This window comes from Dermochelys coriacea, chromosome 8 (assembly GCF_009764565.3).
Source record: "Dermochelys coriacea isolate rDerCor1 chromosome 8, rDerCor1.pri.v4, whole genome shotgun sequence".
In the NCBI taxonomy this organism is placed as follows: domain Eukaryota; kingdom Metazoa; phylum Chordata; order Testudines; family Dermochelyidae; genus Dermochelys; species Dermochelys coriacea.
In genome coordinates this window covers 46,898,915-46,971,003 of record NC_050075.1, presented here as the reverse complement: position 1 = coordinate 46,971,003, position 72,089 = coordinate 46,898,915, and the positions used below count along the sequence as shown (strand labels likewise).

The following is a 72,089-nucleotide window of genomic DNA, read 5'->3' as shown; positions in this document are numbered from 1 at the left end:
TACACAGAGTTAAAGCAATGGAGGCTGTTGGGGGAAAAACAAACAGCAAATGAAACAATGACAAAGATAAAGTACCACCATAGAGAACACCAATGTTCCTTAAGGAAACCAGTGTTTTCTCCAAGAATTGAAATTAGGCGGGGTGTTCAAATTTACGGGGAAGGGGGTCAGGGCCGATGAGGGGTGAGACCGTGAGGGCGAAGGTGGGCTATATGGCACCATAGTAAAAACTGAAAAATGTTTCATGACCATTTTATTAGATTTTAAAATCATCACACAAATTAAAGTTGGCTACTCAAGCCTTCTATGAAGCACTACATCTACATCCTTCTTGGTTTCTGGTTATAATTTTGCACAACTCTGTTAATGAACTTCTTGGATGCAATGCATTCATCTTTGGTGGCTTCTCATGTGTCCAGTACTTCCATTCCTTCAATTTATATGCTCATTAGTTCATTCACATGATCAGGCAGAAGGCGACTTCTTTCAAAATACAAAATTCTATTCAATGATGAAAAAGAATGCTCAACTGTAGCTGTTGTGACTGGGAGTAGCAAGAGATGAATGCCTACTTCTTTCAGTCCAGGAAACATAGCATAAAGATTGGGTCGAGCCACTAGTGATGATAAAAAAGAAGTTGAAGTCAAATCTTCATTCATTCGTTGTATGATATTCCACTCTATGTTCAAATTCTCTATTCTGTCCTGAGCACGTGGCAGCCCCATTGCTGGTAGTGCCTCACTACCTCACTTGAGTGCCTCACTCAACTGTCGGTGTTTTATAAGACAGGGATCTGTAAAAGCTATGTAGAGGTTGAGTAGAATCTAGAAGTCACTGTTGTAGATTTTTAAGAATCAAGTCTGTGTACTTTTTCAGTTGTCTTAACAAACACTTCTTCTCTTCACTTAAGGATTCAATATAAATGCCTTCATTAGTCAATTTCTGGATGTAAGCGTTTGCTTCTTCCAGTACTTTTTCAATGGATAGCTCTCTGATTGATCCAAATGTAGCTTCTATTGCTGGACAAAGATCTATTACTGTTGTAGCAGATGCCTGGATGGCATTGTTTAATGACCCAAGCGGTTTCAACAGAAGACTTACAAGAGAGAGAATGTCAATAGTCTTCTCTGAATGTAGTAGCAAAAGTAATCCACCAACCTCACTACTTAGATCCATCCCATCTTGGTAGATACTTTCCAAAGCCAGTAATAATGGCTGGAGTAATTTTAAGACAACAGCCAAGGATCGCTCATGAGAAAGCCAGAGGGTTTTCCCAGGTTGGACTAATTTGAACTTCATTCCCAGTGTATCTTCTATATTTTCCAAGATATTCAGTCTTTTTGGACTCTTGCTAAAAAAAGAATATAATGAAGACATTAAATTTATAGCTATTTTAATGTCTTTTGAAGAGTCTGCAGCTCGTACTAGTGCTAGTTGGAGTAGATGGCCTCTGCAGTGTGTATATGAGAGATTAGGGTTACACTTTTCTCTGAGCAAAGCTTGTGCTCCGGTCTTCCAGAGAAGTTTGCAGCTCCATCAAATGCACAAGCAGCCATCTGTTTGGGATCCCATTGACAAGCATTTAACTCTTCTAAGATGTGGGTTGTCACAGATGCAGCCAATCTGTCTTCTATAACTTGAACATCTAGAAATGCATCTACTGGCCTACTACTGACATCAAGATAACGTACACAATGACTTAATACTTGATGACCATTTGCATTGCTGCATTCATCAGCCATGTATGCAAATTTTTTGAATGTGGTGAGAGAGTTCTTCACTTTTTCAACTGTTGAGTCTTTCACTGTTGCACCACATGCGTCTAGCCAGTCAGTTGAGTTTCTTGCAGAAAGATAGTGAACATTTGCTGGTCTTGTTCGGAACCAGTGTTCAACTTCAGGATGAACAAGTGACAATGCACTTAACATTGGCCTCCAGTTTGTAGTATATGGTATCTCTTGCTTAAATAGAAAGTATGATGCCACGGCCATGTTTGTTCGCATGAACTGTGTTGTGTCTCCAAGATTCTTAACAGCCTCATTAACACTCACCGGTGTTGTCCTTGGTCAGTGGAGACTCAGAGTTCAGAGGTGCTTTCACATGAGTTCATCTCCCAGGTGGGGGGCAAGAAGGCACCTTGCTCGTTCCTCCAGCTGCTCGCTGTTCGCTCTGGCCATTGTTGTTCATTGTGCCACCGTTCACTCCATCGCTCTGTTGCCAATGGCCCTGCGCCGTCACCTTCTGCTGCCACCTGCCACCGTGACCTCTGCGAGTTGGTCTCTTGAGGTTCCACCAGCTCTCAGTGATTTTAGCTGAGGTCTCAGTCAGGGAACCTTGCTGCTAGTGCAGACTGGGCCATCTCTTCCACAGAAACACTGTCCCACAGCAGGTCTAAGCACTTAGACCTGATTATCAGTGATTTCAGCTGTAGTGATCACTTAACAAAACAAAGACTATCTATGGAGCCTAATCAGCTGTCTTTAAACAGTGGAGAGGGGCAGGTCTAATAGTACTTGTGACTCAGGCAGACCATCAAGCAAAACACCTGTCCCCATCCTCTCTCTCTCTCTCCATGCCCTCAATCAGCACAGGCTAAGTACAGTTCTACTGCCCTTTACTCATACAATAAAATAATAACATTTCATTACACCTCCCTCCCCACACATTCAAGTGATTTGTAACCCAACCCCAGCCAAAATCTATTACTTGGGCAACACAGCTCTGTTTGCTGGATACCTAGGTAGATTAGGTGTGAATGTAAATACAATCTGATCCTGAAGCCTTTCCCCCTAGCCCCAGCTCATCACTAACTGTCAGGGAGAGCTCATTTAGACTTTGCTTACAAATCATAATTTGAAATTATTAGGTTGGTCAACATCACCAAAATGAATGCACTGACATTGTCATAAACAGCTGTACAAGGAAGCTAGTCTATGTTCATACTTTTCAAATCTATTATACTTTTTCAGATACACTTATTTTATCATACACTGTATATGTTTTAAAGTGTGTATTAATGTTTCAATTTTAATTCAAATTTCCAGACAATCACTAAATTGGCAACACTGCATGTAATTAGTTCACAAAAGTGAGGGGGGTAGGTGTTGGGGAAATTCAGGGGAGGTAAACACCCCCATGGGGGGGGGTGTAGGGAAATCCCTGAAGGAAACAATGGGGGGACCTATTAATTGAGGAAAAGCTTACCTGCCTGGCTCCAACCATGGTAGTAGGTTAATTTTTCCTAGGCCCAAACCTAAGCTCTAAGGGGAACTAAACCATTAAAGACCTCAGCTGAGGGAAGGAGGAGGATGTGAATGGGCAGCAATGGCTGGAGATGAGTCTCTGACAGACACAGAGAGAGGCTATCTGTCTCTCCCAGGCCAGAAGAATAAAGTTTAGGTATACCCCAGGCTGATAGGACTTTTGTTATTTAACCCTTTTCTCTGCTTGCTATGTACCTTTGGGTGAATAAATAAACAATACTTTGTACTGAATAAGCTGTTTCTGAGTCACTTTATGATAAACCCATTGTTTCATGTTCTCTGTGTGTGTGTATATAAATCTCTCCTCTGTTTTTTCCACCAAATGCATCCGATGAAGTGAGCTGTAGCTCACGAAAGCTTATGCTCTAATAAATTTGTTAGTCTCTAAGGTGCCACCGGTACTCCTTTTCTTTTTGCGAATACAGACTAACACGGCTGCTACTCTGAAACCTGAGTCACTTTAATTAGCCATCGGTCGCAGGCACTCAGGGGAAAGGAGCGTACAGGTCCTAGACACAGCTAGGCTTGTTGTGTTATCACAGCTGGTAAACAGGAGAGCTGCAGCCCAAAAATCCTGTCTAAGTGTGATAGGACCACAGAGATCCACCCAGAGAGCGGTTGTGATGGGGCATATAAACTCTACGCTGCAACAGCCCCTTGGGGGTTAATCAATGAAACAGCTACTGCCTCATCTGTGGCTAATCAATTGACCAGCAACAGCTGGGATAAAAGGCAGCAGCTCAGACAGTGGGGGTGGCTGTGGGTTACTTTGAGGAATCTTCTTAGCAATGATCTGGCAAAGAACCAGGATCCCCACAGGGACCATGTGGTGAGGTTGCCAAAGAACAGGTATTCCTTCCCTCTGCTGCAAGGGTGGGGGAGGTCTAGACTTCTCAGGGCCCTGCTGTCAGGGCCTTGGGAAGATTATGACATAGACTTTAAAGACCAGCTGGCACAGGTTGGGAGAACGGGGTCTTAAAGGGCCAGTGTGCCTTTCATGGGCCTAAAGATAGAGGAGTGGAGCAAACTTGCCCACAGGGGTGATCTTGTGGAACTAAATGGAGTCTGTCATGCTGCTTGCCCTGGAACTGGGGCAATTGCCTGTGTAGATTGCAGCTCCTGAGGCAGGAACTAACTCTTACTATATGTATGTATGCACCTAGCACAATGGCACCTTGATCTCAGGTAGGCCTTGGGGTGCTATGGTGGTACAAATGCTAATAATAAAGAAGGGTAAATTAGATCTCTGCTGTCATTCAAGAGTGGCAGGGGCCTTCCAGATGGGAAAACCATCTAGTTGAATAAAAAGTACCCCAAATGAAGGCTTCAGAGGGAATTTTAAGGGGTGGTACAGCACCCCAAGGCTCAAGCACCCCAACAGTGAAGAGCAGCAGGGTGCTGCCTCATTGCATCCTGTTGCTACTTGATTCTCACAGCAACTTTGTTCTGTATCTCTTCAACCTCCCTCTCTTAATAGTTGGAAGGAACACTGCTATGAGGCCAGAGTTGCATCCATGGAACAGGGAGATGCCTTCCCTGACAGGAGAATGGTGCATGAGACTTGAAACCAAGTCACGTTCTGGCCTGGCAGTGGTGTGGGGCTGCTGATAAAACTTTGTGTGTGTGCAATGGGCAAAGTGAGAAATTCTGCTTATAAATCAAGAGGGTGATTTTCCTTTGCGGGACGCATGTGACTCTCACTAGCATTAATGGAATGCTATATGTAAGCAGAATCAGGAACACACGTGAGGATGTTACACACATAGGGATGTTAGACACGCCTAGTTTCTCACAAGGTCAGCTTGCTGTAAAATGAAATCCTCCTGAATTTATTGCATCCCTCTCAACGTTGCATCACAATATGACCAGTGTTGTGTGTTTGTGTCATGAAGTAGCATTAGCATGTGATGATACTGTATCACAACAAGAGGATGCAAGGCCATCACACACTCAATCAGCCTTGTTGTGTAAAGAAGCACTTGTAATGTCATGATATAATGATTGTGATGAGTCGGAATAGGTGGCAGCTCTAAACCTTTTCTAACTCGGCAGGTGGACAGATGTTAGTCAGATCATTTGATCCATTATTGGAAGGTGCTCATCATAGAGCTGTGCCTTGAAGCTGGTACTTCCAGGCTCCCAGCTCCCTGTCATCCTTCCTGATAGGCTGTGGAGGAGCCTGGAAACCCTGGCTGACCTGGGAGGCTTGTAAGTCATGGCTTCCTGGGTCCCTGTAAGCCTTTCAGGCGGGCTGGTGAGGGTGAGCAAGCTGGTAGGAAGTGCTACCTCAGACGGTGGTGCTGTTTAAGAACCTATACAGAATCGAATGATCTGAGCAAATGGTCCCCAATTCCTAAGGTAATTCCATTTAGTTCCATGAGCTGGTGCAACTATGTGTTCAGAATGGCATCCATTCGTTATGAAAGCTCTGACAAACTCCCCAATAGCATCACAGACTCTGCTCCCACCAAAGCCGTTGGCCGTTCTGCTCCTAATAAGCTAATCTGATGGGTTTCATCAGGAACAAAACAAGAGATCACGTTTTTAATAATAAAAAGGGATCCCTGCATCTTGTTAACATCTGGAATTCAATCATTTCTGCACTTAAAAACTGTGGAATGCTTCAGCAGGACATAAATCTTGCCACTTGCTGTACATGAGATCCAGATGCAGAGGGTGGCGGAAGCTTTGAGCTAACGCTAACAGAAAAAGTGCAGAACTAACACAGCGTACACCTCCCTGCAAGGTCTGGTTCTAGTGTCAAGCCTCAAAGCCAGGGGGTCGCACCCCAGGGATTAGCAATAGACTTGCCTAATTGGCTTTGGCATTGTGTGAAGCGTAGGGTGTGTTGAATCTTTCACAGAAGCCTTATAATGCAGTACTTCCCACATACTGACTGTCTGCCTATGACAGGAGTAGTCAATTTTTTTTGTCAATGTCCAAATTTCTTGGTCAAAGGATAGTCAAGATCTAAACTCCAGAGAAAATAATAAGTAACCCAACAAAAATAATGATAATAATCAGTAAATAAAAATATTTTGGGGTCTGTTCAAAAGCATCTGGCAGTCCGGATTTGGCCCGTGGCCCACCTATTGAGGTCTATGACATCTCTATAGATTTGTCGGTACCTTGAGACTTTGCATTAATGAAGGTTCCTGGATCAAATGCTAGGTGAATGAAGTGCCCATTCCTGGACAATTCCATTGGAATAATGACAGATCAGTTGGAGCTGCTTCATTGGGTTGGAGCTCCTCAAAGGATGTCACTTGAAAGCAAACTGCATAGTGAAAATAAGCTAACATGCCAAATATCCTCCTGAGAAAGACTGCGAAAAGTATTCAATGTGTATAAAGCAGACACCTCTGAAGTTATCAGTCCTATATTGAATCTAAACAGCATAAAATTTAGGGGAGGTGGGGCAGTGTAATGGAGAAGAGACTTGGCCCAGGAGACTAGTTCCATCTCTGCCACTTAGCTGCTGTGTGACCTTGGGCAACTCACTTTGCCTCTGTTTGTCACCTCCTTTGTCTGGCTTGTCTATTTAGAATGTAAGCTCTTTGGGACAAGGACTGTCCCTTGTGGAGTGTGTTTGTACAGCATGTAGCACAACACAGCTCCTAGGCTCTGCCATAGTAATAATAAAACAGGGTGAAATAGCTTCTTCCCATATTTTAAATTAGTTTTCTGTTCCTGTTAGCGCCAGTGAAAGTCTCCAGAGCAGTAGCGGCAGAACAGACATAACACAGATGGTGATAGGGGCAGTGAAAGCTTTCCTCAGACATGCCCTGCCAATATACCTCACCCTGATGTGGAGGTAGGAGGAAGAGAGGAGACCAGCCCCTAGGTCCATTCAGTCCTGACTTCTATGCTGAGATGGCCAAATAGGGTGGTAACTGTAGGATGAGCCTTGTTCACTAGGAGCTAAAATCAGACATTTCAGTCAATTCATATAGAGCAGCATATAAGCAGCATTATTTTGGATAATGGATAACCAAGCGCAGATGTGAATTGGTGACCTATTATTATCATTTGTATTAATGGCCCAGTGCTCCATTGTGCTAGACCCATATTCCAACATGCAAGTTAGACAGTCCCTGCACCAAAGAACTTACACTCAAAGCGATGCCCAGATGAAAGTTCCTGGATACCACATTGCTACATTTGATGCATTACTACATTTGATGTCCATTGTGATACCTAGACATTTTTCTTGAGCGGTTATAATTAATATAGGGTCCTGCAGTGTTCAACCGCAGTTCAGTTTATTCCTTCCAATGTACATTGCCTTGCATTTATCAATACCAAATTTAATCTACCATCATACGGCTCATTCACGTTGTCCCTCTGAAGTTCCTCGTCATCGCTGGTCTTGACTAACTTAAATAGTTTCATGTCATTTGCACATTTTATCACCTCATTTTTCACTCCTCTTTCCAGGTTGTTGAAAAATATAGGATACACCAATCCTAGTAAAGAACCTTGGGACATCCAGCTGTTAAGCTGATGTTATGTTGAAAATTAATAATTTATCTCTGTTCGTCTTAGCCAGTTTCTAATCCATACCAGTTCTTTACCTCTTACACTATAACTACTTAATTTCCTTCATAGTCTCCTGAGAAGGACTCTTTCAAGGGGTTTTTGAAAGTCTAAAAAAAACCATGACAAACTTCAGCGAAAACAACCAAAAAACTTGCTTTCATTGGCATTTTTCTTCAAAAATTGTCATTGAAAAAACAGAAACTTTTTTTTTTGGTTTAAAACAAAAGAATTTCATATTCAGACTGCAAATGTGTTCAGATTTCAGCTTTGGTGTATTTTGACAAATGCTGGAAAATTATTGTTTGAAACAGATTTTTTTCTTAAAAGTTTTCATTTTCTGTTGAAATCAGTTTTTCCACCAGCTCTACTCAATGCCTTGATATAAGAAACACAGTAGTGGGAGATAATGCTGGGAAATTTCATATTAGGAACCTCAGAGAATATTTATTACCTGTGGTTTTATCAGCATAATTGGTTTATTGCCATAAGTTTCATTCCCTTGTGATAGTTATTTAGCTTTTTTTTTTATATTATATACTTCCAATCAAGTGCCCAGTGAGAAGAAGGGGAACAAGAAACAGGACGAGCGAGAGCTGAGTTTGATGTTCAGTAAGTTTTGGCCTTAACCTGTGCAGTAAGCTCTTGGAGAGTAGAAATTAAAAGCAGAGGATCTGGCCCAAAGACTCTTCAAAGTCTACCAGTATTTGTTCCAGGAGTCCAGAGCTGAGCTCGCAACTCCCCCAGTAATAAAATGATAGCCTGAGGTTGTTGCATCTCAGATGAACTGAAGATTTGTTTCCACTAGTTCCAAATCTAATAAGCAATGGAGACCAGGGAAATTAATTTAACCCTTCTCTAAGTAGGACTTATAAGATTTACAGTCCCACTGTGCTGTTAGTCAAGTGCTGTTATTACTGTCTATTCAAATCAGAGCTAGAGGAGAAACCCATGGTATTGCTATGATGACTCCAGGCATTAGGGCCCCAAGTCATGAAAGCACTGAGACATGCTCAGATCGACCTATCAGGAAAGCACTGAGGGACAGATGTTTAAAGTTGTTTAGATGCATAGGCCCAGATCCTGAAGGGGTGTTAGGTACCTAAATATTTTTTTGGGATCTGGGCCTTCAGCACATGTATCTTTAAACATCTGGTCCTTCCGCACATGTTTAACTTTCAATGGTGCTTAAGTCCCAGTGACTTCAGTAGTATTTAAGCACAGGGTTTCTTGTTTCCCTGAATAGAGACACTTCCCTGAATGGGGGCTAAAACTCTGCCTTTTTATGGTTTTGAAACAGAACTAATCATTCTGACAATAGAGGGAAAATTAACTATTTATGAAGAAATATATAGTCAAAACATAGGAAAATCGTGGATCATTTTTATCTGTTTGGCTGAAAAAGTGAATCAGATTACACATTACAGTTAATTTGGATTAAATTTTTCACAAAAAAGGATCTTAGTCAACAGACCAGCTTTGAAATTAATAATCTTTGGGCCTGATCCTCAGATGATGTAAATCGGCATAGCTTGCTCAAGGTCCATAGAGCTATGCTGATTTACACTGTCGAGGGATATTATGGCCTATGTTTTATTTATAATTATTTTCTGGGCAGTTTCAAAATAATCTTTTCAATGCATTCACGGACCCATCTGGTTTCCTTCTAGTGGACTCACATCACCTGTAAATTACCCACAACAGCTTGCAAGAGAGCCAAAAGGTATTCCTCATATTTCAAAGGTGCTGAGTTTGAATCATGCTAAGGTTGCACTTGTATTAAAAGTTCTTCAGATCATATTTTTTTTCATCTTAATGTTAGTAAATTTTCTACTTTATCATCCCTGCATTTAAGGAGACTATTGCAATAACTTCATGTTAAAGAAACAAATGATACAATGATATGTTTTGTCATCAGGACATGTTAACCAAAGGGTGTGAGAGTTTAGAATGAACATATATGTGAATGAGCTTTGAATTTTGCTGCCCAAAATAAAATTTGTGACTCCTTTTACTTTATAAGCAGGGTTGGCCAAATTCAATTTTTCTTTTTTTTATAATGTTGACAGATAATATCAATGTTTACTTTTAAACATTTTTTTATTATTTATTGATTTAAATTTTCACAGTTGTGGGAAATTATGTGGGATCAGATAATAGGGGAGATCAGAGAATAATTATTTAATGGCCATAGCTATTGAGATTTAAAAAGTTAAGGCTTTATAATAATTGAAACACAAATTGTCAACATCACATGTCAAAAAATACAAAGTAAATATCCTTAAACTAAATTCTTGCTTTTTCCCACGTGTAAATTTTGATTATCAGTGGAAATGTTTTTTGTCAGTTTGTGTGTGTGTGGTGAAGTCAATGTTTACTGATAAAAAATCTTATCCTTTCAAGCCTATTTATAATTCTCGCATGTTTCTATTGTATGTTGGCACAACACGATCTAATGTCGCCACTGGTTTATGTAACACCTGTGAATTCCAGGAAATACGACCCAAATACTTCTGATACTTGAGCTGAGAAAGGAATAGCAGGCTTTCATCTGAAAGGGCTTCAGTATTTTTCTGTTTCCGTCTTTAGTTTGGTGCAAGACAGCAAATGCACTGTGCTTTTGAAGTATGGTTCCTTTAGTTAATGTGAACACTCAATAGAACATGGTATAATGATGCTCTTCTAAAGAAGGCATAACTATTGCTATGCATGGGGTACATTAACTGTGCCCTGGGAGAAGCCTACAATTAAGCAGCATGAAGCAAATAGTGATATTAGAGAAATTTGTAGAGAGCTATGATGAGTCAGGTATAAATTGCTCCTGCTGTGTTTTACATACATACATAGAGCTGGTTGAAAATTGTCCATCACATTTTTTCCACAGAAAATTGTTTTCTGATTAAATGAACATTTTCATGGAAAGTCTCTGTTTTCTTCAAACCTTTTCATTAGAAAACACCAAATGAAATATTTTCAGCTGAAAATTAAAAATATGTTTTAGTTAAAAATGTTGTTTTCAACAATTTTTGGCCAAAATGTTTTCAGCCAAAAAAGTTCTGGTTTTGGTTATTTTCAGCTGAAAAGATTTGGTTTTGGGAGTTTGGGGTGGGCTTTTGTTGTTGTTGTTGTTGTTTTTTTTTTGACAAAAAACTACTTAATTTCCCCAATACTAATTTCTCCCTACTGTTACTCACACCTTCTTGTCAATTGTCTGTAATGGGCCACTCTCTTACCACTTCAAAAGTTATTTCTCCTCCCTTGTTAATTGATTTATTTCGTTAGACTGACCTAACACTTGGTAAAGCAACCCACATCCTTTCATGTATTTATACCTGCTCCTGTATCTTTTACTTCATACATCTGATGAAGTGGGTTCTAGCCCACAAAAGCTTATGCCCAAATAAATTTGTTAGTCTCTAAGGTGCCACAAGGACTAGTTTTTTTGCTAATACAGACTAACACAGCTACCACGGAAACTTTGTCATGTTCATCAAAATTTTCTGGGAGAAATAATTATTTTCTGGCCAGCTCTACAAAACGCGTGTTTCACCCTTGATGACTTCAATACAAAGACCAAAAGAAAGAGAGAACAAATATAAATTTGCCATGAAAGAGAAAGAAAGAGGGACGCAAAGCACAGGAACACTGTAACTTTGTAATACTCGTTCTGAACCGATGGGCAGAAATGCCCTCCAAGGTCGAAAGGCCCAGATACAGGTGTTAGGTGCCTGAATACTTTTGAGGATCTGGGCCAAAGTCTCTTTCCATATAAAGGTGCATTACAAAGAAAACCCTCCATGTGCAGGGCTACATGCTCCACATGTCATCGAGGCATTGGGAGAAGATCCTAAAAAAATATATCGGTTGGAGAGAGACAAGGAAAGGATGAGGAACGGAGTGTCTCTCTCATTTATAAAGCACTCTGGTATGAAGGCAACAGAGACAAAGTTAAGAACCACAGGTTAAAATTCATCATCCCTTGGTTTAGCCACTGATGCTTTAGGCTCAGAGTTTGCTTTGAAACCATTACCGATGCAGGCTTCATTACTGAAATGTGGAAAGATGGCTCTTTCTTGCTCCACATTTGAGTAGCCGCTGATATTGTTCACTAAACAGGAATGCCGGTGGCAAAGGAATTAACAGAAATCCCTTTATAATTGGAAACAGTGAGTTTGTGTATTTTTTCAGTTGTCTATTTTGGGCCCTGTAAAATGAAAATTAACTGCAATGCAGTTTCCAGATTCCCACAGTCCCTTACAAGAGGGGGAAAATGCATCCCAGCTTATTGGGAGCCTTAATTAACACACAATGACTTAGTATTCAAATAAAGAAAAGGAGTACTTGTGGCACCTTAGAGACTAACAAATTTATTAGAGCATAAGCTTTCGTGAGCTACAGCTCACTGAGCTGTAGCTCACGAAAGCTTATGCTCTAATAAATTTGTTAGTCTCTAAGGTGCCACAAGTACTCCTTTTCTTTTTGCGAATACAGACTAACACGGCTGCTACTCTGAAACCTATTCAAATAAAGTACTAGCAGCTTTATGGGATACATCTGGCAAGGATGTTTATCTATCTGAAACCAATAGACTTCCAAAGTTTCCCATCCCAGCATGCACTGCTTCTTGTGTAAAACTTTGGAGTGATTTTTCAGGAGCTGTTTCATATTCGATTGTTCCCACATCCTGGTCTGGAACACAAGAAAGGAACTTTGCTGGGCATTACGGAGAACCTCTGTAAGACCTGCCCCTGGGAACATTCAATTGCATACCAGAGCTAGCTCTTATTATATTTGTATTGTAGTCACATCTCGAGACCCCAGCAAAGCTCAGAGTCCCATTGTGCTAAGTCTTGGACAGACACATAGTCAGAGATGCTCCCTCATCCTGTGATGTGAGTTTTCTCTGACCGTAGAAATTTAAATAGAAGTATTTCTTCTTTTTTGGACAGTAGGTAACTGCAGCACAAAGAGATTAAGTGATTTGCCCGAGGTTGTCCAAAAAGCTTGCAAAAGTGCTGGGAATTGAACCCACACCTCTTAGGACCCAGCCCAATGCCTTAGACCAGTGATACTCAGACTGAGGCTCGGGAGCCACATGTGGATCTTTAATGCATCTCCTGAGGCTCTTTGCAGCACATGCTATTAAACCAGTGTGATTTAATTATCAACCAATCAAGCTGCTTTTACTATGTTATTAACCAACTGTAGTTGACAAAATAATAACACTTGGTCAGTCACTTTGCTGTGAGAATAATAGATATAAACTATTTCTATGTCATACTGTTTAAATATGAATATATAGAACTATAGTAAATGAACCAACAAATTTACATTGCTGAGGCTCATTTGGGTAATGTTGATTGCTAATTTGGCTTCTGAACTACTGAGGTCTGAGTATCTGCCTTAGACACTATACCATCCTTCCTCTCTAGCACAGGATCACTCTCAAAGTCTTCCTTATATTCATATGGCAGGTAAGTTGCTGTACAGCACCTACCCCAGGGGTCTCAAACATGAGGCCTGCAGGCCGCATGTGGCCCATGGAGTTATTTCCTGCAGCCCGCCATAGCTCCCCTCACCCCCTCCCTCCTCCTTTTCCCCTTCTCTCACCTCAGCACACCGCATCCCCACTTCTTGCCTACCTCCCAGTGCTTATGACTTTCCAGGAGGGAGTGGGGAGGAGCAGGGATGCAGAGCGCTCAGGGGAGGAGGCGGGAAAGAGGCGGGGATTTTGGGAAGGGGTTGGAATAGGGGCAGGGAGGGGTGGAGTTGGGGCGAGGACTTTGGGGAAGGGGTTGGAATGGGGGGGAAGGGGTGGGAAGAGGCGGAGCAGGGAAGATATTGTTAGCTGGATCAGCAAAACATAACCCACCTCTGGCCCTGCTGCTGCCAGCTCCCACACACATGCTCCGGGGAGGAGGGCAGGCAGGCAGGCAGGCTCCCGGAGCTGCTGTTTAAGGCAGTGTTCACAGTCACTCTCACTCTGGAGGTGGGGATGTCTGCTGCATGCATTTCAATGAGCTGTTTTCACAGTTCTCTGAAGTTTACCTGAGTCAAACTGCCCAAACTTGACAAACAGCCTTGCAGCTCCTCTCTCCTGACCAAGCCATTGAGCCTGCTTTTCCTACATCCCCAGTCCTCCCCTCCAGCTATACCCCGTCTAAGCAGAGTCAGGATGAGCTCCACCCTGACATCTGGTGGTGAGTTGTGGCAAGTTGAGAAAAAGAACTTCAGGGGCTGATCTCATTTGCATAGGCACACCCACCCCGCCTAGCATGAGCCCATAGCTGCCCAAATGGTCACTTTGGCTGCTGTGGGTTCCCCAGTTTCTCTGTTATTGGGGCAGGAAGAATAAATTGTTATTATCCTGATTATGTGAATCAAGGAGGGTGGAACTGTACTTGGCTTTTTGTTATGATGGAGGGACTCACCATCAACTAAGTAGCACTCGCTAGGCAAGGAACATGGGTTCCAAAACTCAGTGAATGGAGAGAGGAGTAGGAGTAGGAGTTTGGTGGCATGGGTTCCTGGTGAGGGCCTTACATGCTAGTTGCAGTGCCTCCTCTCTCCACTGTGGAATATCAGAGTTAATTTTGATTCCATTAGGAATCTAGTTATAGGCTGTTGAGCTGAATTCACTTTGAGTTAATACTGCACCAGCACTGATGCTCCCCTACTACAAGCTGAAATCATAAAAGAGCTAAACTTATTAAGAGCTGAAATCACTGAGTGTTGTGTTAAGTAGTGGGGGGCCTGAAGATATATTGCAGAGCAGTTCATGGGATGGCTGGAGCAGGTCATGGGATGGCTGGCAGAGCAGAATGGCTGGTGGAGTGGAGCAGTTTGTGGGATGGCTGGAGTGGCTCATGGGGGCGGCTGGTGGAGCGGAGCAATTTGTGGGATGGTTGGCAGAGCGGAGCCCCATGGAGAGGTGGGGCAATCGGCTTTGAACCACATAAGGTGCCCTCTTAATTCCCCCATCTCCACCCAGGTTGGGAGGTAAAACTGCAGATAAACTTTCGAAATCTGGCGCTGCACTGACCAGGGACAGAGACTTTCAGGTTGTTGGACTTTGGGTTGCTGAACTCAAGAATCAAAGGGAAAGGACACACCCCAGTTTGCTTGGGGTGGGTTTTTGCTCATGGGTTGCGTTATTAATCCTGTTGGTGGTGTTTCCCCAACACAATGCAACACTGTTTCTCTCTGTTATTAAAAGGCTTTGCTACACTCAGTCTCTGCGAGAAGGGAAGTATTGCGTCTTGGAGGGGCCCAGCGGGGGTGGTATATATTTGTTCCAGGTCACTGGGTGGGGGCTCGAGCTGGTTTTGCATTGTGTTATTGGAATGGAACCCCTAGATACTGAACCCGGCCCTTATTGCTGCCAACTCTGATGGGCAGAAGGGTTACATCCGACTCACACTAACCCTCAGCCATCCCCTTCACCACTCTTCAAATCTCCCCTCCCTCAAGGGAGGACCAAACACTCCCACCATTGAAATCCGTCCCCATTGATCCCATGCACAGTGTGAAATGCTTGGGGAGAAGGGAGCCAGGAAAGCAGCAGCAGCCAGTCACTGGGAAAAGCCCTTTTCCTTTAACACTGGGAAGGAGGGAAAGGGAAGGCGAATCTGAGAGAAATATCACGTGGGGGGGAAGGGAACAGGGATCTTGGATTTTCCAGTTTAGAAAAGCCAAGCCTGTTCCCCGCGCCTCTCACCCTCAACAACACCTGGGTGGGAAAGAAATCCCCAACCCTCCTATGGGATGCAGATGCTTCAACACAGGTGCTGACTGCTGAGTAAATTTGCTCAATAGAGGCCTACAACTCCCAGCATGCTCTATTCCACTTTGCACCTAGCTGCCATCTTAGGGGTGGAGCAAGGCATGCTGTGAGTAGTTGGGAGGAATGTTTGTTAAAAGTGGTAACGTATTTTGTACGAATAGTTACTTTAAAAAGTTCCTGCCATTACAGCTATGTTGATAGACTGTTAGTGTAGATCATCATCAGTGTTACTGACCACACAAGGAATAGTTACAGGTGTTTATAAAAACACCTCTTCGCATTACAGTTTTAAAAAAGTTAATACAGTGACTTTTAATAGCATACTATATTACTCTTCATTTTTTTTTCATTTTTTACTATACTTTTGTATTGTTGTATGGAAAGGTTTCAGTGATGCGGCCCTCGGGCCAATGTACTAGTTCTCATGTGGCCCTCATGGTGATTTGAGTTTGAGATCCATGGTCTAGCCCAATATGGTCCTAGTTCATAACTAGGGCTCCTAGGTGCTACAGCAATACAAGTAATCAATAATCAACATAATTATGTAAAGTATAGAGGCATGAAGCATGCTGTATAGCTCCACTTCACAGCCATACAGAGAATATTGCACTGTGGCTAAGAAAGGTTGCTAAGTGTTCTGCAGAAGTGCTAGATCTTATCAGTTCTTTATCTATAACCAGACTTGATCCTTGTGGAAAGCAGAGCCACGCGGCAGTAATTGTGTTAGGAAAATAAACTAATCTCTGGCGAGAGAGAGAGAGTGCAGCTGTTGGGCAACCAGCATGATCAGAAGGAATGTACAACAGCCAAACAGGATGCAGGGCTAGGGGGTTTGTGCCACCACTGGGGCAGAGAAGTGGGATCGGAATGCAAGCTGGCAAGACAGTCCTACAGATGTTACACCTGTAACTCATGGCCTGAATCAGGATCATACTCACACAGCTATCTGGGGAAACAAGATCAAGGTTGCTTCAAAACTGTTATCAAAGGAACCATCTGCACTGCAATGGCCACGTAACATAACAATGCAGCAATTCTTGCTGCCCAAGTAGGTAGCTGACAGCTATGACATAATCTCTGGGTAACTCACCAGCCCTGCCTTTTAAATTATGACTTTATTTTACTACCTCAGGCTGCCAGGTGGAAGCAGGCAGTAATGCATCATGGAATGACTCAGTTGTCTAATCATCTGCACTAAAATGTAATTCCTGGGCATTTCCTGCATCTCTCCAGGCGGGAGTCACTGCCTGGGTCCTGAAGTTCACTGCTGTAACTGAGGAGGTATTTAGGTTCCCAGCTTCCACTTATTTCAATAGAAGTTAAGAGCCTAAATATCTGTGCATGAATCCCTGGGCATTTCCTGCACTTCTTTGCCATGGAGTCCTTCGGTTTCTAGAACTTTGGCCAGAAAGCAATACAGCCTCATAGGTAGGGTACTGGACTGGTATCAGGAAGCCCAAGCTGTGTTCCTGGTTCTACAGCTGACTTGCTGTGTGACCTTGGACAAGCCACTTAATCTTTCTGGCCTAGATCCTCAAAGATACTTAGGTGCCACCTCCCATTTATTTCTATGGAAGTTAGGAATCTAATCGCCTGTGAGGATCTGGGGCCCTGTGCTTCTTTTTCCCCTCTGTTTGTCTTACCTATTTAGACTGCAAATTTTGAGGGGAAGGGACTGTCTCTTATTATGTGTATGTACAGCCCCTAGCACTACAGGTCTCAGAGTGCTACTGTTTATATTAATAATATGATACAATATATGCCTGGGTCTAAATTTCTGGTACATTAACACAGTAGCAGGAATTGGTCTATCTATCCATCCTAGGTATTTATCTGTCCCTTCCCCTATTATTGTACAACAGTGAAAAGCTCCTCGGAGCCTTTGCTATCCCAAAACTTGGTATCATTTACTGAGTGGAGAAAGGAGAGAGTAGTGACCATTGAAAGTGCCTGCCAGGCAGATCTTCTCCCCCATTAAATCTGTGCTGATACCACCCTCTGTGAAAAGCAAACTTAAATGGCCTAAGTGACCAGAGAGGAATCCCAATAGATAAGTGAATCCTGAAGGGGCAAAGAGCTGGTACAGTCAGCCCTATACCACCTCCAGGGTGGTCAAGATGCTGCTGTGCTCTGGCAATTCCCAGTTACCAGAGTGGCCCGTTGGGGGTCTATTGCAGTTGGGTGAAACTTAGAGCAGCCCTGAGGTCATTCTAAGTTGCACCAGTGACAAACTAGCCCCCAGCGAGCCTCAGGATTAAAGATGTAAAGGAGGAGAACAGCTATCTTTGTGCCTACTTCACATCCTTTCTCTACACCTTTGGTCCTGCATCAAGCACTGCACCTCTGAACCAGGGATTGGAGCCTGCAAAGGTAATTTTTGGGAGATAGCACCAGATCATCACCTTGCTGTAAAAACATTATTTAAACATGGGAACAACTCTCAAAACCCTGGATCTGAGCAACCCAAGCTTAGGGAGTAGGGTGGGGATGAGGTTCAAAATGCAAACTAGGATCCAGATTCTTATTTTGCAAATGGCCCCTCACTTCATAACGAACTGAACCAAAAACCTGGCTCTGAAGAGCCCCAAAGTTTGGGAGGATTGAAATCCAGATCCAAAATTTCTGGCTTGGACCCAACTCAAATACTATTGTTTTATGAAAAAGACAAAACCAATCTTCAAGCAACGTCAACAAGAAATACAGTTGTGTCTTGTGTTTATTCTGTCTTATGAACTTTATTGAGCCTCTCATAGAGACACTTTTTTAAAAAATGCTTAAAAATCTGCAGCTCCTAAAAGTTTTCTTGCAAATAAACTGATGCCGTGTTCCTCCACAGCAGTTCATTAAGAGAGCTAATACATGCTGCCAAGAGCTTGATAATATTATATACTGCAGCAGGCACTCATCGTGCTGCCATAATTAAGGTAGTAAAACAGTTTCCATTAAAACCCCTGTTTTCACAAGCTCATAACTTTCTGAAACATTCACTTTTTCGGCTGAAATTTTTTTCATGCTTGGCGTCAATCCAAAGGTAATTTTGAGGGAAAGTTTGAGCACGATCCTTTCAGTCACTTTTGAGTTATGGGAGAGTGGTTTTTTTGGTTTGTTTTTTAAACAACATTTTTTTACATTGTGTTTTTTAAAAAATCTAATCACCTTTTTCCCCCTAAATAGTTGTAGCAAAATTATCTGATCTCAGCAGCTCAAAAGTACACATAGATACACTCCTTATGTTAGTCTTTAAACACAGAATCATAAAACATTGAAGTGAACATAGTGTGAAAAGGACAGACAAGCATGGGTTCTATTAAGGATGATCATGCCTCTGTTACCAGTAAGAATTCATTGAAGGGATCACGTCTATCAAACTGGTTGATATTCTATAATTGACTTTTTGAGATGCCTTTAATGAATTCTTCTGCAAGAGGCTATTAAGGAAACTAAGTAATCATGCTGGATAGGTAATACTGTGTTGTGGGTTAGAAATAGAGCTGGGTGGGAAATGGATTTCCTGTCCCATAAAAAAATTTGAGATATGAAAAAAATTTCCTGTCCTGAATCAGGACAAAAAGTCAAAATCTGAAATTTTCAGAGGCCAAAAATCTGAAAGAAAAAAAAATTGGTTCAGATCAATCAAAACATTTCCCTTTGATTTTAACCATTTAATTTTTTTTACTATAAATACCTTACATTTTGAAACAAATGTTTTTTTGAAAATGTCAAAGGAAATTTTTTGAGTGAAAAAACTTGTCAAAACTGACCCTTCCCCATGAAGTTTCAGTTTTGACAAATTGGCATTGTCTGATGAAGAAAACATTTTATTGAAACTTTTTCCAGCCAACTCTAATTAGAAACTGGTTAAAAGACAGATGAATAAATGCATGGTGAAATATGTTGGAATGAACAATTTGAGCTACTCATAAACATTGCTGAATTCAAAATTAATTATAAACACTCAAGGAAAAGATCTTGGATAAAAGTGTCTAAAATGTGTGACTTAGGTGCCTACATCATGTTTCCAAAAGTGAATTGAATTTCTCATTGAATGTCAACAGTAGGTAAGCTACTAAGAGCCAGATTTTCAAAGGTATTAAGCACCTAAAGATGTAGATAGATGTCTAATTGGATTTTCGAAAGCACCTGGGAAGGTTGGGTGCCTAACCTCTTTAGGCGCTTTAGAAAATTGTACCATGTGCATATCTCCCTTTTTAGTTACCTAAATACCTTTGCAAATCTGGCCCTAAGTCACTTTTGAAAATGGGACTAAGGTCTTTAGTCATGTATGTGCTTTTGAAAATGTTACCTCTAGTCATCAATGGGGACAGCTCTGCTTAATGGACAGCAGTGATTGAAAAAGAGTATAGGAGGTATATAGATTAAGAGGGAACAATACTGGAAATATAACATCTTTTGGTAATTCACTGATACATCCTCACCTTGAATAGAGTGTTCAGTTCTGGTCACCCCATATGAAGAAGGATCTGGTAGAAATTAATCACTTTCAGTGTCCTTGTCTAGATGCTTTGAGGCAAGGATGAGGAGATATTAGGTCTGCATCATTCAGAGGAGATGAATAAAAGTTGATATGGCAGAGGCATAATGAACAGTAGAGTAAAGGTAAATCAGGCATTCCTAATTACCTGTTCTCTTAATCATAGAACAAGGGGGAGACATAATGAAATCAAAGAGCAACAATTATAAATGATATAACATGGTTGTTGTTTTTTTACAGGATGCCAAATTAACCTGTGTAATTTATTGCCACATGATTATAAAGCAGTGTCTATTTCACAGTGAAGGCTGAAATTAGCTCCCAAATAGAAGCCTGATTTCCAGTACTCCTCCCGTGCTCAGTTTGGCATCTCAACTTTGAGAAGGAGCAGAAGGCTGGTTCAGTGGCAAGGGTGCTAGCCTGATATGCGGGATTCCCTGCTTTGCCACATATTTCCTGTGTGACTTTGAGTGAGTCACTTAGGGCCAGGTATTGAAAGGTATTTAGGGATCTAAAGATACTGATTCTAGTGGGCTTGTCAATGGGAGTTAGGCACCTAGGTGCTTTTGAAAATGCCACTAGACCCCTACCTACATCTTTAGGCACCGAAATGTCTTTAAAAATCTGGCCTTGGTCTTGCTGTGCCTCAGTTCCCCATCTGTAAAATGGGGCAACAATATTTCCTTACCTCACCAGGGTGTTGTGAAGCACTCAGACACGGTGGTGATGGGTGAGGTAGGGGCTGCATATAAGTACCTAAGGCAGACTGGGATGTGATACACTCAAGGAGTTCCCTGCATTTTTACACCTACCATTTATTTTTCAGCTCAGCAACACCAGGGTGGGCAGCTACCCTTCCCTTATCTCTTAAGTTTGTCCCTCATCCTTCATTATCTTTCAGGGGTTCCATCTGCTTGAAAATCCCATGACTGCCACCCAGCTGGGCAGTGTGCAACCAGTTGCACAGCCTTTGTTTTGTTGCACTTGTTTGTCCACACAGTCAGGAGGGCATGACTCTTTGTTTTCAAACCATTTAAAAACTCCCTCTGGTTTTGTTTATGTTTTTAAATAATGGGATAAAAGTGCATACACAGATTTTTGCCTCCATGTACATGATGGTGGATATGATGGAAACTGTAGCCATTAAGGAAAATTGGTCCAAAAAAAAAAAAGATTGGGGAGGGCAGAATTATTACCAAGAAATGTTATCAACACTCTTTAAATCAAAATGTTGACCAACAAAATTAATTGACATGTCACCAAGCTCTAGTACTAGTTGAAAATAGGCAGGAGAGGAATTCATACAATTTTAGTCTAACCTTTTTTTTCTGTTTTGTATGTGTGATTTCAAAATTGCACTGAAAACTGTCATCACAAAAATTAAAATGCAGTAAATTTCCACCAGCTATGCCTTTGGGATGGGATTTTGGAAGTGCTCCACATTGGCCTAACTCTCTCCCACTGGAGTTCTACCGTTAAGTCAGTGCTGAGGGCTTTTGGATATCCTACCCTTAGGTTTCTGTGCCTCAGTTTCTCTATCAGCAATATGGGGGTGCGATAGTAGTAATAACCCTGCCCCCCCCAGAGGGGCTCTATGGGAATGAATGTTTGAAAAGAGCCTGGAGAGTCTCTGCTGGAAAGGGCTGTTGTTTTCAGACAGATTGTTTTTGGTGCTGTTGCTAGCATGGCCCCCAAATTAAAGTCACTTGACCAGTCTGCAGTAATAAGCAGATACGCGCAGGCACAAGGGTGCTTGTGTGTGGTTAAGACGAGTGCCTAACATTCATTATTGTAGCATTCCTTGGAAGGGAAAGTCTTTTATCCCATTTAAAAAGCATGAACGTGGGATGTGCATTAAGCTCACTTCACAAGAGAGTATTTTCGCTTTTCCTTTGCAGAGGCATTTCTTTCCCCTCCACCCGTACATTCCTGCACAGACCCCTTTTGTTCACTGCCCTTAGCCAATCTACATGCAGCAACAACAGCCCAGATGTTCCCTATCAAACTCGAGGCCATGCCAGCAAACTTTGGCCCACATGAAAGTGCACTGAGTAATGGGTCTCCACAAATACTATTTTCCCCCTCTGACTTCTGCAAGTATTTTTACATGTTAATGGGTTCCACTCAGCTGCAGCCTAAGGGAGGCCACAGAACTATGCTGTGTGAGTGTCCAGCAAATTAGAAGTTAAGGTATACTAGGCGCCTTGATGCTGTCATGCCTTCAGGGCCTTGTCTGGGCTTCTCTAACCTTGAGCTGCTGTCACTCATTTTCCTGCTAATAGCTTTCCAATGATGGAGCCAGATGGGTGTAGCCTTTCAAAATGAAAATGGTCTAAGGCTGCAAAACAAAATACATGTGTTGTCCCCCCTCACTCCCACCCCGACCCAGAACTGCAGAAAATGCTTATGCGGATTTATGGCAAATCCTATGCCCTCAGCACCATCTATGGCATCTTTATGCATCTTACAGAGACATATAAACCCGGGGGGGGGGGGTTTGTTCTGTGTAAAACTCATTCATTTGGCCCCACCAGTGTGTGAAGTTTCAACATCTTCTTTCACATTTCCTCCCTTTCTGCCGCAGTTCCTCCTGGTCCTCTTTAGCCAATGGCAGAGAGACCCTATGGCCAGTATAAAGAACAGGAGGACTTGTGGCACCTTAGAGATTAACAGCACTAAGGCGCCACAAGGACTCCTAAAAAAGAAAAGGAGTACTTGTGGCACCTTAGAGACTAACAAATTTATTAGAGCATAAGCTTTCGTGAGCTACAGCTCACTTCATCGGATGCATTTGGTGGAAAAAACAGAGGAGAGATTTATACACACACACAGAGAACATGAAACAATGGGTTTATCATACACACTGTAAGGAGAGTGATCACTTAAGATAAGCCATCACCAGCAGCAGGGGGGGGAAAGGAGGAAAACCTTTCATGGTGACAAGCAAGGTAGGCTAAAAAATCTGTCAACTTCATGAAAAAACTCGCACAGATACAGACAGACATCATCTTCCTCTCCAAATGCAAACAGATGGACATCATACCGAAAGGACTGAAGGTAAAAAATCCATTACAATCTACATACCATACAGACTATGCTGACAGCTTGTGCCACACACTCTCAAAGAAACTGCGGAACCACCTGATCAACATCCTCTACAGCAAACAGGGAAAGATTAAGAATGAGCTCTCAAAACTGGATACTCTCATAAAGAACCAACCTTCCACACAAACTTCCTCGTGGCTGGACTTTATAAAAACTAGACAAGCCATTTACAAAACACACTTTCCTTCTCTACAAAAGAAAAAGGACACTAAGCTATCTAAACTACTATATGCCACAAGGGGCCACAACAATGGTTCCCGTAACCCACCCAGCAATATTGTTAATCTATCCAACTATACTCTTAGCCCAGCAGAAGAATCTGTCCTATCTCGGGGCCTCTCCTTTTGCCCCTCCACCCCCACGAACATGATACAGTTCTGTGGTGACCTAGAATCCTATTTTCGACGTCTCAGACTCAAGGAATATTTCCAACACACCTCTGACCAACATATTAACCCACAGAGACCTTCCTGCCAACACTACAAAAAGAAGGATTCTGGGTGGACTCCTCCTGAAGGTCGAAACAGCAGCCTGGATTTCTACATAGACTGCTTCCGCCGACGTGCACGAGCTGAAATTGTGGAAAAGCAGCATCGCTTACCCCATAACCTCAGCCATGCAGAACACAGTGCCATCCACAGCCTCAGAAACAACTCTGACATCATAATCAAAAAGGCTGACAAAGGAGGTGCTGTCATCATCATGAACAGGTTGGAGTATGGACAAGAGGCTACTAGGCAGCTCTCCAACACCACTTTCTACAAGCCATTACCCTCTGATCCCACTGAGAGTTACCAAAAGAAACTACAGCATTTGCTCAAGAAACTCCCTGAAAAAGCACAAGAACAAATCCGCACAGACACACCCCTGGAGCCCCGACCTGGGGTATTCTATCTGCTACCCAAGATCCATAAACCTGGAAATCCTGGACGCACCATCATCTCAGGCATTGGCACCCTGACAGCAGGATTGTCTGGCTATGTAGACTCCCTCCTCAGGCCCTTCGTTACCAGCACTCCCAGCTATCTTCGAGACACCACTGACTTCCTGAGGAAACTACAGTCCATTGGTGATCTTCCTAAAAACACCATCCTAGCCACTATGGATGTAGAAGCCCTCTACACCAACATTCCACACAAAGATGGACTACAAGCCGTCAGGAACAGTATCCCCGATACTGTCACGGCTAACCTGGTGGCTGAACTTTGTGACTTTGTCCTGACCCATAACTATTTCACATTTGGTGACAATGTATACCTTCAAATCAGCGGCACTGCGATGGGTACCCGCATGGCCCCACAGTATGCCAACATTTTTATGGCTGACTTAGAACAACGCTTCCTCAGCTCTCGTCCCCTAATGCCCCTACTCTACTTGCGCTACATTGATGACATCTTCATCATCTGGACCCATGGAAAAGAAGCTCTTGAGGAATTCCACCATGATTTCAACAATTTCCATCCCACCATCAACCTCAGCCTGAACCAGTCCACACAAGAGATCCACTTCCTGGACACTACGGTGCTAATAAGCGATGGTCACATAAACACCACCCTATATCGGAAACCTACTGACCGCTATTCCTACCTACATGCCTCTAGCTTTCATCCAGATCATACCACTCGATCCATTGTCTACAGCCAAGCGCTACGATATAACCGCATTTGCTCCAACCCCTCAGACAGAGACAAACACCTACAAGATCTCTATCATGCATTCCTACAACTACAATACCCACCTGCTGAAGTGAAGAAACAGATTGACAGAGCCAGAAGAGTACCCAGAAGTCACCTACTACAGGACAGGCCCAACAAAGAAAACAACAGAACGCCACTAGCCATCACCTTCAGCCCCCAACTAAAACCTCTCCAACGCATCATCAAGGATCTACAACCTATCCTGAAGGACGACCCATCACTCTCACAGATCTTGGGAGACAGACCAGTCCTTGCTTACAGACAGCCCCCCAATCTGAAGCAAATACTCACCAGCAACCACACACTACACAACAGAACCACTAACCCAGGAACCTATCCTTGCAACAAAGCCCGTTGCCAACTCTGTCCACATATCTATTCAGGGGATACCTGGGGCCTAATCACATCAGCCACACTATTAGATGCTCGTTCACCTGCGCATCTACCAATGTGATATATGCCATCATGTGCCAGCAATGCCCCTCTGCCATGTACATTGGCCAAACTGGACAGTCTCTACGTAAAAGAATGAATGGACACAAATCAGACGTCAAGAATTATAACATTCAAAAACCAGTTGGAGAACTCTTCAATCTCTCTGGTCACTCGATCACAGACCTAAGAGTGGCTATACTTCAACAAAAAAGCTTCAAAAACAGACTCCAACAAGAGACTGCTGAATTGGAATTAATTTGCAAACTGGATACAATTAACTTAGGCTTGAATAGAGACTGGGAATGGATGAGTCATTACACAAAGTAAAACTATTTCCCCATGGTATTTCTCCCTCCCACCCCACTCCCCACTGTTCCTCTGATATTCTTGTTAACTGCTGGAATTAGCCTACCTTGCTTGTCACCATGAAAGGTTTTCCTCCTTTCCCCCCCCTGCTGCTGGTGATGGCTTATCTTAAGTGATCACTCTCCTTACAGTGTGTATGATAAACCCATTGTTTCATGTTCTCTGTGTGTGTGTATAAATCTCTCCTCTGTTTTTTCCACCAAATGCATCCGATGAAGTGAGCTGTAGCTCACGAAAGCTTATGCTCTAATAAATTTGTTAGTCTCTAAGGTGCCACAAGTACTCCTTTTCTTTTTGCGAATACAGACTAATACGGCTGCTACTCTGAAACAAGGACTCCTGTTCTTTTTGCGGATTCAGACTAACACGGCTGCTATTCTGAAACCTATGACCAGTATGTATCTCTCCAGTCACCAGTGCTTTCCAATTTCCCTTCTTCGGGATGCCCCGGATCTCCAGTGCTAAACCTCAGCTAACCTTTTCCCCCAGTTTTCCCACTGTTATGCAGAGTAGTGTCTTTCCCTGCAAATAGTCCCACGGTTTTCAATTAAATAAGGCATGTGAGTACGGGCTGCACAATCTAGTGCTAAACAATCACATGAGCCAGACTCTGCTGCCATTATTCATGCTACATGGAGTAGGGTATTAATATACATGTCTATCTAAGTTATTGAAATGACCCTCATTAGCATGATATCAGCACATCTTACAATCTTTCATGGATTTAGGGCAGTGCTATCATCCCATTGTACATAAGGAAAACTGAGGCACAGAGAGGCTAAATGACTTGTTCTTGGTCACACAAAATTTGTGGTGGAGCAGGGACTTCATCCCAGGTTTCAGAGTAGTGTGCTAACCATGGTTCCATCCTTCCTTTCATATCCTTACCTGAGGAAAGGTACCAGAATGTAACTCAGTCTTTCTGTGCCTCTGTAGAAGGTTGATAGAATTACTTAGCTAACACAAGGGAGGTTGTGAGCTGAGTAGATGTTGATGTCAGTGTGGTGTTGGACAAAAAGGTCCATCTGTTAAATATTATTAATAGAAAGTGACTGTGGTTTCAGCTATGCCCTGGTTGAAAAGGTGGGAGAAAATGAAGATTTTAACAAGCAGTAAAACAGAGCTAGCTGATTTTATCATATCATTATAGAATGGAGTGTCACCTGGGTGTGTGCGTGTGTCTGTGTTTAATTAAATAACTCTAGGTTGCAGTAACAGAATGTAACGGTTGCCCAGTTAAAGCACTCAAATCAGGAAATGCCAAATGTAACCTTAACTCAAACCCTTGTGCACTTTGATCGTCCTTAATTGCAGAATCACATTCTGTTTCTCAAATCATAATACAAAACCATAGATCTATACCTTTAGAGGTACAATACACTAACTTTGGATGGGCCAAATGCTAATTTTTAGAGACTCGTATCTTAACTTCATCAAAACCAGCATACATGAGAACCATCAAAGGCACTTCCCCTAATAAGGCCTGTATTCCTCTCACATTTCAACAGTCCCCTCCCATTTGTTTTGGTACTGGAGCTGGTCAATGGGAGTTGTAAGACTGTTTGTTTATTTGTTTTATAATGGGAACAGTGTATTTTTTCCCACTCCCTTCTCACCTTACAATGACCAAACCATTTTTACTCAAATCTTAAAAAAAAAAAATAAAAATCAGCCTTGGATAGAAACCAGACCTAGAAAATTTCCCAGGGGATCCAGCACATTGGAGGTGGCCTTTCCACAGGGGATCTCAACCCCCCTGCCTCTCAATGGGACAGTTTGAGGTAATCTGTGCATGGAATTCTTCATGCAGATTTCCCTGTTTTTTAAAAAACAAAACAAAACAAAACGCCTGTCTGGTGGCTTTTCATGCAAGAGGGTATAATCTGGACAATTATACAGCAAATTAATTTGAGCATCCAGTCCTAAAGCTAATATCTTGATGAAGAGAAATGCAGTTACAGGTAAGAGAGGACAGATACATTTTCAGCCCAGATTTACAATGAAATGAAGAACCAGTGAGGAGAGTTTCAGGAAGGCTATACAAGATGTTAAGGGCTACAGCGGAGAAGGCTCTTGCACCAGGAGTGACCAGATGCTGAGAAGGGACCAAAAGGAAGTTGTTTCACACAATCTGAGAAGAGGGAGTGTCTCTAGGGTCAGGGAAAAGACACTGAGGTTTTTAAAAATAAGCATGATTTTTTGGGTGAATGATGAAATGAAGGGGAGAGAGAAGAGGCATCTAAGGATGAGGTAGTCAAATTTCTTTAGGGAGGTAGACTGGAAGGGTGAAAAAGGAAACTGGGATTATGGTCATATTTTTAAGATTTGCAGAAGCTATTAAAGGTTTATAAAAAGCAATGGATTCCACACTCCCTTCATTAAGGGAGGAAAGGTACCACTTTAAGAGTTTTTATCATTTAAAAAACCAAAAATAAGCCCCTAAATTATCCTGTTAAAAAAATTAAGAGGCAGCTGCAATTTCACACGTGGTTTGGTTTAACTAGTCAGAGCAATCTGGATATAATGGCCCCTGAAGATCTAATCTGCCTAAAGAGTACCCAGCTGTTTTCAAAGAAGCTGTTGATCTCCAGATCCTCTCTCGCATTTCTGCTCTTCTTGGCGTGTGCTGCTGATCCAGTGAGATGTTCGGTGATCTGAGCACATTCAGTAAGATCTCTCTATTCTAAATCAGCTGATAGGGGGAAACAAACTCATGGATTGGCCAAAGGGAATCTAAGAAAGGCCCTTCATACAGGGACCTAATAAGCCTTAAAATGAAATAGCTTCCGTATGATTAAAAAATAGGATGTTTCCAGAATAATTTTTTAGATGTTAGCTCTTCAGACAAATGGATTTTTGTCCCCACTAAGAAGTCCCTACAAGCAGAAAACACCATTTGGGGCGTAGCTCTTATATATTTGGTTGTTGACCCTAGCTGGCAAGTTCAGATTCTCAAGTGTTGAAAGCCATGACACAGAATAATGTACTTTGTATCTTTTAATTTCCCTTCCCCCATGCCTATAGGTTAGTCTGCATTGAGAAGAAGGTTTAGATTTGTATTAGAAAAGCTGCATTCTCCTTCTGATTTGCCTAAACACATAGTTATGTTTTAAGAGAGAGACATGGTTCCTTATTTGCCATACCTATCATGAAAATGCCCTGTTTAATTTCACAAGGAAAATTGATTAAAAACTGTAAGGAAACATCTGCATTTGATACAACAGTTGAGGAAGAGTATTAATTGTGATCAAAGCTACTCTGCCATCAAGAACAATAGGGGATTTATCCATGAATAGTAGTCTTCTTTATTTGATGGGTGAGTGGACTGATCTGTTTTGGGGTATTTGAAAGTGTTTTATGCTAAATATTCAATCTAGCCCAGTGGTTCTCAAAGCCGGTCCGCCACTTGCTCAGGGAAAGCCCCTGGCGCATCAGACCGGTTTGTTTACCTGACACGTCTGCAGGTTCGGCCGATCGCGGCTCCCACTGGCTGTGGTTCACTGCTCCAGGCCAATGAGGGCTGCGGGAAGGGCAGCCAGCCTGTCCCTTGGCCCGTGCTGCTTTCCGCAGCCCCCATTGGCCTGGAGTGGCAAACCGCGGCCAGTGGGAGCTGCGATCGGCCGAATCTGCGGACGCAGCAGGTAAACAAACCAGTCTGGAGCGCCAGGGGCTTTCCCTGAACAAGTGGCAGACCAGCTTTGAGAACCACTGATCTAGCCCATTGCAACCTGGAGGAGTAACTGTGAGATAATATGGGAATCAATTCCCCTCCACCTCCAACATAATAAGGTTTTTGACTCAATCAATATATTGTTTTAGCCAGATAAAGTAGCGGAGCAATGTGAACAGTACCACGCAAAAGTATACTCACTGCTAAGCTGTTTCTGATTCGAGCAGCTGTAGTAAAGTTATAGTGGCTTACTGCTCTCAGGGCTTCATCATGATATGGTGTCTCTCCAGCAAGGTCTTTAAGTGATTAAGTGCATGCTGGATCAGAGACAGAATTCACAGCACTGCCCAGGATCAATCCTATTGGTCCTGATTAAGGAAAGCACTTGCTTAACTTTAAGTACATGGCTGAAGTTAAGCACATGCTTAAGAGCCTTCCTGAATCAGGTCCTTAGGATCCCATCCAAAGCCCCTTGCAGTCAATGAAAAGACATCAACTGTCTTCATTGGAGTTTTGATCTGGCACTTCAAGCAGAAAGATGCAAATACTGCAGATTTCAGAGTGGTAGCCATGTTAGTCTGTTTCAGCAAAAAAACCAAGGAGTACTTGTGGCACCTTAGAGACTAATGAATTTATTTGGGCATAAGCTTTCGTGGGCTAAAACCCACTTCATCAGATGCATGCAGTGGAAAATACAATAGGAAGATATATATACACAGAGAACATGAAAAAATGGGTGTTGCCATACCAACTGTAACAAGACTAATCAATTAAGGTGGGCTATTATCAGCAGGAGAAAAAAAACTTTTGTAGTGATGATCAGGATGGCCCATGTCAAACAGTTGACAAGATGGTGTGAGTAACAGTAGGGGAAAAATTAGCATGGGGCAATAGTTTTTACTTTGTGTAATGACCCATCCACTCCCAGTCTTTATTCAAGCCTAATTTCATGATGTCCAGTTTGCAAATTAATTCCAGTTCTGCAGTTTCTCGTTGGACTCTGTATTTGAAGTTTTTTTTTTTGGAGAATTGTGACTTTTAGGTCTGAAATTGAGTGACCAGGGAGGTTGAAGTGTTCTCCAACTTGTTTTTGAATGTTGTAATTCTTAATGTCTGATTTGTGTCCATTTATTCTTTTGCGTAGAGATTGTCCGGTTTGGCCAATGTACATGCAGAGGGAATTGCAGGCACATGATCGCATATATCACATTGGTAGATGTGCAGGTGAACGAGCCCCTTATGGTGTGGCTGATGCGATTAGGTCCAATGATGGTGTCCCTTGAATAGATATGTGGACAGAGTTGGCAATGGGCTTTGTTGCAAGGATAAGTTCCTGGATTAGTGGTTCTGTTGTGTGGTGTGTGGTTGCTGGTAAGTATTTGCTTCAGGTTGGGGGGCTGTCTGTAGGACTGGCCTGTCTCCCAAGATCTGTGAGAGTGAGGGATCATCCTTCAGGATAGGTTGTAGATCCTTGATGATGCGTTGGAGAGGTTTTAGTTGGGGGCTGAAGGTGATGGCTAGTGCCGTTCTGTTACTTTCTTTGTTGGGCCTGTACTGGAGTAGGTGACTTCTGGGCAGTCTTCTGGCTCTGTCAATCTATTTCTTTACTTCAGCAGGTGGGTATTGTAGTTTTAAGAACACTTGATAGAGATCTTGTAGGTGTTTGTCTCTGTTTGAGGGATTGGAGCAAATGCGGTTATATGTTAGAGCTTGGCTGTAGACAATGGATCGTGTGGTATGATCTGGGTGAAAGCTGGAGGCATGTAGGTAGGCATAGCAGTCAGTAGGTTTCCGGTATAGGGTGGTGTTTATGTGGCCATCGCTTATTAGCACCGTAGTGTCCAGGAAATGGATCTCTTGTGTGGACTGGTTCAGGCTGAGGTTGATGGTGGGATGGAAATTGTTGAAATCATGGTGAAATTCCTCAAGGGCTTCGTTTCCATGGATCCAGATAATGAAAATGTCATCAATGTAGCATAAGTAGAGAAGGGGCGTTAGGGGATGAGAGCTGAGGAAGCGTTGTTCTAAGTCAGTCATAAAAATGTTGGCATAGTGTGGCGCCATGCAGATACCCATAGTAGTGTCGCTGACTTGAAGGTATACATTGTCCCCAAATGTGAAATAGTTGTGGGTGAGGACAAAGTCACAAAGTTCAGCCACCAGGTTTGCCGTGACATTATCGGGGATACTGTTCCTGACGGCTTATAGTCCATCTTTGTGTGGAATGTTGGTGTAGAGGGCTTCTACATCGATAGTGGCCAGGAGGGTGTTTTCTGGAAGATCACCAATGCATTGTAGTTTCCTCAGGAAGTCAGTGGTGTCTCAAAGATAGCTAGGAGTGCTGGTAGCATAGAGCCTGAAGGAAGAGTCTACATAGCCAGACAATCCTGCTGTCAGGGTGCCAATGCCTGAGATGATGGGGCATCCAGGATTTCCAGGTTTATGGATCTCGGGTAGCAGATAGAATACCCCTGGTCAGGGCTCTAGGGGCGTGGCTGTGCAGATTTGTTCTTGTGCTTTTTCAGGGAGTTTCTTGAGGTAACCTTCAGTGGGATCAGAGGGTAATGGTCTGTAGAATGTGGTGTTAGAAAGCTGCCTAGCAGCCTCTCGTTTATATTCCAACCCATTCATGATGAAGTCAGCACCTCCTTTGTCAGCCTTTTTGATTAATCCTGAAGAGTCGCTGTTGGATGCTGAGCAATTATTCTCAATATATCCACAACACTGAGCAGTCTATGCAGCGCCTCTGTAGGGCTGAGTCCTTAGGCACAGATTCTACAGACTCTTATGCATGTGTCTTCATTTACTTTTGTGAGTCATACCATTGAAGACTATGAGATTATTCATGTGTTTAAAGTTTAGCATGTGCATAAGTGTTTGCAGACTTGAGGCCTAAAATTCCCTGTTGTTGTTTTTAAACCTTTGTTTTCAGTGCCATGTAAGAAATAATTTGTCCTCCATCCCAATTTTTAAAACTTCCTACCTTGTTGTGAGATTATTAATCTTTATATCATTGAGCATGATATAAGCACAACAAAGTCATCAATAAAAAGTTTTATTACATGGATGTATTTAGTACATACAATAAGCACCTTTTTTGCAAATATGTTAAATTTACAACTAAATTCAATTTTAACTGGAGCGTGTGCATTTACTCCATTACAGCAGTGGCTCTCAACCTTTCCAGACTACTGTACCCCTTTCAGGAGTCTGATTTGTCTTGCGTATCCCCAGATTTCACCTCACTTAAAAACTACTTGCTTATAAAATCAGACATAAAAATAAGTCTCCCAGCACACTATTACTGAACAATTGCTTACGTTCTCATTTTTACCATATAACTATAAAATAAATCAATTGGAATATAAATATTGTACTTACATGTCAGTGTATAATATATAGACCTGTAGAAACAAGTCATTGTCTGTATGAAATTTTAGTTGGTACTGACTTTGCCAGTGCTTTTTATGTAGCCTGTTGTAAAATTAGGCAAATATCTGGATGAGTTGACGTACCCAATGGAAGACCTCCACGTACCCCTACAGGTACACATACCTTTTCTTGAGAACCACTGCCATAGAGAACAGGGCACAGTCAGACATCATCATTCTTCTCAAATTGCCATACATTAAAATTTGTAGACACTCTAGTAGTAGTATCAGAAAACAAATCCATATTAATATCTCCTCAGTCCCTGGAAAAATCATGGAGCAGGTCCTCAAGGAGTACATTTTGAAGCACTTGGAGAGGAAGGAAGGTGACCAGGAATAGTCAACATGGATTCACCAAAGGCAAGTCATGCCTGATCAACCTGATTACCTTCTATGATGAGATAACTGGCTCTGTGGATATGGGGAAAGCAGTGGATGTGATATATCTTAACTTTAGCAAAGCTTTGGATATGGTCTCCCACAGTATTCTTGCCAGCAAGTTAAAGAAGTATGGATTGGATGAATGGACTATGAGATGGATAGAAAGCTGGCTAGATTGTCAGGCTCAACAGGTAGTGATCAAAGGCTCGATGTCTAGTTGGCAGCCGGTATCAAGCGGAGGGCCCCAGGGGTTGGTCCTGGGACCGGTTTTGTTCAGCGTCTTTATTAATGATCTGGATGATGGGATGGATTGCACCCTCTGCGGGTTCGTGGATGACACTAAGTTAGAAGGGAGAGGTAGATATGCTGGAGGGTAGGGATAGGGTCCAGAGTGACCTAGACAAATTGGAGGATTGGGCCAAAAGAATTCTGATGAGGTTGAACAAGGACAAATGCAGAGTCCTACACTTAGGATGGAAGAATCCCATGCACTGCTACAGGCTGGGGACTGGCTGGCTAAGCAACAGTTCTGCAGAAAAGAACCTGGGGATTACAGTGGACGAGAAGCTGAATCTGAGTCAACAGTGTGCCCTCGTTGCCAAGAAGGCTAACAGCATATTGGGCTGCATTAGTAGCATTGCCAGCAGATCGAGGGAAGTGATTATTCTGCTCTATTCGGCACTGGTGAGGACACATATGGAGTACTGCATCCATTTTTTTGGGGCATCCACTACAGAAAGGATGTGGATAAATTGGAGAGAGTCCAGCAGAGGGCAACAAAAATGATTAGGGGGCTGGGGCACATGACTTATGAGGAGAGGCTGAGGGAACTGGGCTTATTTAATCTGCAGAAGAGAAGAGTGAGGGGGGATTTGATAGCAGCCTTCAACTACCTAAAGTGGGGTTGCAAAGAGGATGGAGCTAGGCTGTTCTCAGTGGTGGCAGATGACAGAACAAAAAGCAATGGTCTTGAGTTGCAGTGGGGGAGGTCTAGGTTGGATATTAGGAAACACTATTTCACTAGGAGGGTGGTGAAGCATTGGAATGGGTTACCTAGGGAGGTGGTGGAATCTCCATCCTTTGAGGTTTTTAAGGCCCGACTTGACAAAGCCCTGGCTGGGATGGTTTAGTTGGGGTTGGTCCTGCTTTGAGCAGGGTGCTGGACTAGATGACCTCCTGAGGTCTCTTCCAACCCTAATCTTCTATGATTCTATCTCTATTAACTGAGTTTCAATTAAAGGAAATTAGCTTTTCAGTCTGATTAATATTTGTCCATACCACACACCATTTGAGATTGTGCATTGTATCTGACAATCCTCTGGACTTCTCAATTGGGGTTTAAACAATAGCAACAATTAAAAAAAACAATACTGTTTCCCACTTAAGTAATCAAAACCTCTTGGGGGAATCACATCAGTATTAAAAAAGTTTGAGTTTATGCACAATGTATTGCTGTAAAGCTTTTTCTGCTTCCAATTAGTGTGCAGAATTTCTGGAATGGTGGGTATTTTTTTAATATTTCCAGTGCATGAATCACAAAAAGCAATGCCCACAACTTATCATTAAAGCAAAAGGAGGCATATATATCACCCACCCAGATATAACATGCTCTTAGGTGGATGGATGAATCTCCTGCAAAAAAGCTAATTTGGCTCTTTAAAAAGGGGGATGGGTATAAACTAAACTGGTGCAAATTGTACTGTACTTGGATAAATCATCACTTCACTGGAGATCTGCATCACCATCTGAAGATCTGGCCCAGCAGTCCTAACTTATCATCTTCAAATAGCATTTCATAACTGGCCTGGAAATCTCATGAAAACACATGTTCTAATGATATTAAGGCAATCCTCAACTGCTAGTCTGGACTGAATCAGGGAGTACAAAATCATGCAAAAATTATATACAATGGATGTGGAAATAATGCTGATCATGGTGGTAGGAAGTTAGTAGATCTTTTCTGACTGTCAGGGTTCAGCTCCAGTGCTGAGCAAAGGGTTAGGTTAGTTCTTCCTTTATCTGAACATGTTTATCTATTCCTCCTATAAAGGCAGTAACAGGAGAATAATACCCCGTTCCCCTCATTCTCTTGCCCCATTACAAACCACGTGTTCCAGTGATGGTAACTGTGAAAACACTGTAAGATAGAAATAGCGAATCTACAGCACCAGGTCATTTGCAAGCCAGAAAGGACTGATGGCCTCCAATTTTATAAGTCTGGTGTTTGTAAATGTGCAATTAAATGATTTCACTAGGTCATAATTATTATTGGAGAAAGCTGGCCAAAGAGACTGGTAATTAAACCATAGACTGATGGAAACTGTTAAATAAGGGAGCTTAACTGTTAAATAGGGGAGCTACTTTTCTATAAAACACATGGGAGTTTTATGACTGGAATATCCGCTGTAATAAAGAGAATATGGTGCTTCATTTCTGTATGTAATATTAAAACTTGGAAGCATTTTGGACCCCCAAAGTTGGAGAGCATATTTGAGTTTTGATTCTGCCCCCATTTGGATTCCTTCTTTGCTCCGAGATGTCTACAAGAAGAACTCATCCCCCCTTCCTTTCCTCCCCCACCCAAGATCACACAGGGAACATGACAAAACCTCATGGTTATCAGTGCTGATAACACTACGATAATCATCATGCACACCTTACCCTTCTCCATCGTTAGACATCAGTACAGTTGCCATTCCATACCAAACCTGAAACCAGACTGCTTAGGGACGGTTCTTGCCCTTTTGGGACTGTAGGGCCAGCCTTTACAGACCCATTTAATTATTGCCAGAGAGTGGAAATGCAAGCCCTTTCCTCCTCTCACTGAGTGGGACCAGTATATATGGGATGAGTTAGTCATGCAGAAGCTGTTAAAGTGTTTCCAAGATAAATCTTAGAATTATACATGGTCATCTAGTTATGAATTCTCTCTCCGAGGGCTTGGACATGGCAAAACTTCAGAGCCTAGCTAATCCTTTACAGATTGGGAAACTATGGTGGGGGAGGGATGCGGTTAGACACTGCAAATGCCCCCCTTTATTGAAAATGATGTATTACTTAAGCCTCAAGCCTGTTGGCCATCTCAGCTAAGCCTGACCACTCCTACCTCTGCAATCCCTTCTGCCTTTTTTATTACTGGAGGTAAACTTGATTGTTTGGACCTGTAGTATATGTAAATTAGATACAGGAATTCTGTGCAGATGGACAAAATACTTGCACTCTGTAAGGCTGTCTTTGTTGAGATATAAAAGTATATTATTGTCTTTTTCCTTTGTCTTTATTTGTAAAGATATATATCTGTATTCCCAAACAAAATGTTGGAATACAATTAAGGCAGAGTACTCATCAGTAATTTAGGGTAAAATACATTACAGAGATGTTATAATTATCCCAAACCCAACACTATAAACACAAGAAATTCACAGTTAAGATGAAACTTAAAAGAAATCCAAATTTGTTGGGGTCTAGAAAAGCACATGTGGGACACGCAAACATATTATATGTTATGGACATGGAAGTGTGTGTGTGTGTATGTGTAAAAGTAATATATAGGCACAAGCAACCTTCATTCTGGCATTTCCTAACTTTTGAGTGCTTGACTTTGCAACCATAATGATGTTCTTTTAACACAGGTTTTTGTATGTAATTTCCTAGATTTTTAAAAAAGCAAACAGAAAAAACAGAAATTCCATCATGTGACATCATATTGACACGTTCGTGGGTCATCAGCGCAGTTGGAACCTTTAGATCCACTGCACAGATCTTGGCTACTTGAGCTAATGGAGTAACTGGTAGCAATAGTAAGCTGTCAACCTCTATCGGGACCAGCACTAGAGGGGGATGAGATAGTTTGCCAGTGGGTTTCACAGACATATGCTGACAGCAGAGAATGGCGAGACTCAGGAATCTTGGGTTCCACTGAAAGCTCTGGAGGGGGGTGTGCTCTAGTGGGGACAGAGTCTTCTATTTTCCCCAAGCTTGAGTTTTTCTGTGCTGTCCCCTTCCTGTCCTCTCCTCCACACCCCTGGCTATTCGTCCCAGTTTCATCCTCTTCACCTTGTCAGTCTCAGTTTCCACTCCTTAAGTTTCTCATCCACATTCCAGTCTTCTTGCCCAGCAAATCTTAGACTCCCCCTCTGGTTTCACCATCCTAGTCTCAGTCTCCCCACTTGTTCCCCATCTCAATCTTCTTGCCCAGCCATTCCCAGTTCCCCCACTCCTTTCTAGCTCCTAGTGCCATCTCCTTGCCCAGCCACTACCAGTTACCCCTTCCTGACTCTTCATCCTATCTGTCTTTTCACCCTACATCCCCAGCCCCTTCTGTGGCTCCTTGTGCAATCTTAGTATCCACCCTGCTGCCCCCAGCTCCTTGTCTCAGTCTCTCTGCCTCTCCCATCCCAGTTCTTCTGCTGTAACCTGATTCCTTGTGAGATCAGCTTCCCACCCCCTCACCCTCCTTCCACCCACCCCATGGGTCCCAGTCTCCCCTGGCTGCTCATATTCTCTGTCTCTCCACTCCAACTGAGTCCCAGTCCCCATCATTTTTCTCCCTGGCTCCAGTCCCTGTTTCCTTGCCGTCCAATTCCAATCTTTTCTGCCTTCCCTTCCAGCTCCTGGTGTCCTTACCCAGCCACGCCCAGTCTCACACCCCACTCCAAATTCCAGCTACCCTTTTCCTCCCACAAGCCTCCAGTCCCAGGCTTTCCCTGCCAGGCTCCTTGTCCCACTCTATACCCCCCCCCCCCACCAGATCTGGCTTTTGTCCCCTCTGTGCATGATTCAGGCAGCTTCCTCCTCCTTGCTGCCTGGACATCAACAGCGATGAAGGAGGGGATGTTGAGAGCACAGGAGAGACAGGAGGCACTCTGCTCACAGATTCCTTGCCCAGCCCTGGACCTGGCACAGCTTGGAGCATCCAGAAATTGCACTTGCAGGGAAAGTCTTGCTTAGCCCTAAGCAGATGGAATCTTTGGGGAAATAAGCTGTGAAGTTCTAGCAAGTCTTGACTGAGTTTAGGTGAACTGCAATTTTTCAAAGGCCTAGTTATTTGGCCAAATTTGGATTGCTTTTCCCCAGCCAAATAATCACTCATGCAGTCAATCATAAACTTCTAGCTCTGTTGTCTGGATAGTCAAATTCTTAGGCCTGGTTTACACTAGAAAATGCAGTCAGATTAACAACATCAGTCAAGAGTGTGAAAAATCCACAACCCTGAGTAGCATAGTTAAGCCAACCTACATTCCTGTGCAGACAGCACTAAGGGCTAGTCTACACTGGCAACGTTAAAAGCGCTGCACTCTAAAAAACCCAGTCCACGAGGAGCATAACTCCCAGCGCTGGTGCACTGTCTACACGGGTGCTTAACAGTGCTGAAACTTGCTGTGCTCAGGGGTGTGTTTTTTTTTCAGACCCCTTAGTGAGAAAGTTGCAGCGCTGTAAAGTGCCCGTGTAGACAAGCCCTAAGTTGATGGAAGAATTCTTCTGCCAACCTAGCTACCACCTTTCGGGGAAGTGGATTATCTGATCCCTGTCACGGGAGTAGGTAAAAAGAAAAGGAGTACTTGTGGCACCTTAGAGACTAACAAATTTATTAGAGCATAAGCTTTCGTGAGCTACAGCTCACTTCATCGGAAACCCATTGTTTCATGTTCTCTCTGTGTGTATATCAATCTCCCCTCTGTTTTTTCCACCAAATGCATCCGATGAAGTGAGCTGTAGTTCCCGAAAGCTTATGCTCTAATAAATGTGTTAGTCTCTAAGGTGCCACAAGTCCTCCTTTTCTTTTTGCGAATACAGACTAACACGGCTGCTACTCCGAAACGGGAGTCGGTAGCGTCTACACTGAAGCGCTACAGCAGTGCAGCTGTGCCAACGGAGCATTTCAAGCGCAGACAAGCCCTTACATCTGCCACGAACTTGTCTCCTGACCACTGCCAGGAACTGTTATTGTACAAGTAGAAACGGTCCATTAGCGAGGGCGGCAGGAGCTAAATTAGACCATTCTTACGGGCTGTCCCCATTCAGGTGAGCGCCGGAGGATGCCTTGCAACATTCGGAGGGCTTCAGAGCGGGAGTGCTCTGTTACGGTCTCGTTTGCTGCTTTCTCAGTGCTGCAGCGCCCCATGGGCGGAGGGGAGGAGATGCCAGCCTGGCTCCTGGCCCAGCAGTGGCCCGGCGAAGGGAAGGAGTCTGGGGCTGGGCCCCTCACCCCTGCGCCTGGAGAGCAAGGGACGAGCCACCGCAGGGGAGCAGGCGCGCGTCAGACGCCGCGTCGCCGTCTGCCAGGCTCCTCCCCCTCAGGTCTCCCGGCCCAGCAGCCACCTTCCCCTTGAAGCCCCGCCCTCTTCCCCATGGTAACGCGCTAGGACCCCACCGGGCTGCCGCTGGGGTGCCTGCTCTCAGTGATTGATACCCCGCCCCAGGCTGTGGGGAAGCGGCCGGCGGAGCGCGGGGCAGCCCCGGGCGCGGGGTCCTGCCGAGGCCTGAACGTGGCAGCGGAAGGAGGAAGCGCCGGCCGCGAGCGCCGCCGCCTCCCGGCATGAGGCGCTATGGCGGGGGGCTGGGCTGGCTTCTCCGAGCAGGAGCTGCGCAGGCTGCGGGGGCCGCATGCAGGTACCGGCCGGGGCGAGCGGGGGCCGGGTATCCCTGCCCCGGGCCCTCAGGGCGGCCGCTGAAGCTGGGGGGAGGCACTTGCTGGTTCCCCGGGGCAGCTGCTCAGAGCCTGGCGTTGCCCCCCGCTGGGCGCGGAGCTGGTGTCGGGGCCCCGTCCGAGACCGGCCTCTCCTGGGACCTTGGGTCTGGCCCGAGCTCGAGGGGCGGGGCAGGGAAGGGCAGCCGGAGCCCTGGGTCTGCCCGCGGCTAGCTCGACCCGGTGCTGACAGCAGCGGGGCTGGAGCCGGGCCCGCCTGTAGGGATCGGCCTCTCTTGACCCTGGGCACGAGCGGGGTCTGTGGCGATGCCCAGCCCTGGAGGGGTCTTGGCCAGCTCGCTCCGGAGGGGAAAGGCCGCTTTCGACCCCGTGCCAGGGAGGGTCGGTAACGGCTGGGACAGTGTCCCCAGGGGGCCAGTGGCTTTGCGCGCCGTGGCCAGTTTTAAATGAAGCGATTCTGTTGTCCTGAACTTGGAACAGGGCTTAGCTGGGGGACGTGCTCCGGGCTGGGTTAGGCAGGGGCTCGGTGCGGGAGAGCGCAGTGGTTCCTTCCGACCTTCGCAAAAAGAAAAGGAGAACTCGTGGCACCTTAGCGACTAACAAATTTATTTGAGCATAAACTTGTGAGCTGTAGCTGTAGCTCACGAAAGCTTATGCTCAAATAAATGTGTTAGTCTCTAAGGTGCCACGAGTTCTCCTTTTCTTTTTGCGAATATAGACTAACACGGCTGCTACTCTGAAACCTTCCGACTTTCGAATGTGTGAATCTCTAGCTGGTTTCTTACATGTACGTGATGAAAGAGATTCTCCCCCCTTCCCCCTTCCCTTTTCTCTTCTCATAGATTTTTGGGACTACAAGGCACCATTATGATCATGTAATCCAGGGGTTCTCAAACTGGGAGTCGTGAGGTTTGAGCTGTAGCCCCGTGCATGACTGGCAGTCTGAGCCACCCCAGCCCCGCTCAGCCCCACTCTGCCTCCAGCCCCCCCTGCACCTCCAAAGGAAGGGCATCAAAACTGAAGTTTGCCTAGGGCACCGTTTTCCCTAAGGCTGGCTTTGGGACTGAGACAACATTAGAGGGCTTGATTGTTCAGCCACTGAAGAGCTGCATTAAACCACAGAACAATCAGAACACTGGAATAGGCCAAAAAAAAAAAGTAATTCATAATTTAACAGTCCAACACACGGGGGGGGGCAGTGCTGGTGGGGGGCTTGTGAGGGCTATAGCCACCCCAAAATTTGTGTCAGCCACCCTTCCCAGCGCAAAGGTCAGGCATTACACAGAGGTAAGGGTGGTATTGGATGGCATGGCTACCTTGAGTTCTGCACTGCTGCTGATGGCAATGCTGCCTTCAGAGCTGGGCACCTGGCCAGCAGCTGCTGCTCTCCAGCCACCCAGCTCTGAGGGCTCTGAGGGCTGCTGCCGGCAGTACCACAGAAGTAAGGGTGTCAATGAAGCACAAGTAAGTTTGCTGTGAAAAGTGATATTTGTATGTTTGTTAATATTACTCTTCACAGCTTCCCAGCTAGCTAGGAAGTTTGCCCTAATAAATCTGCTGTGAAAGATGATATTAACAAACATACAAATATAACTTTACAGCAGACTTAGCACCATTGCCACTCTTACTTCTGTGCTGCTACTGGTGGCGGCACAGCTTTCAAAGCTGGGCAGCTCTAAAAGCAGTGCCGCTGCCAGCAGTAGTGCAACTTGCAGAGCTGCTGCCAGCAACAGCACAGAAGTAAGGGTGGCAATGGGGCACTAAATCTGCCCTGAAAAGTGATATTGACAAAGTTGCTTCATGCCTCTCCCCCCCAGTATTAAACAGTGACTATTTAAAAAAATAACTTTTCTGCTTATAACAATAATTTGATAAAAATGTGTTAGTTTTAATTTAAAAGCAGTGAGAAAAGGTACATTCATTTTAAACAGTAGGGTTATATATATAGCATTTAAAATAGTGTTGTAAATTAAAAACATATTTTTATATTTGGGGGGGGAGTCCGCACTTAGAGGCTTGCTGAGCGAAAGGGATCGCCAATACAAAATGTTTGAGATCCACTGATCTAGTCTGACCAACTGCATTGTCCAGTTGCATCCAGTGATTCCTGCATCAACAACTTGTGGTTGAACCAGAGCATGCCTTTTGGAAAGACCTGAAAAGCTTGATTGAAAGATTTCAAGCGATGGAGGATTTACCACAGTTTTGAGTAATCCAGGAATGCTATCCAGCATCTAAGCTCCTGTATTTCACTGAAATAATCTGAACCTATAGCATTAATACTATAACAGCAAAACACTTCTATATGCCTCTCCTAAAAGGGTTCTGTTTTTATTTTTACTATAAATAGATACATCTGAAACTTCTGATCAGCAGCGTCGATCCCTGTCTGTAAATAAGAGCCGTCAGCAGTTGCAACGAGAAAAAGCTCTTCAGCACCAATGTCAGAAACTGGGACTGCAGGATGGAGCAGCCTTGGTACCTCCAGAACAGCTGCTTTCTGTACCAAAACACAAGCCCTGTCTTCCTAAACAACCTCTGCCACCACCTCCTCCATCCCCAATCAAGGATCAAAGGCAACATGACACCAGAGATCAACAGAATGCACAGGGACTTGAAAATCCTTGTAATGACAATGAAAAACACCAGGACCTCCCTGTAAAGACGGATTTCAAACTGGAGAAAAAGAGAGTGGAATTGTTAGTAAGTCTGTAAAATCAAGGGATTGGTTTTATTCCTTACTAATTCATCATTTTGTTGTACAATAAACTGAAGCTTAATATTAAACTGTACTGCATTTTAGAATAAGAAGTCTTCTCCTTTGCTTCTTTCCTGCTGATCCTTTAATTGCCACCTTTGTTCAGTTATATCTCATGTAGAACTGAGTCCTGCAATCTTAAGGGCTAATCTACACTGGCAACATTAAAGTGCTGCTGCAGCAGCGCTTTAACGTGGCTTGTGTAGTCATGGCAGAGTGTTGGGAGAGAGTTCTCCAAGCACTCTAAAAAAAGCCACCTCCATGTGGGGCGTAGCTACCAGCGCTGGTGCAACGTCTACACTTGCGCTTTACAGTGCTGAAACTTGCTGCACTCAGGGGTGTGTTTTTTTCACTGAGCGAGAAAGTCGCAGCGCTGTAAAGTGCTGGTGTAGACAAGCCCTAATATGTGCAGATAAGAGTCCCGTTGTCTTCAATAGACTCCGTGCAGGCAAGATTGCAGGATTAGGGACCTAAATTGTGAGGCGTCCAGGTCATGGGACTGGTTTTTTTTTTTTTTTTTTAAATTGTCTTTGAAGGTTAAGCACATCTCTGTATACTACAGAAATAAACCAGAATCAACAAAGCTCGCATTTGGAAATGCATCTTTTTGTTTCTGTGTAACTTTTGCCCCTTTCAATAAATTGCTCTCCTGGTTTTCAAAACTTTTTATGGGCCCTCTTTTGATTTGGTGTGGGGGAGGATTTCAGTTGTTTAGTCTCCCCCTGTGGCTAAATTATGGCCAGCTAACATGGCTTTAGATGTGCTAGACTGCATCTTGATGGGGTTTTTCAATTGTGTTGAGCTAACATGATTGGCAAAAACCCATCCTTTTTGCATCAAGAGAAGGCCGTGAAGTTAACTAGCTATGGGGTTCTCAAACTGAGGGTCGGGACCCCTCGGGGTCATGAGGTTATTATATGGGGGGGTTGCGAGCTGTCAGCCTCCACTCCAAACCCTGCATTTCTTCCATCATTTATAATGGTGTTAAATATATAAAAATGTGTTTTTAATTTATAAGGGGGGTCACACTCAGAGGCTTGCAATGTGAAAGGGGTCATCAGTACAAAAGTTTGAGAACCACTGAACTAGCTATACACTGGTGTCGTCTTACCTGCTGACTCAGTCTCTGCCTCCTCTGTAATTACTCCTTGTTACTCTACGGTGGGGGTGGGTGGAGGCGGGGCGCCAGAGACATTTTTCACTTTTGTTGTTGTCTGTCTTGAGCTGTGTTTCTCTCCAAACTACTGAATTACCTGTACTTTTAAAAGTTGATCTTACACCCTTCCTGTTCACTTCAGTGTAGTGTCTCAAAACCCATCCCAGATGTCCCTTTCCTACCTAACCACTTCTAATCTTCTGTTCTCTGCTTACTGTAACTAATAGAGCTGATCAAATAACTTATTGGATGAATTTCAGTTTGTTTTTTTTTTTCAATAAATTAGGCCAGTATTTCTCTCTTCACCCAGTTTGTAGAGCTGGGTGAATAAATATTTGACTGCGTAGAAATTCCTGATATCAGAATAGTTTTCACGATCTCCTCATTCTAGTAATTTAGACTGCCAGGCTGTATACTTATTGTCTTGATGTTGTAACTATTTTGCCCTTGTTTTCTGAAGTTACTTCTGAGTACCCAAAGTAATAAGGTCTTAGGCTCCAAAGTTGTTATAGTTAATGCTAAAAAGTATTGGAAACGAGATAAAAAGTCATGTTTTAGGGTTTGAGCTGATCTTTAACAATTAGGGGTTGGATGAGAGTGTCACCGGGATCAAATTACCCCATAGGGGCCAAGAGTGGGCCTTTTTCCACCCTCCTCTGAACCATCTGGACAGTAATTGCCATACTTGATCAGACGCATGCCCCATCTAGTCCATTATTCCATGTTGCTGTAAGCAGCTATGTGCAGATTTAGTCAGGAAGTTCTCCTTCTCTCTACCGTGGTACAGCACTGCATAAATGGCCAGGTTCCTTACGTGTATTTATTTTTCCTTTGTGTAAAAGACTGGATATCTGGCACAGCCTGTATTAAGGTATTTTTGTTTCACATTTTAAAGTTTATTTTCCTGCATGCCTCCATACGCTCTGTTTCTTTTTCCATCAGCAAGAGTCCCAGTACTCAGTAGAATGTTCATTCTTCCCCTATCTGTAAGCATTTTGTAATGCTCCATGGCATGTATTCATTTAAAAGTACATACTTCAGCAAAGCCATGGACAGGGTGGATTTGATTTAAATCACAAGTCAGGAAGACTCTATTTAATCCATGGATTTCTACATAAAAGTGCATTCTCATTAGTTGTTATAACCTTAATACATGTTCTTCACAACTCGGAGATAGATGTAGGTTTCATTTTTAGAAGGTACACTCTATACAGTTTTAAATAGTGATTGATTTTGAAAACTTTTCAGATTAGTTTTACAGCTATATCAGAAAATGAATGATTGTTTGGTTATTTCATTTACCAAAGGTAATTGAAGCAGGTATTTATGAAATCGTTGGGAGGTGAACTATCTCCAGTTCAACAGGTTAATCATTAATATTTGGAGGATTTTCTTGCCACGCTGTATAAGGAGGACAACATCACCAGACAGACATTTAAATTGTTTTATTTAACTAAAACAACAACTTTAAGTATTCTGGATTTTTTTCAACACAAACATATAATATTTTAACAAAAACAAGCATATGAATTTTTGAATTTAGTTAAACATTCAAGTTTTTAAAATCAGGTTTGTTTTTGTTAAAATTGTTTTTAACTAAAATAATTAAATGAAATATTTAAAAAAAAAAAACAAAATTAAATCACCTATGTCAGCAAGGGCAACATGAGAAACTTAAAATATTGGCTTCTGCAGCTAACTCGGTCATCTTCACCTTCATTTTCCTGTTTGTTCATAATCTGGAAAAGAAAAACAAGCTTTCCTGCTTTTTCAGGTCCCAAACAATTTCTCAATTTGGAATGAATTAGTCCAAAGGAAGAAAATATTCTTTCTACACCAGCAGAAGAAGCTACTGCTGTAAAAAGTGCGATTATCACTTCAACAGTCTCTGAATCCAAGTGCTTAAGTGACTTCCACCAGTTCACTGGTGTGACTTTCTTTAAAACATCATCAGCAAACATATATTTCTCTATATGGTTCTTATTTCAAACTGGGTCTCTTTTACGGCCTGCTGCCATTATAGGTTTTCCCTTCTAGTGAGAGAATGGTATGGTAGATCTCAAATCAATGAAGGCTACACTCGGAAAGACCTCAAGACTTCTGGAATATGCTGCTCAAACAGTTTCACTTTTGTTTCTACTACCTGTCCCTCCCTTCTCACATTTATTTCCAGACTTTTCCTTGTCCAGATGTATTCCGCCCCCAACAATCTTCTATTCATTGAACTTTTTGAAACTTTGCACTTTTAGAGAGAGGTGAGAGATTGACTCTGTGTGCACAAATTTGCAGAGGGACAATAGGGTTGAGGTCTGTTATTTCTCACCTTTAATTTAAAAACATTTTTTGCTGTTAACGAGCATGTTACCTCTGGAGACACAAATCCACAGTTTGAGAACTGCAAAACTAAGCATCTTTGATGGTATTTTCTAGACTGAGCACTGAATCCCATTGGGTAGATAGAAAGATTAACCTCAATAATCTATACAGAATCCTGTGGAACCCCATAAAATTGGGTCCCTAATCCATGAACTATTGGAACTCATTTACAAAACTTTTCTTAAAGATTACATGAATATATTGTCTCATAGTATAGAATTAGAATTTATAATCCCAATTCCATGATGAGATACATTATAGCTCAAAGATATCTTTATCTTTAGGTACGTTTTTGAGAAAAAAAGATTTTTCAAAAAAATCTGATATTTTTTTATCTTTTTTAAAAAATCATTGATTTTTATCTACCCTATTTCAGACTGACAGGGCCAAACTTTCCCACTCAGCACACTCTACAGCTAATCCGTTTGTTGCTGCTCAGCAGCCACCAGTGCAGCCCCAGCTACCATGTATATTCCATTGGAACGTTCCCACTTCAAATAACAGCACCTTGTTCTAGCATCACAGTGGTTTGAAAACATTTATTCTCTTTAGCTATCAAGTAACTTCTGATGTTTTATTCCGGGGTGGATTGATTTACATCACAGTAATTTAAATCACCAAGTGGAAATCCGCAATTTAAATCATCAACTTTAATCAACGTTTTCATTTGTACGTCAGTTATTTTCTCAATAAAGGTGCATTCTCGTTGGTTGATATAACGATTAAAACGTTGATTTACAACTAAATAGAACCTTTACATGCTAGTTTGGTACATCTCTTTGCTACCTAGGAGCATATACTGTACCTGTATATATTTATTTAGACAATTGTATAGCTTACTATTTTCAGATTCTTATTAATTTTATCTTCTTTGTATGTTAGAAAAAGGTGAATGATATGTTGCGCATTTACTAGATAATTAACTTTTTGCTCATGATTTGTGTCAAACTGCATTGGGGGGGTAACTGGAATTTAATTAAACACACAAAACAGCATATAAAATTTTTATTAAACAAAATAACATTGAATGTTTTGGATACGTAAACTTCTCTGATCAAAACATGTTTCACGTTTACAACTAAATTATAATACATTCAGGCCGTAACGTATTTTGTATTAAATTCAGATTTAATTTTTAAAAAGGTTTGCTTTTAAAAAGGAAACTTACTATAATTTAAATAAAATCAGACACCCAATTTAAATAGTTTTTTAAATTAAAAACCAATCATTTTTATCCTCCATTGTATTCCTTACTCATGGAAGAGCAGACATATTATGCATTAAATTATTGGGAGAGGATTGTTACTGAGATCCCTTTGAAAAGGTGATGGATGAAACCACCGCGACAACTAACATGATGTGACTTAGGTAGGGAAAAATGGCTTTTGGCCACCGACAGCCATGTCCAAAGACTGTGGCATTCATCTAATCCAATTAGGATGAATTTCTATAATACCATAAAATATTTCTCTGCCCAGGATTTTAGAGATGGGATGGAGTGTGTATGATTTATAGTGAAAATCACCTGTTTGTGAACAATATATGCTCATTTTAGTTAAAAACATGGAATTCTAATGTAGCAAAGAACTAACCCAACATTCTTTGTTCATAAGAGACCCTGGTTTGTTTGTTTGTTTGTTTTTAAGAGCAAACTTGTTGAGTATCTCTTGAAGCTAATAACTCTTCTTTCTGGTCAGTCTTTCTTCCTAATTCCCATAGAACCAAGATGTTGAGCTGTCCTTGGATTCTTGGAAACCCTTAATGGGTACTCCAACAAAATAAACACAAGGACAAGGAGTATGACTGCTGTTTTGGGTGGGGAGGAAAGAAATGAACTCTCGTTTAACCCTATTGCTTTGTCGATGGCCAGGCAGGAGAAATCTCGCTGGGAAGTTCTCCAGCAGGAGCAGCGGCTGATGGAAGAGAAGAATAAACGCAAGAAGGCGCTCTTGGCCAAAGCCATTGCTGAAAGGTGATGAGGGCATTCTGCATTCTACTTCCCATACCTAGGGAAGGGGGGTGTTTATTGTCTATGATAAGTTACTAAGTTTTAGCAAATTCATCTTGTCCCCCTTTCCTGTGCACTAAAGGCTTTTTCAGCAACAGTACATGATACTTACATTTTATTCCAAATTGTGTGGTGACTAAGAAGCTTTTTTTATGTGGATTGCATTTCTGAAGATGCAGCTTCTTCTGCAGACTGATAATTCCTGTTACAATTTTGCAGAGTGAATCTGATGTTCTTGAACAGATCAATGATTGAGCATTTCATATGGTGGTTTGGGTACAGTGATTAGAGCAGGGGACAGGGAGTCAGGACTTCTGGGTTCTAGTCCCAGCTCTGCCAGTGACTTGTTATGAGACATTTAGGAAGTCACTTAGTCTGTTTGTTCCCTCACCGATAAAATGGGAATATTTTCTTTTTCTTAGAAGTCTGGAGAGACTTAATTCATTAAGGTGTATAGTTTAAAGTGTTTTGAGATTCTCTGATGAAAGGATCTCTATTAAAAACATCTTAATATTAATGAAAAATGCAGAAAGTTGAGTCTGATAGAAGAGGACAACTAGCTGTACTAAGTTCAGACTGAATACACACTGGTGAGAGAAAAGTGTTGGTATTAAGTGAGAGATCTTTAATGCTAAGTCAAGAAGGAGCGTAGAGATGAATGAAGCAGCAGTGTCTAACAGGTTTCAGAGTATGGGACTAGAAAATACAAGAATTGGGTGAGTGAAATAGAGAAGACTAGAAAATATAGTTGATGGGGCTAATATGTAGTTTGGAAAAAGTGGATGAGCTAAAAGGGCGTATTAGTCTGCTGGCACAAGGGTGAAAGATAGGGCTGGGTTGACGTTTAGTTGTGGGAATATCAGGATAAGTCTCTGTTACAGTTGAACGCAAAGGAATTGATAATATAAGGGGCATTTGGAGGTGGTATGTATCTAGACACAGGTGTTGTGAAAAAAGTATTGGTTACAGGACCAGTTGCTGCTAGAATTGGTGAATTGATTAAAAAGGTGACAGTGGTTTGCTAATGCTGATCAGTCAGAAGACTGGAGATTTTAAGATACCTACGGCTATTTTATGGAATATCAAATCTGTGTTTGACAAGCGTGGTGCACGAATATGATTGGTGGGAGTAGCGTGGCCTAGTATGAGATCTCATTGAAAATAACCTGAGGTGCTTGGGTCTGAACATGCTTCCTGTAGATTGTTTTAGTTCTTGAAAACTTACAAATGTAATGAACAGAGTTGAAGAAGATTATGTAGGGTTTGATTTGAAATCTTTCATATTTGATGTGAATCTTTCCATTGACTTAATTGGGCTTTGGATCAGACCTATAGAGAGTAATCCTACAAAATGGAAATAACCACGTTTGGGTTAGGTGACCCAGTCTCTTTTTGGCTCCTGCTATCTGGGATTCTTTGAGAGGGGAAAGTTGCAGGACAATGTGCTCTTTTCCTTTCTAGCAGTTTCCTGTGTTCTTACGCTTAAAGTTACTTAATTTCAGAGAGTGAGTTTTCCAAGTGAAGGAATACAATCCATTTTAGGCACTTTGATTGCAGTCATTTCATAATTTTGTTTCAGACTGTTAATAGCAGACACTTTAGATCCCCATAGATATGCGAAGAAAGATCAAGAGTCTTAAACTATGAAGAGAAACCTTTGAGCAACTACTAATGAGCTGGGGGTCTGTAATTGAAACACAACATGTCTCTTATGTAGGATGCTTCTAAAGAGGGAGAAAACTTGCATCTTGTTTTTTCAGATCCAAAAGAACTCAGGCTGAAACAGTGAAACTAAAGCGGATCCAAAAAGAGCTGCAGGCTCTGGATGACATGGTGTCTGCTGACATTGGAATCTTAAGGAACCGAATCGATCAGGCCAGCATGGACTATTCATTTGCTCGGTAAGCAATTAACAGACAGAGCAGCAAGTGCTCTTGGAAAAATGTAGAAGAACATAATGGCCATACTGGGTCAGACCAAAGGTCCATCCAGCCCAGTATCCTGCCTACCAACAGTGGTCAATGCCACGTGCCCCAGAGGGAGTGAACCTAACACGTAATGATCAAGTGATCTCTCTCCTGCCATCCATCTCCACCCTCTGACAAACAGAGGCTAGGAACACCATTCCTCACCCGTCCTGGCTAATAGCCATTAATGGACTTAACCTCCGTGAATTTATCTAGTTCTCTTTTAATCCGTGTTATAGTCCTAGCCTTCACAACCTCTTCAGGCAAGGAGTTTCACAGGTTGACTGTGCTCTGTGTGAAGAAGAACTTCCTTTTATTTGTTTTAAACCTGCTGTCCATTAATTTCATTTGGTGGCCCCTTGTTCTTATATTTTGGGAACAAGTAAATAACTTTTCCTTATTCACTTTCTCCACACCACTCATGATTTTATATACCTCCATCATGTCCCCCCTTAGTCTCCTCTTTTCCAAGCTGAAAAGTCCTAGCCTCTTTAGTCTCTCCTCATATGGGACCCATTCCAAACCCCTAATCGTTATAGTTGCACTTCTCTGCAGTTTCCTTTTACTGAAGAAAGACTGATGGGAGTCATGTCACTTTAGTCATGTGCATTAAAAAAGACGATGCAGGTGTATTTTAGTAATTTTTAATATACAGTGGTTTCTCTTAAGATCACAGTGGACTAAACAGAAGCTTGCAACTGATTGATAAGTTTCCTGACTGAAAACTTTACTTGCCATCTTCCCCCGCCTTTCATTGTACATACGTGCTGGGCCATTATGGTAGTTTTGCACATAAGCACTACTGTGTTACAGGGTTTCGTTGTTGGCTTTTTTTCCTGGGAAAAGAGCAGTTTTTAAAAAAGAACCGAACACGTGTAATGTATTACATCAACTCTGTAAACAAAAGTCCTGAGTAAGGAAAGCACCCTAATTCAGGACAGCACTTAAAGTCTATTGAAATCTGTGGGACTTGCATACATGCCTAAAGCTAAGTATGTACTTAAGTGCTTTCTTAAATTGGGACCAAATGTAGGTCAATTTCAGACTTCAAGGTTTTCAATGTCTCTTTCCATCATCTAAGGTTTTTTTATTACTATTATTATTATTATTACTACTACTACAAGGGAGTGCAACTCTGATGATTCCCTTTTGCAGCATCCTTCAACATGCAAAATTAATCTGAGTGCCTCATTAGTATAGGGTAAACCGCAACATGAGTATGTAAATATAAGCATGTTTATATAGGCATTTAATGAAATGGAAATGTTTGGTTGTGGTTTTTAGTTCACTATCCAACATATAGACATTGTAGTTTTCTTTGTGATTTTTGCTGTGCATTGACCACAGGCCAATAAACATGGTAATTAGCTTTTAAATGAATACCAGTGGTAACTAAGAACTTAGGGTAGCTATCGACTAATTATCATTTAAAATGGCAGAGACTGACTGACATTATGTAGTTCCACTATTTTAGGATATTTTTTAAAAATCTCAGTTTCAGATCTATGCCAGAGAAGACTTTCCAGTGCCAGTGTGTTTGTAGGATTTGCTCAAATAGATTTCAGAAATCATGAAACATTTAGACATGTTATCATAAAACATTACACCCGTTTGAACTCTGCATTTTAAATTCTCAGTGGTAGGAAAAAATCATACAGAATGTTTACAGGAAACTGTACTTAGGTAACAAAGATGGGAAAAGGTTAGTAGGGAAAGAAGGCAAAGCTTTAAAAATATGCCTAATGAGTTTGCTGTGTTTTGTATAATCAGTTTTCATGGTTTGGAAAGTAGAGTTCCACATGCATTTTCAGTGTTGTAGAATATACCACCCACCATTAAAAGCTTTCATTTACCTAACAAGCAATGCCTTTCTGAGCAATTATTGAAGTTTTGCCTTATATTTTAAGGCTAAATGCCAAATTAGTTTAACCTTCCAAGAAGTGCAATATTTATAGTCCTAATTGCATAGTTGGACATCTGACTGTTATAAAATGGAATATTTATAAATATTCCAATGCAAAAAAAACTATGTGCATGCAGGTTAGTTTTAATTGGACAGATGTTTCCACAGTAATCTTAATTTTGTTTCTTATATGTATGCTTCATGTCTGAGTCCTTCATTACATAAAGAAAAGGAGTACTTGTGGCACCTTAGAGACTAACAAATTTGTTGTTTCTAAGGTGCCACAAGTACTCCTTTTCTTTTTGCGAATACAGACTAACACGGCTGCTACTCTGAAACCTTCATTACATAGTCTCTGTGGCTCATTATGTGATCTCTGTGACTCCTTTGTGACAGAAAGAGGAGTGGGTATTTTAGGGGCCCTGTGGACATGGCTTTGTCATTGACTGTCAGGGATAGAGCTCCAGCTGGGGGCAGAATCCTGCAGTTATTTCTTACTGGAATATACTTTGAAAGAATTCCTGTTCCATTTTGTTCTGCTTCCTCAAACAAAAGGACCACTGTGTCCCTCTATTGCTTGGTAATGAGACACCTGAATATGGCTTTACGAAGCAGCTGTTTGTTTTTACAGGCACCTTTGTGATACTATATTTGTGGATGCTCTCTGTCACAAGGTGCAGTACGGCTGTGCGTATGATCCACAGCCTCCCTCCCCTCTCAGCCAGCCTGTGCTATCCTTCTACTAGTTAAGTCCTTCCACTGTTATGTTGCCCCATAAAATCTTTGTAATTGTTGCTTTACATTAGAAAGTTTGTCATGTCAGAATGTAGGAACTGATAAGTGTTCATCCTGATGATACAATTATTTCTACATTGGTGGCTCTGCAAAAGTTGTGGTCGTTGCATAGTGTCATGTGCTGTGCCCATCTGTACTGCTAGTGACATAGGTATATGTTTTTTTGAATGACCAGGAAAGTATACTTTTAGAAAAGACTGAAGTAGCAACATAACTACTTCATTAATTGCATAGAATTTATATTTGTTGGATTGTTGATCTGTTTAACAATAAAATGAACATGAATCACTTTGGTATCTTTCTGAATAGTTAATTCTCCTTTGGAATACATGGAGCAATTACTAGTGATGATTTCTTTCAGCATGCTGGAGATGAATCTCATACAAAAGTCAACAAAATTGTTTGCCACCTGTGCATTTCAGACAAGGGAATTTACTCCTAGAATGCAGCAGCAGTGGAAACTATTGGAGTGGACTTTCTTCTGTTGGCACATTCTCCTTTCCGTCCCTTGCTTTATAATTGTTGAGCAATGTTGCTGTGTGCTATTAAATAGCTGGCATTGTTCACTCCAGAGGAGAATGCCTTTCAGTGATTGATCAAGTATTCATCCATATGTGTAACTTGTAAAGCACTTTAGGATTCTTCTGAATGAATAACACCTAAAAAATTATTTTTGCAGGAAGCGATATGATAAGGCAGAGTCAGAGTATGTAGCAGCAAAGCTAGATTTCCAACAGAAGACTGAGATCAAGGAACGTCTCACAGAGCATCTATGCACTATCATACAGCAGAATGAGCTCCGTAAAGCCAAGAAGCTGGAAGAGTTAATGAAGCAGCTGGAAGTGGAGGCAGATGAAGAAAATCTGGAACTTGAGATTGAGGTGGAGCAGATGCTGCAGCTCCAGGAGGCAGAAGCAGGGAGACAGGCTGCACGGTCTCGGAATGGGTCTCGGACTGTTGAGGAAAATGCAGCTCCATGTGCTACAGTGGAGGAGAATGAACATGCTGGTGCTGCTTCTGAACAGTTAGTGGAGCAGCCTGGAAATTCCTGTAGCAAGTCGCTTTCAAATATGGGTAGCCAAAATCAATCAGTAAACACTACTCGGGATGAAACCCTAGCTCACTGTGATACATTACTATTGTATGCAGATAAGATAGTGTCTGATGGATGATTTACTGTATGCTATAGATTACCCCAAGGCTTCTCCAGTGTCAGTAACACATCCCTCTTACGTTACCTCTATTTTTAATTTAATTAAAATAATCAATTTTTAGTGACCTGGAAGATCAGAATCTTCCATTCTGGGTCACCTGTCTGTCCTGTTTTGTATTTTTAGGTCCATTCATCCCCGGATTTGCTCACTATTTATGGAGCTTTGTGAGACTGGGGCTTGCTAGGAAGGAGTACTAAGAAGTGGGTAGCAACGTTTGTCTGTAGGCTGGGCTTGTGTGAGAGTGAAGATTCCCAGCTAACCATTGCCGACATCAAACTAAGAAAGGGAGATGCTTATTTCCTTGAGAGGATGTCATAAAAGATTAGGTTTTATTACCGAGGTGTTCTTTTCCTCATGTACGGCGATAGGACACTTCCAATGTGACCACAAATTTCCTTTGCAAATTTCTTTTAAATTGTGTAAAACCCGGCTAGGTTTCAGAGACATCCTTGGATATGGGAGCTGATACTTTTATTCTGTAGAGAATTATAAACCGATTTAGATTTGTATGTTGCTATAAAGGCCAGGTTGGCTGTAATATTTCCTATTTATAACTGGTGTCTATTTTTTACAAATTATTGTAAAATTTGCAATATCTGGTCTGTGGAGTCTGATTTGTGAAATTACAGCATCAAATGTATTACAAAAGTATCAATATATGGTAGAAAGGAGGTGGTTGTAGACAGAAACCGTACACTAGGGATCTGTCTAGTATTGAGGCAAATGCAATTACAAATATTTGTCTCATTTTCAGTAACATCATAGCTGCCTTAAATCCGAGAAATCAAACTGGTATAGATAAAATAATGAATAACCCCAAAAGTAAATGGGAACTAAGCCTTTCCATACATTATGTAATGTTCAGTAAATTAAAGTTAACAACTTCCTTGTCCTAAGGGTGGGTGTGTATAACCCCAGTAGAACCTTGTTAATTTACCCAATTATTGTTTTCAAAAGGATTGTAAAAAATCATTTCGGATGGGGAAAGACAAAGGAATACAATTCTGGTTTTGTGATGACCTCTTGGAGTGGGGTGATTTGCAGAGAGGCTGTGATGCAACCATGAACCAGACAGCAATTTTCATATCTTCTCTGCTACACAATCTGCAGCATTCTTTCACTATGGACATTTTAATTGTTTTTCTTATACTGAACGTTTGTGTGTCACAGTTTGACAATCACTGGAGTGACCCCACCAAACGCGATTGAGGGTTCAATTATCTATTCAGTCTTTGAAAACCATCACACTTTATTCATAATTTTTATTGTAAAAATAAATTAATGTATCTTCTATGTGGCTTGTTTACTTTCAGTTATAGTATTTGGTGTTCAAGAAACGGGACACGAGTAGGTTCTGAATAATCATGTATCAAGCTTGAAAGATGTGCCCTTTGACAGCCTTCCTCTATATGCAATCAGCACCCCAAAGGTAGTGCTTCCAATCAAAAAAGTGTGTAAAATAGCCTTGGAAAGCTGTAGCCCAGAACATGGAACTCTAGCTAACTGCAAGCTGGAGGAGCTCTAGGAAACATCTTCGTCACAGTGGCTGCAATAAGCAACTTCCGGGGGAAACAGTCTCAAGAGAAGTTCTCCCACACACATTCCACAATTACTGTCTGTCTGATGGATGGCTTATAAAACTGGAGACAAGAAAATTCAAAACCCACCTTTATTTTATATATAAAATATTATTGTATATGGGACACTACATGGCAACACAGTACTATGGGAATCCTATTACTTTCCTGGACAGAGCATAGAGATCCACCTATGTTCTGCAGAATTAGAATTGGACACATTCATTCATGCTGCAATTATGAATTGGCTTGTGACTGTGGCTGATGGTGACAACCGACAAAATTGGAGACCAGCAAGTTCAATAAAAGCATTTGGCAGGTGCTTGGAAAAGGAGATAGTGCTTAACTCAACACCCAGGCCTGCTGTCCTAAGCCCTTGGGCTATATTATACATTTTGCTACTTCAAGTGCAGAAAGGTCCTGGCTGGAGCACTGACAGGTAGTTGAAATAGCGAGAGAGGGACAAGCCACAAGTTTTAGTTAAGATTGTACCTTTGGTTACATAGTGAGAATGTTATGGGCAGAAACTAATTTTAAATCTGACTGCTGCTGCTTCTACACTAGCTTAACTTTTCTAGCAGTGACATCTCAGCCCTGACTGACCCAGATAGTTTGGAGGGGAAAAAAAGTTTAAATGTGTCCCCAAAATTGCTTAATCCTGTTGATCGGCTCCCAGCTTCAAAGAGAATTGATCCTCATCCAATTAGGGAGCAGAAACAGCATCTCCCTGAAATTATCTAATTGCACAATGGTGGTAATGAAAACAAATGCCCACAGTGTGAGCATCCGAGAGGCCGAAATGTGTCTGTGAAATGATCATCCAATAATTGCAACAAAGTGAACACTTCAAAACAGAAACTGGGGGCAAGATGTATCAATTTAGGAGATTTTCAAGAGTAGCTAAGAGATCTAAAGCACAAGTTCTATTAAAAGGCGTTCCTTGGCATGAACAATCATATCCAGCTGAAACATCTGAAAAACAGCACCCACAATGCCACCCAAACATAATGCTGAGGACTTTTACTGTGTCAGAGAGCAGAGTGTTCTGAATCAGCAGTGCCAATTTCTGTAATATGGGGGTTTTCTTTGCTAGTCTTCCCCCCCACTCCCCGCCATCTAACTTCTGACCAAGTCTAGCTTCTGAGATTGCAAACTGAAGTTGTCTGGCTAGAAGCCATAAGGAGATATTAAATGCAAATGGATAACATTTGATCATTTTTCTCTGCAGGAAAGAGTTAAATTTGTTTTTTCTCTTGCTTGCAAAGCTCTTCTCTGACAAGTGATATGAAACGCTACAATTGTGTCATTTCCACTTCAGCCTGACACAGCTTGAGTAAGTTCACAAATATTTTGATGGGTGCCAGTCTGACAGTTTTTAATTCTCCCCATGCAGGAATTAAGCAGTCCAATCATAACAATATGTATATTGGTCAGAAGTGCCAAGAGATTGTTTGGGGGAACTAAAGAGTTTTCTCCTCAAAAGAAATAGAACAATTGAAATCAAGCAAAAGCTACTCTTAGCTTCATAGTTAGAGTCCTACCAAATTCAGGGCCCATACTGGTCAATTTTACAGCCATAGGATTTGAAAATTAGTCAATTTCATGTTTTCAGATGATGTAACCATGAGGGTCCTGACCCAAAAGGTGGTCATGGGGGTGTTGCAAAGCTGTTGGGGGGGGGGGGGGTTGTGGATTGCCACCCTCACTTATGTGCTGGGCTCTGAAGGCAGCAGCCCCGGAGCTTCCTTCAGCCACAGGAGGTTCCTGGAGATGGAGGTGACTCTGATCTCCCCCATGCTGCTAGGAGCGCTACAGTTGGAGACTCCTAACTGCTAGTCCCAGCTGGACTGGGGAGGGACAGGACTTGCTCTTCTTCTGCATGGCTGTGATTGGGGGGAGATCAGACCCACCTCTGGGTACTTACCTTGACTGCAGAATGTTGCTGGAGGTGGAAGTGGGTCTGATCTCCCCCGTGCTGCTGGGAGCATCCCAGCCAAGGGAGGTACCTGGAGGTGGGTCTGATTTTCTCCCAAGGACTGCCATGCAGGGGAAGAGTCCTGACCCTCCCCAGCCCAGAGGGCACTAGCAGCTGGTGCCGGGGGCACAGTAGGAGCCCAAAGCTGGGGTGCCCTCAGCCCTGCCCCTCCCCTTCCCTCGATTAGCTAGATTTCACAGGGTAGGTCTGATTTCATGGTCCAAGACACATTTTTCACAGTTGTGAATTTGGTAGGGTCCTATTCATAGTATTTAATACATTTCACAGCATTCAGTCTACTCCATTATGGAGTGCACTGATGAGCATTATGAGTGTTATAGCATGGTAGTAGTAGAATAGATTTCTTCAGAATTTTGAAATTTTTGTGAGTAGATTAGTAATGGATGTGCTGATTTCTCAATCACAGTGTTGTGTAAAGGTCTGCCTTTGGGAGTTCAACCCAGGGTTGATCACATCTTAGTGAAAGATGCGGGGAGGTTAGCAATTTACAATATCTTAGGGTTTTATTTAATATTTCATCCCAAAGCACTTTACAGCCAAAAATCACTTGACCCATTTGTGATGCTGGCAGACCACGTACCAGCTCCTACCAAGGTCCCAGGGTCTCAACTGAACATGGACAAATGCATAGCTGGAACCAGTCTGGTTCCCCTGTGTGTTTGTATTGTTAAAATAGTCATTAGAGTTATAACAATGTGCTTAGATTTTATGAAATGCTTGTAAATTGCTGCATGCATTAATCTCACTTAGAACATCTGTATCTCATGTTGTCAGGTAATATGAGTATTTGTACCTGTAAATCACCAGACAGGAAAGAAGCATTAATGAGTGTGAAATACTAGTTTCCAACAGGAAGTGTTATCTCCTGCCTAACGAAAAAGGCCCATCAACACCGAACGAATGATTGTGGAACATCAGAGGACAAAAGGCTAATGCAGTCCTAGGATGCATCAGGAGAGGTATTTCCAGAAGAGATAGGGAAGTGTTAGTACCATTTTACAAGGCATTGGTGAGACCTCATCTGGAACACTGTGTGCAGTTCTGGTCTCCCATGTTTAAAAAAGATGAAGTCAAACTGGAACAGGTGCAGAGAAGGTCTACTGGGATGATCAGAGGAATGGAAAACCTACCTTATGAGAGGAGACTCAAAGAGCTTGGTTTGTTTAGCCGAACCAAAAGAAGGCTGAGGGGAGATGTGATTGTTCTGTATAAATACATCAGAGAGACAAACACCAGGGAGGGAGAGGAGTTATTTAAGTGCCAAGAACACATGAGCTAATGGCTATAAACTGGCCATCAACAAGTTTAGACTTGAAATTGGGCAAAAGTTTCTAATCCTCAGAGGAGTGAAGTTCTGGAACAGCCTTCCAAGGGGAGTAGTGGGAGCCTCCCTAGTGGCTTCAAGACTTAACTTGATAAGTTTAAGGAGGGGATGTTGTGATGCGACTGCCTACGATGGCATGTGGCCTGTCGGTGACTGCCAGTAAGAAAAATGCCCAATTGCTGGAGACAGGACACTAGATGGGGAGGGCTCTGAGTTACTACAGAGAATTCTTTCCCAGATAGCCCACTTGCTCAGGAGCTAACTGATAGCTATATTTGGGGCCAGGAAGGAATTTTCCCCCTGCATCAGATTGACAAAGACCCTGGGGGGTTTTCAACTTCCTCTACAGCATGGGGCATGGGTCACTTGTAGGTTTAAACTAGTGTAAATGGTGAATTCTCTGTAATTTGAAGTCTTTAAATCATGATCTGAGGACATCAGTAACTCAGCCAAAGGTTAGGGGTCTATTTCAGGAATAGGTGAGGTTCTCTAACCTGCAATGTGCATGAGGTCAGACTAGATGATCATGATAGTCCCTTCTGACCTTAAAGTCTATGAGTCTAAAAGACTTTATTGATTGCTCCCTTCACCCAAAAAGAGGAGACATGCAAGTGAATTCCTCCCAGTAGTTGAATTTGCAACTCAAAGCAGAAGAGGGAAAGGAATAAAAATCCCGAACGAGGAACTGTATCTTTTATGCTGCTTGGACTCCGAGGGGCAGGCATTACTAAGCATAAACAACAGAACCCCAGAGCTTGGCCTGGGTTAGACCTAAAGGACAACTAGAGCTTTCACATTATAGAAGTTTCTATTACTTTTTGAAATCATAGAATCATAGAAGATTAGGGGTGGAAGAGACCTCAGGAGGTCATCTAGTCCACCCCGCTGCTCAAAGCAGGACCAACCCCAAATAAATCATCCCAGCCAGGGCTTTGTCAAGATGGGCCTTCAAAACCTCTAAGGCTGGAGATTCCACCACCTCCCTAGGTAACCTATTCCAGTGCTTCACAACCCTCCTAGTGAAATAGTGTTTCCTAATATCCAACCGAGACCTATCCCACTGCAACTTGAGACCACTGCTCCTTGTTCTGTCATCTGCCACCACCGTAGAACAGCCTAGCTCCATCTTCTTTGGACACCTTCTTGAGGTAGTTGAAGGCTGCTATCAAATCCCCCCTCACTCTTCTCTTCTGCAGACTAAATAAGACCAATTCCCTCAGCCTCTCCTCATAAGTCATTTGCCCTAGCCTTCTAATCATTTTCATTGCCCTCTGCTGGACTCTCCAATTTGTCCACATCCTTTCTGTAGTGGGGGGCATAAAACTGGACACAATACTACAGATGTGGCCTCACTAGTGCCGAATAGAGGGGAATAATCACTTCCCTCGATCTGCTGGCAATTCTACTAATACAGCCCAATATGCCATTAGCCTTCTTGACAACAAGGGCACACTGTTGAATCAGATCCAGCTTCTCGTCCACTGTAATCCCCAGGTCCTTTTCTGTAGAACTTAGCTAGTCAGTCCCCAGCCTGTAGCAGTTCTTGCGATTCTTCCATCTTAAGTGTAGGACTCTGCACTTGTCCTTGTTGAACCTCATCAGAATTCTTTTGGCCCAATCCTCCAATTTGTCTAGGTCACTCTGGACCCTATCCCTATCCTCCAGCATATCTACCTCTCCCCCCAGCTTAGTGTCATCCGTGAACTTTCTGAGTTCCCAATCCATCCCATTATCCAGATCGTTAATGAAAATGTTGAACAAAACTTGCCTCAGGACAGACCCCCTGGAGCACTTTGCTTGATACCAGCTGCCAACTAGACTTCGAGCCATTGATCACTGCCTGTTGAGCCCAACGATCTAGCCAGCTTTCTAGCCACCGTATAGTCCATTCATCCAATCCATACTTTTTTAAATTGCTGGCAAGAATACTGTGGGAGACGATATCAAAAGCTTTGCTAAAGTCAAGATACATCACAACCATCGCTTTCCCCTATATCCCCAGAGCCAGTTATCTCATCATAGAAGGCAGTCAGGTTGGTCAGACATGACTTGCCCTTGGCGAATCCATTTTGACTGTTTCTGATCACCTTCCTCTCCTCCTACTACTTCAAAATGGATTCCCTGAGGACCTGCTTCATGATTTTTCCTCGGGACTGTGGTGAGGCTGACCGAGCTGTAGTTCCCCAAATTCTCCTTTTTCCCTTTTTAAAAGAAATTTAAGATTGGAACTCATTTGTGTGTGTGTGTATGTTTACCTGCTTTAATCTTGTATGTAACTCTTATTTCCTTTTCCTAGTTAATGAATCTTCAGATAGTTTATTATAGGACTAGTTACAAGCGTTGGCTTTGGTGTGAGATCTGAGATGCAATTGACCTGGGGTAAATGGCTGGTCCTTTGGAATTGACAGTAACCTGAATATTGCTAAAAGAAAAGGAGTACTTGTGGCACCTTAGAGACTAACAAATTTATTTGAGCATAAGCTTTCATGAGCTACAGCTCACTTCACACGGTTGCTATTCTGAAACCTGAATATTGCTGTGATCTTTGGTGTAAGGGACCATCTATCACAAAGGCAGGTTTGCCTGGGTGGCAAGACAGATCGGAGTGTCCTAGGGAACAGTCTGTGGCTCCATGTTAAGGAGTTCACACTTGGTAGTTGACAGGTGAAATCTAAGTATGGAACTCACAGCCAGTTTGGGGTTTGTGCCCTGCTTCTTAACAGTCTCCCTGGAGGTTGGTGTTCTGGAGCCCTGCAGGACAGCTAGCAGCCACTTCTGCACAGCCTGTCCACAGCACACAACAATTTAGGGGCCGAAGTGCAAAAGAATGTCACATCCAAACGAAGCAGCTGAGGGAATGTAAGGAAGCAGAATATAATTTCCTCAGCCGAACTGGGGGTCAAGGACCTTGGTGCTAACTTACCTCCCCCTATGCCAAAGAGTCTGGTTCCAGTGTCCAAGATCAGAACAAAACATGGCACCTCCAGCAGCACAGTACCATCCGAAAGCATCTGGCATAGGGTTCGGCATTTGATTGGTCCAAAAATAATTGGTTAATTGACTGGTCCAATATTGATCAAATATTGTCACATAATATAAAAAATGGCCAGATATTTTAAAGCACTTATTTATTAGAAAAATAACAAAAAAAAAGAGTAAGACTTTATGGCCTAGGTTTAGCTTCATGCAGTTTTTTTATGCCTAATTACAAAAAAACAGGTTTCAGAGTCGCAGCCGTGTTAGTCTGTATCCGCAAAAAGAACAGGAGGACTTGTGGCACTTTAGAGACTAACACACGTATTTGAGCATAAGCTTTCGTGAGCTGCATCCGATGAAGTGAGCTGTAGCTCATGAAAGCTTATGCTCAAATAAATGTGTTAGTCTCTAAGGTGCCACAAGTCCTCCTTTTCTTTTTACAAAAAACAGGTTACTTAACTGAGTTATTTGAACTCAGCAAAATGTGAAACACAATGAAATAAAGTTCTAAAAAGTGAAAGAATGGCTCCATGAAGTAATCAAAAAGGTAAGCTACTGCCTACATCAGGGTATTCTTACTGGAATATTTGATTGTAGTCAAATAATAGGCAGTCACTTGACTGGCTTGCAAAACCTAATCTGGAATATTGTTTCGGTTCTGATTCAGGGAGAGGAATGCTACTCACTATATAACCAATAAAACTCCCTACTGTGTGCTGGATTTTTGTCTGGCTCCCATCTGATTACTGATTCAGCAGATCCCTGCTTACTTTATGAGACCTGAAGAGCTCTTAGCCCCAGGCGACTGTCTCAAAAAAGATTTAAGTTCTACAAGAAGATAAACTTCTTTCTAATACTTTCCAAAATACAAGACTATCCTTTCTGTGAAGCTCTTCCACATCCTCAGGGGTAATAAAGGGAAAACAAAAGGTGGTCAGACTAGGTGATCATGATGGTCCCTTCTGGCCTATAAGTGTGGAGAGTGCATACCAGCTAGATGTGGTGTGTGATGCAGCCAGCAGCTATAAAATGGCTATTTTAGGCCTCCAGCAGCTTATGTCTGCAAGTGTAAAAGGGACAACTCCAAAGAAAAGCATGCTGGGAAAGGTGCCTACAAGAAGAAGATCCTACCCTGGTGGGTTTCAGTAGCCACAAAGGCACAGAACCTCAGCTATTGGACACCTTACGTCCATCAATGAAACAAATGAGAGTTAGGCACCTAAATATCTTTGAGGATCTGGGCCCAAGCAGTCACAAAACAAACTGCTTTAACAGTAAGCAGCAGGGCAATGTCACTCTACCTGCAGTGCTGGAATCCCTTTCTCCTTCATCTCCTGCTTGGTCCAATAGAGCCTACACCCTAATACCTGTTTGTTCCCTAAACCTTATGAGAAGGAATTGGGTTAAAAGGGATTTAATGTGGATTAAGGGGCTTGTGGGGGATTCTTGTTTAATTCTGACTGGGTTATCAGGTCTTTATTATCTATCTAAGGTACTTATCTGGACTCCAATAGTGTAGTACCGAAGCGCCTCACAATCTTAAGTGTGTTTATTCTGACAATACTCTTCCATTGCCACTATCCGTTGAACTCTACTAGTGCTCTTTAGTTTCCAGATTTCAGAGTAGCAGCCGTGTTAGTCTGTATTCGCAAAAAGAAAAGGAGTACTTGTGGCACCTTAGAGACTAACAAATTTATTAGAGCATAAGCTTTCGTGAGCTACAGCTCACTTCATCGGATGCATCCGATGAAGTGAGCTGTAGCTCACGAAAGCTTATGCTCTAATAAATTTGTTAGTCTCTAAGGTGCCACAAGTACTCCTTTTCTTAGTTTCCAGAGTGTCAGCTGCTAATCTGAGACCTTTCACCAGCACTGACTTCTTAGCATATTAGTGGGAGATGAAAAACTACTAGTAAAATATAAAATATGCAACTCTCTACCAGATCCAGAGACTAACTGAATGTTATTCGAGACTGTCAGGAAAGAGAGAGTGGGACAGAAATCTTTTGAAGAAAATTTATGTCACTGAAAAAAAATCACCTATTTTGAGAATTAAAATTTGTCTCAAAAAATACAGTGTTGCAAAGACCTTGTGTGTGTGTTTTTGATTTTTTTTAAACTATGTTTTTATCCACACCACGATGAAAAGGGGGAATTGAAACCCTGACTTTGACTGAAAATTTTGAAAAATATTCAAAACACAAACCAGTGGGTCTGTTTCAAACACTGCAGAATGCAAACTTCACGTTTTGAATTTTTTCCCCACTTTTTCATCAGCTCTACATCAAGGAAAAGTTGCATGTAAGGGCCCAGTATTATAGTTCTTGCACAGGCGAAACTCCCTTTAATTTCAGTAAGCCAAACCTTCGAACCAGGAATCATTTGGGAGGCCCAAAAAAAATCCAGCCACCACTTTTTCTAGAGATAGGCCCAACCGAACCCCCTGGATCCAGACCAACAGTAGAAGTTTTTTAATTCCACATACATTGTTTTATAGATATAACTGGTTCTGAATAATGATCATTAAGAATACTGGTGCCTTGGTCATGGGGAAGGAACCCATTGTGCTAGGCGCTGTACAAACACAGAACAAGACTGTTCCTGTACCAAAGAGCTTGTAATCTTAGTAATAACGTTTTGATGAACACCTGCACTTTTAGGCGGCTATCTAAACCAACTCACCTCTTGGAATTACATCCATCAATAATATCTAAGGGAAATGCTTAAACGCTCTTCACTGTTAGTATTCCCCAAACTGAAGCTACACTAATAGATAACCAATAGACTTAGTGCACATTATGAACATTCATTTATCTTCTCTCCTCCGGTAGGAATGAAGTTAACTATTATTCTTGTGTGACAGAGGGGGGTCATTGAAGCACAAAGCTTAGACCAGTATTTTTCAAACCATGGGTTGCAACCCACTACTGGGTCGCGGCATTTCAAGTCTGGGTTGCCTTGCTCTGGCCAGCACTGCCAACCGGGACATTAAAGTCCCGTCGGGGGTGCTGCCCAGCTAAGACAGGCTAGTGCCTACCTTTTCCGACACTGTGCTGTGCCCTGGAACCGGCCAACAATGCGTCTGGCTTCTACGCAGGGGGGCCATGGGGCTCCACGCACTGCCCCTTCCCTGAGCACGGGCTCTGCACTCCCGTTGGCCAGTTCTCAGCCAAAGGGAGCTGGTGGGGCGGTGCCTGTGGGTGAGAGTCGCGCGGAGCTGCTTGTGTGCCTCAGCCTAGGAGCCAAACCTGCAGCTGGCCACTTCCAGGGCGCAGCGCAGTCCACAGTGCACCCCGGCTGTGCTGCTGACTGGGAGCCATGGGAGGTAAGTCCGCTCCTGCAGCCCAATCCCCTGCCCAACCCTGAGCCCCCGCAAACCTGGAACCCCTTCCTGCATCCCAAATCCCTCATTCCCAGCCCCACCCCACCTGCACCTCCAGCCCAGAGCCCTGACCCCTTCCTGCATCCCTCCCCCATCCCTGAGGCCCCCCAAACCCGGAGTCCCTTCTACACCCCAAACCCCTCATCCCAGCCTCACCCCAGAACTTGCATCCCCAGCCCAAAGCCCTGACCCTCTCCCGTACTCCTGCCCCAGCCCAGAGCCCCCTCCCACACCCTGAACCCCTCATTCCCAGTCCCACCCCGCAGCCCTCACCCCTGCACCCCAACTCTCTGCCCCAGCCTTGACCTCCTCCCACATCCCAAATCCCTCATCCCCAGCTCCGTTGGGTCACGGGCATCAACAATTTTCTTCAACTGGGTTCCCAGAAAAAAAGTTTGAAAACCGCTGGCTTAGACTATCGCAAGGCCACAGAGGGAGTTGGTGGAAGAATCTGACTGGGAACCCAGGAGAGTATAGCTCTGTGGACTTGTCTCCTTCCACTACACAAAGTTGCCTCTCCTAACGTGGGGGGTTTTCTCCAGGAAGAGGGCTTTTGGGAGAGGTGTAGCCATTTTTCTTGGTATAATGACAACCACATGCCTGCTAATTGCCTTTTTCTTCTAACTCCGTTAAGGTAGGCGCAGGCTCCTTTGAAGGGGAACGAGACTGGTTTCCTCTAGCATTTCTCCAGATTTATGTCCCAGGAGCAACCTCCCCCAGGCAGGATGGGAAAGGCCACGTAACTGGAGAAGTGAAGCATTAAAAAATACATATATGTATATATGAGATGTCAGACAAAACTTTTTTTTTCAAATCCTTGCCTTTGGCAGCCTGTTAAGGGTTTAAATCATACCTTTAAAATACAGATTGAGACACTAAAAGGCTCAGGGGCTCTATGAACTGAGGACTGGATAGAGGAGTTAGAGTCATTTTCTCAATTAGCTGAACATAAATCAGCAGTAATGAGGCGCTTTAGGAGAATTGGGCAGGTTTAGTACCCCTGCTCCTTTCCTCCCCCAGAATCCCCCATCCTCCCCCACCCGCCAGCTCCCACCTGTTTGTGAGCCAGCGCTGTCAGTTATTTTATTGTTCCATCGCTACAAATCTGAGCGACGGGTTTTAATGTCGCCAATCTGACGGCAGCACCTGGCGTGTGTATTTGGAGGGGGAGTGTGTCCAAAATATCCTAACTGGGGGAAAAGTTTGTACTCAATACGTAGACTTCAGTGCTTGTGTTTAACAAGGGTACAGAAAACCAGGCAGCCTCGAGGTGCGTTTTCCTCCTGTGTGGTGGGGGGAAAGACTCAGCGTGAGTAGGAACTGGAAAAAGAATGTCAAGTTTCAGGATTCAGAGTAGCAGCCGTGTTAGTCTGTATTCGCAAAAAGAAAAGGAGTACTTGTGGCACCTTAGAGACTAACAAATTGATTAGAGCATACTTTTTGTATGCTTTTGTGAGCTACAGCTCACTGGTGCGAGACCAGGCTTCTCAGCCTGCTCAGATCTCTTTCCTACAACTCTGCCTGCCACACGCTTGGTGTTAAGGGAACAGGGTGCAGGAGGACGAGGGGGTTGGGCACCATGATAGCAACGAACAAACCACAGAGAATTTAGAGGTTCAGTTGGGAGATGCGTCCGAAAGCTGCCTTTGCTGCTGATTGACAAACTATGTACTTCATGGTTCTGTGACCTGCGGTGGGCACAGACCATGGGAAGCCCTGCTTCAAGGAATCTGACAGGCAGCAGCTTTGTGGCTCCTGATTGGCTCCCCATCCTTTATAAACTCAAGGGGTAGTCCAGGAAGTGTCCAAGCAGCTGTATTGATCTTCTGTAGCTCAATGAGTGCTCCTGAATGCTTACGTTGACTTTGGACTTTGCCTCCTGATCTGGACCTTGGTATCGACCCTAGCCTGGAACTTGACTATGAACTGCTCCCAGCCTCAGGTTTCTATCTGCTCTGACCTTGCGTCCTGACTGCCTTTGTTGGTATCCTGACATTAAATGAGGACAGGAGCTGAGCAAGATTTAAAAAAAACAAACAAAATCTAGGTATCTCTATGGATAATGAGGGTACTCCCACTCAGTTTAGACAGAATATAGTTTTTAATAAGGGATATAAACTTGCAATAGGGTGGTCTGCCCTGGTAAGGACTAGGGAACTGGGGGCCAGCCATCCCTGTTTTGAGACAGTGCCTTTTTTGCACTGGTGGTTGTGCCTGGGAAAGGGGCCAATCAGAACCAGCTGGACCCCTGATGATTCTTATAAAGGCTGAGAGATCTCAGCTGATGAAGAAATGCAGGCAGCAGTGTGGGTGCTCTGGCAGGCTGTGGAGTAGATACAGTGTGGGTGCTCTGGGCCCTTGCAGAAGACCCTGGGTAAGGGGGAAAAAACAGGTTTTTGTGGGGCATTTATGCTGAATTGTTTTATTGTGTTTGGAAAAATAGGCTGTGTTGTGAAGGAAGGGCCTGAACAGATGTTGGGGGTGATGTTCATCCTCTCTTGGCTGAGGAAAACAGGCCAGCAGTCTACACAACCCTCTTGCTTCAGGGCATAAGCCAGCCTCTAAGTAATGGGTCTAAGGAAGTAACCTCTCTTGGGTTATCCCATAACTGCCACACTAGGGTCTCTTGCATCTTCTTCTGAAACATCCAGTGCTGGAACTGCTGGAGATGGGATTAGATGGGCCATGAGCCTGATCTAGGCTAGCAATTCCTATCTTCTCATGGTCTGTGCTGTGCTGAATTTGACCCTTCAGATTTAAGCCTATTGTTTCTTCTTGACTGATCAGTGAGAAGAATTGGTCCTTGTCCCCTATATGACATGACATCACTTTATGTTAGTATCTGAATTTGGGGTCATCCCTACTATGTGTATGAACAGCACCCCTTCATCCTAGGTGCTGTATGTACACATAGTAAGGGACAATTCCCTTCCCTAAATAGTTTATAATCTAAATAGATGAGACAAAGGGTGGGAGGGGAAGGTACTGTGAGCCGAGGTGCTTAGGGTAGCCCTCACTGAAAATGTCAAGGTCAGGGCAGGCTGCAAAAAGGAAATTAGATTCTCCCAAACCTGGTGGTTAACACTGAAGTTAGATTTGCCAACCAGTCACAAACTGCACTTCTGATCCCCCACACTGGCTATCAAGAAGCTAAAAAAGAAATCCCACAGCTCCCTGTGTTGCATTCCAGTTCCCTGGCTCCCAATTAGCACGCAGGTCCAGTACAATGAGAAGTTATTTAAAAACTCTGCTTACTATACAAAATGTTCTTCTGACTCCAAAGGGCTAGTCACAATACCAGGCCAATATTGGTTTGGATCTTACCCAAAATACTATGCTGCCAACCAATCCTTTAGTGTCTAAAACTAAAGGTTTATTATAAAAGAAAGAACAAGAAGAGAGTTGTTAAATGGTCAAGCAATCAATAAATCTAAAAGACTTCAAAATCCATGTATCAGGTTCTTAGCAGCACTGGTGGGTTTGCTGGCTTGAAAGTCCTGCTGGAACACATCCACAGCTTGGATTGGTCATTCAGTCATTTGTTCAGAGCTTCAGTTCATAGAGAAGTTTCTCCAGAGGTAAGAAGCAGCAATGAAGACTAAATGGAGATGGTGCAGCTGTCTTTTATATCCTTTGCCATGTGGCTTGTACTTCCTGTGTCCCAAACACAAGCACATGGCATGGAAAAGCCTTGGAGTTCTGTCCATGGGCATGTCCCTATATACCTTGCTGACTCAGAAGGTGTATCCTCTGGCTCCTTTCAATGGGTTTATTATACAGCTGATGACCCTTGATGGGCCATCAAATGGGCTAGGCAGTGGTGATGCCATCTGTCTGGGGGTGTCACCCAGAAACACAGTACAAGTTTGGAAATACAGATATACCATGCATATCTATAGCTCACAATACAATGGTGATACAAACACGTAAACAAGATGATCATACCTGGCAAATCATAACATTTTCACGGACCTCTTACATGGCATCTCTGGCATGATTGACTGCAATTTTATAATATTGGTATTAAAAATATAAATGGTCTCCCATATTCCACACAGCATCAGTAGTCCCACCCACAGTCAGTGGCAGACCCAGGGTAGAACCCAAGTTTCTTGACTACCAGCATTTCTGTAATGACTAATAGGAGGCAGTGTGGCCTAGTAGATACAAAACACAACAGAGGGCTGCAACAAACAAATTGGGGAATGGAAGATGAGGTGAAACAAAACTTCCCGTAATCTGCCTTATAGTTCTTTCCACACTGAACCTTGTATCACTTTTGCTGCTCTTTTCTCTCTCTCTTTTTTTTTTTTAAAGCAAGTTGCCCAGAGCTGAATCCATTACTTCAAATCAGGCATCACCAATGGGGGGATGTTATTTTATGACTGTGATTATCTTTATTTGTACTACCATAGTGCCTAGGAATCCCAGTTACACCCTCTCCCCTGCCCCATTGTGCTAGGGATTGTCAAATGACTTTGCTGCGTTTAGCTAGAAGACTCTATTGCTGCACTCCAACCCAGCATTTGCCTCTTCTACAACAGCATTCAATTATCGACTCACATGCAATTTATCTTCCTCGCTAACTTTTTCTAAGCCCCTTCTGTGTGGTGCTGCCTACCTAAAGTTCACCTATTCTGTGTGGTATATTTGAATTACTTTGTCTAGTTTTTCTTTCAGCCTGTTTCTCCAATGTAGCAAACCCACACTGCATTTTTATCTTATCCGCCAGAGCTTTTATGATCTCTCTGAGCTCCAAATCTGATATGGGAATGCTTCACTCCATCATCCAAGTCATTTAATGAATATGATAAATAATACTGGACCCAGAACAGATCCCTGAAGGAACAAACTTGACGACTCCTCCCAGCTTGATATTGGACCATTCATAATTTCTGTTTGGGTTCAATTTTTGTAGCCATCTGTGAATCCAGATCTCTTTAGTCCTTTGCCAGTATGTCATTTGGGACTGCATCAGATATCTTACTTAAAAATGAGACACAAAATATTCACTGCATTTCCTTTATCCACTCATCTTGTTATCGTATGCAAGAAAGACATGAAATACACGCGCCAATCTTAGCAATATTTTGAGTAACCTGCCAGCACTCAGCATAGCGTTAGACCTACTGATAGGTTAATCTAATCCAGGCATCCTACTCTTCAAAGTATCTTCCACGTGTTTTGTGGAAACAGGCTCGTCTGGGGCTGTCAACTTTCCACAGGGATGGGTTCCGATTTCCAAAATACTGATCTGGCTCCAGCTTTAAAAAAATAAAGCACCACATTTAAGGATTTTTGTTTAGCTTACGTTTGTGCTGGGTTTGCATGTACATATATCTATGGTACTATTAGCATCGCACAAGCCATGTCTCCAACACACCGAGATCCCCTCACCACAGGAGGTTGAGCATGCAATATGTTTTGATGGTTATCTTCACTGCAGGGAGGAACATGTACACAGGCCCAGAGCTCTGCATATAGAGATCTTGTTTGCCTGCACGGTTTTTATAACACTGTATAACAGGTAAATCTTACCATTGTTTGAAGAGCTAGTCCAGGTTCCCAGCAGGGATTTCACTTTGCCTCCACTTGCTGCTTTTTTGTTTGTTTGTTTTTTGCATCCCCCTCTCCCCCAACCCCAGCTCCCAAAATAACAGTTGTTTTTCTGCTTTTCTCAAAGTAAAATATTTAGCAACAGTGATTTTTCGTCATAAAATCATATGATACCTTCTGCTTATCAGGGTGAGTCCATTATGCCAGATGATGCTAAGCAAGGAGGGCAGATGCCAGCAAAGGTGGGAGTATGAGCAGAAACTAGCTTTCCCTGTAAGACTTGCTCAGGGGTGGGGCTCTAGGATTAGGGTTCCAAAGGATCAGCTTTTAGGGTTTGGATAATGGCTTCTGGGGGTGGGGTTTCCTGGCCTGAGGGTCAGGGTAGTTGTTAGGGTTAGGGCTGTAAAGGGCAGGGTGGGGTTCGCAAGGGTAGGACTCTAGGGTTGGGGTTTGAAAGGGCTGGGCTCTGAGCCCAAGGATCAGGGTTAGGGGTTTCAAATGTAGGTGTTTGGGCTTGGGGGTAGGGTTTGTATTCCAAAAGGTAACCAAAAGATCAGGCTCTAGGGTCTTGATTAGGGTTCCAACAGGTAGTGATGTGGAGTGCTCGGGGTTAGGTTTCCAATGGGTAGATACATGGCCCTCTTTGAAGCATGTTGGGAAGATGAACTAACAGGGCTGTTTGAATCCTATTAGCCAGGTTACAGCTTTGATAGATGTCAAACAAATGATCTCATGTGTAACTTTTGCATTATTTCATCAGCTAGACAGGTGGTAGGGTGTGTTTGAGAAATCATGCATTATTCATCTAATAGAGTGTCTCCCAAATATGAGTGGAAGGGGAGGTGGCCTGCATGCCTGAATGAGAATGGAAGTGTCTGCCAATTGCTCTACTATGACAAATTGATTATGACAATTAGTAAATACTTCATATTGCAGTAGCACCCAGGAGCCCCAGTCATTGCCCAGGACCCCACTGTGCTAGCTGCTGTACAAACTCAGAACAAAAAGAGGTCCCTACCCCAAGGAACTTCCATCTAAGACAACGGTAGGTAGAGACCAGTGGAGGAGCCCAAGGAAATCTATTAAGGTATGGTCCACTGTATTTCTGAGAATTCTGGGTCCAATCTGTTTGACAAAAAACTTGCTCTACTATAAAAATCAATTCTATTAACTAATTCATTTAATAGGCATCAAAGAAATAGACTTAAGATCTCCCAAGTTCCCATCCAAGGCCTGCCACTGATTCAGTTTACCTCCTTAACGTCTTTGGGTCTTAGCTGTAAAATAAGGGTAC

At 42.8% G+C, this 72,089-nt stretch overlaps 1 protein-coding gene across 3 annotated transcripts; it reads left to right on the top strand.

Moving 5' to 3' along the window:
* The first annotated feature begins 39,548 nt into the window (after positions 1-39,548).
* Positions 39,549-55,278, top strand: GORAB (golgin, RAB6 interacting). 3 transcript variants are annotated; one of them, XM_038414415.2, is made up of 5 exons: positions 39,549-39,771; positions 42,159-42,507; positions 47,969-48,070; positions 49,867-50,007; positions 53,451-55,278. In XM_038414415.2, the coding sequence occupies exons 1-5, from the start codon at positions 39,708-39,710 to the stop codon at positions 53,941-53,943; spliced, it is 1,149 nt and encodes a 382-aa protein (XP_038270343.1). In that variant the 5' UTR covers positions 39,549-39,707; the 3' UTR covers positions 53,944-55,278. The 3 variants fall into 3 exon arrangements, with proteins under 3 accessions (XP_038270343.1, XP_038270345.1, XP_038270344.1); XM_038414417.2 differs by lacking the exon at positions 53,451-55,278 and having other exon boundaries at positions 39,574-39,771; positions 49,867-50,011; XM_038414416.2 differs by lacking the exon at positions 39,549-39,771 and having other exon boundaries at positions 42,369-42,511.
* The last annotated feature ends 16,811 nt before the right edge of the window (positions 55,279-72,089 follow it).

Excerpts from the sequence above, each read along its gene's own strand:
- GORAB (XM_038414415.2), top strand. The coding sequence starts at position 39,708 with ATGGCGGGGGGCTGGGCTGGCTTCTCCGAGCAGGAGCTGCGCAGGCTG. Across the intron at positions 42,508-47,968 it reads GAGAAAAAGAGAGTGGAATT|GCAGGAGAAATCTCGCTGGG; the intron begins GTTAGTAAGTCT and ends GTCGATGGCCAG. Across the intron at positions 48,071-49,866 it reads GCCAAAGCCATTGCTGAAAG|ATCCAAAAGAACTCAGGCTG; the intron begins GTGATGAGGGCA and ends TTGTTTTTTCAG.